Consider the following 55,963-nt stretch of genomic DNA (forward strand, 5'->3'; position numbering starts at 1 on the left):
GGACCCCGCCGTTCCGGGGGCCCTGACGTGTAGCCCCCCTATGCATCTCAAGAAGCATATTTCTTGCCTGGCTGTCAATTTAGGAATGTGTCATTTTACAACAAACGCATAAAAAGTATAATTTACTAAAAAAAATGTCGAAAATTATGTCTTTCAGCATTATGTGTAAACCACCATTATGGAATTAGAAATAAACCACGTTTGAATTTTATTTCCCCCGAGCCCCCCTCCCCAATCAGTACGCCATGCCCCCCCCCCCCTGATTTACACTTTGTTGGCAACTGATCTCCCCTACGTTTTTTCTTTCTCTTTTTTTTTCTTTCCCTTTCTCTCCTCTTTCCCTTTCCTTTCCCTTCCTTCTCTCTCTTTTTAGGTTTTCTATCTCCCCTTCTTTTCACCCTTTTTTTTCTTCTTCCTCTCTTTTAGCCCCTTTTAGCTCTCCTTTTTTCATTTTCCTTCCTTCTCTCTTTTTTTTAGCGGGGGGCGGGAGGCAAAGGCCTTTTGCCCCACCCCCATCCCGATCCGCAACTTGTTGGGGGGAAATTGCAACTGATATCCCCCTTCTTTTATTACTTCTTTCTCAATTTTCCTTCCCTTTATTTCCTCTTTAGTGACTGGTCCCTCAAAACTAGTGCTAAGCCAGTCACAGAGAATTCATGATTTCAACTGATGCCTGTCCAGTGCATTGTAAATTTGATTTTTCTTCAAATTTCATTTAAAATCTTTTCATATTGAGAAATATGGTGCATTGGCGTATGCTATGTTGGAGCGTTGGATGCGTTGAACAGCGTTTGTGTATTATGAGGATTTATCATATTCATATTCTGAATATTTTCAGCGAATTGAATAATATTGAAAAGGATGCAATTCATAGTTGTACTCGATAATTCTCACTTCTTGCATAAAGAAAATATGAAAATAATATTTTGCCTTGATTAAGAAAATTGAAATTTTATCAGTATTAAACAGGGAGAAGGAAAGGGGAGGAAATTAATCAAAACAAACATTGAAGAATCCAATTCAGTGTTCTTTCGTGATTCATAGAATGAAAGTACATTAAAAGGTGAAATAATAAATTGAAGAGCGATGATAAATCAATTCTTTGACGTTGATTGATTGAATAAAAAATAATGAAACATATGGTCTGAGGTCATATATCTTCGAATATATCATCATCTCACAGATTTCTACTCGAACACCGCATCGAAATCCTTTTCACCCTTTTTTTTCTTCTTCCTCTTTTTTGGTCCCTTTTAGCTCTCCTTTTTTCCTTTTCCTTCCTTCTCTCTCTTTTTTAGCGGGGGCTGGATCCGCGCCTGCATCTCATTATATCTACTAACGTTAGACCCTATAATGGATCTAGAAGATTGATTGACCTGGTCTCAGTGACGGGTAAACTTTTTTTTTCGCAATTACTAGGTCTATAACCATGAAAACAGTCTAATTTTACTATAGATTTTCAAACAGTAACTGTTACGACCTAAATTAGGCCTAAGGTGAAATAATAATTGAAGAGCGATGATAAATCCATTCTTTGACGTTGATTGTTGAATAAAAAATAATGAAACAATATGGTCTGAAGGTCATATATCTTCGAATATTGAAAACTTTTCATCCACCATCGTGTTGTTGAACACTATTTGCAATATATTTAATGCGGTGACTTGTCGGTTACGAGCAGAAGGTCATTTCAGGCTTCTATATTCTATAATACGTTTCTGGATAGAGACATCTCGTCACATCAAGCTACGAGAAAGTATATCATCATCTCACAGAATTTTACTCGAACACCGCATCGAAATTCTTTTCACCCTTTTTTTTCTTCTTCCTCCCTTTTGGTCCCTTTAGCTCTCCTTTTTTCCTTTTCCTTCCTTCTCTCTCTTTTTTTAGCGAAGGCGGGGGGAGGAAACAGCCTGGGAGGCAAGGCCCTTTCGTATCCCCCCCCCCCCCCGATCTCCTTCTTCCCCATTTTCTTTCTTCTTCTCTTCTTTCTTTCCCTTTCTCTGCTCTTTTCCCTTCTTTTCCTTCTATCTCTCTCTCTCTCTCTCTCTTGCGGAAGGGGGGGGGGCAAGGCCCGCTCACCCCCGCTGGATCCGCGCCTGCATCTACATTATATCTACTAACGTTAGACCCTAATAATGGATCTAGAAGATTGATTGACCTGGTCTCAGTGACGGGTAAAACTTTTTTTTTCGCAATTACTAGGTCTATAACCATGAAAACAGCCTAATTTTACTATAGATTTTCAAACAGTACTGTTACGACCTAAATTAGCCTAAGGCCAAGGGCTGTACTCTACATTTTAATAACAAATTTAACGTTAGCATTAGATTTAACTTAAAGGGATCGTTTAACAATGTTAAATCTGAGATACACGGTCCTACATGTTATCAGTGTCTGTGATATGGTGTAACATTGAAGCCCTAAAAAAAAAATCGCGCTTCAAAATGATCAAGAAGTGCCTCAAAAAAGTAAAAATTTTGAGTGGCCAGTTTATACCATACTCGTTTTCCCCAATAGACTGTAGTGTTATGAAACCGTCAGGCGAACGGTTTTCAAAATTTGTAATTCCAATCATAAATATCTTGATAATCAGACAGGCGATCGGCTTGTAAAAGTCATAGGGTTCCTGACTGACCTAAAGGTTTATAATTATCATTGCATCATGAGCTAATCCAGAATTTTATTTCAGAATCTGAGACAAAGTTACCGGATCCCTTTAAACTGTTGTTTCTCTGTCATACTAGTGGGATGGGAAACTTTTTTTTTCAACAGCAAAAAAAAAATCTTTCCCCTTTTTTTTCCCCTTCTTTTTTTCCTTCTTTTTTTCCCCCTGGATCCGCCACTGATCACGGGGATAAAAGTACAGCTATGTAACAAGTAAATTTCTAAGAAGGAAAATGCCGACTTAAATAAATGATAATGATAAAATACCAAGGAATTTAGGAGTTTCATGGGTACCAATTCAATGGAAATTTGTATTAAAATAAGAGCCCCCGTCAGCACTAAAAGAGCCCCGTGAGAAGGCCCACGGGGCTCTTTTTGGGGGGGAAAAGCCCCCTGGACAAAAAATTAATTTGAGCCCTGATTTGGATCCTCGCAATTGATATCATGTGACGAGCTTTGGGACCAATCACATCTCGGTATCTGTCTAAGCTATCTAATATATGGTCATACAACACAACATGTTTTTGGTTCTGTCATCGTGACACGTTTGCAAAAATTCATTCTCTCCGTCGATTTTGTGCAGTTCGGACACCCCTTCCCATGCTCGGTAAGTCGTTGTTGTATCACTATAGATTTGAAATGTTTATATTTACTTCAAATTCGAATGAACATTTAATTTTCTCCAAACAATACAATTTATGAGTAGAACATGAATATATTTAAAGAACTTGTATTTGATTATTCAGGACCATGATGGAAAACAACTTTGGTGATCACGTTTTTATCATGAAACTATGTTTCAACTTTCATACTTTCCTCCGACTTAGTTCCCCGATACCAGTGTCTATATTTTACCACTTTAATTCCCTTTATATCTTCGTTTGAATCATTTGATTAAGAATGCGCTTTCTATCTATTGCAACATCTATCCCTCCATTTCATTTTTGGAATTGATTAATTGGAATGATAATGATATGAGTATTAATTAACAAATGTAGACGTCTTATATATGATTTCTAACTGTCATTTATTCATGTAAAAGATGGTTAACATGGCTCTGTTATAATTGTGAAGTCAGTAAATCAATTTGGAATGAAACGGTGAAATGGATAAATAAAATTCCTCGAATACATTTAGACTTTGATTTAGAAAATGTAAATTTTGGTTTTGAATACAAAAGAAACGATGCTTTAAATGTTATGGCTACTTCGATTGAGCATCGAATATTCGTACAAAAGCTTAATAACAAAAGTAAAACTTTAGTTCTTTAAGAAGAAAATTATTCAATTTTATGAAGACGAGAGTGTTATCCTTTTTATATCTGGTATGTATAACAATTTGTTGTACTAAGTGACAGTCACTTCCTATAATTTGTGTGCCAGAGATCGTAAAAGAAAAAATAGATCCTGACACAAATTCATATTTTAAGGAGTAGCGCTTATTTTCGCATGTTTTAATATCCCGTCATTTAATCCATGATATACAATCTTCGATATCTTTAAGTTTGCTAAAGCGTGTTTTCGCGTGTTTTTTTTGTATTTTTGCAGTTGGGAAAAAGGATGAAATAACAAAAGTTTTAGTTCGCTTGTTTACACATTACACATTTAACATTTGATGAGAAATTATTGAAAGTGACGCCGAACATCTGCTGGGATATCATTTTCTGATGTAGGATTTCTAATCCTGATATTTCATGCGCTCTTTTACCTCACCACCTGGTCAAGAGTTGCAGATTGGCGCATAACTTTTTGGTGGCTTGGATCATGAGATCAAGGAGAGCGGGTTGGTTCTACTCCTTCTCTATCACCTCCCTGCTCCGATATATAGTATTGGAGAAGCGCAAATATTTTTTTTGTTTAATCCAATATATTTTGAGATGAATCGTTTTGTAAGCGCCGACGGAGGTTGACAGGGGGATGGAGAGCAACATCGGTGATGATTAAAAAATTGATTTACCTTTTCCCCAGTTGGGTATTTCTTCCACTAAATATTACTTCTCCATAGACTCATACATGAAATTGATTACCATTTTGAGATTACGTATAACCCCTGTAGCCAGTGGCGAAGCGACAGAAGGGGAGGGGAGGCGGGGAACAGCTAGGTGCCACCACTCGAATGACAAAGGGAAATAGGAAAAGAAAGGAGCGCCTATACGAATTATCGTCTCAATTCACAAAAGAGAGAGACGAAGAGAAAGAGAGAGAGAGAGAGAGAGAGGGGGGGGGAAGAAAGAGAGACAGAGAGACACACAGAGAGAGGGAGAGAAGTTAAAAAGGGAGAAAATGAGGTGATAAGATCCCCTCCTCTACCGCAGGCAAGGAAAAAAGAATCATTATCAGAGTGCGACCGGTGCATTTCCCCATTAGCTCCCAGCCCACTGATAAAAACAAACCTTAACAAATAAAAGTATATCCAACTTTTCTTCGTGGAAAAACAGATTTGACTACGTGTCGTAACATTCACTATGATAAACATAATTAAGGTATGTTGAAATAAACAATCAATTCCATGGTGAATTGGGGATGGATTGCAATCATGTTGGGTTGAGAGGGAAGGTGGGATATCAGAGAGATGGTTGTTTATTACGTTTTAAACCCGACTTCCTCCCCCCCCCCCCCCCCCCCCCCATCCCTGGAAAAAGAAACTACACAATTTCTACGGAACATCCCTGTGAAACTTCAAGAATTATTTTGAATTTGAATGATGTTATTTTGTTTTATGCTAATCATTAACATTTGAATTGCATCATCGCAGTGTCAGATGTTGTCTTTTCATGTTTCCATATGGAAACGAAGAAATCAAATTAAATAACATCAATATGAAAACACGTCTCAATAGGTGTTTTGAAAGTTAGAGATATCAATTAATTGTAAACGCCAGTCTATGATATTTAAACATATGGTCATACAACACACATGTTTTTGTTCTGTCATCGTGACACGTTTGCAAAAATTCATTCTCTCCGTCGATTTTGTGCAGTTCGGAGACCCCTTCCCATGCTCGGTAAGTCGTTGTTGTATCACTATAGATTTGAAATGTTTATATTTTCTTCAAATTCAAATGAACATTTATTTTTCTTCCAAACAATACAATTTATAAGTAGGAACATGAATATAATTAAAGACTTGTATTTGATTATTCAGGACCATGATGGAAAACAGCTTTGGTGATCACGTTTTTATCATGTGTAACTATGTTTCAATGAATGAAAATTAATATTTTCCTCCGACTTGGTTCCCCGATTCCAGTGTCTATATTTTACCACTTTAATTCCCTTTATATCTTCGTTTGAATCATTTGATTAAGAATGCGCTTTCTATCTATTGCAACATCTATCCCTCCATTTCATTTTTTGGAATTGATTAATTGGAATGATAATGATATGAGTATTAATTAACAAATGTAGACGTCTTATATATGATTTCTAAACTGTCATTTATTCAGGTAAAAGATGGTTAACATGGCTCCGTTATAATTGTGAAGTCAGTAAATCAAACTGGAATGAAACGGTGAAATGGATAAATAAAATTCCTCGAATACATTTAGACTTTGATTTAGAAAATGTAAATTTGGTTTTGAATACAAAAGAAACGATGCTTTAAATGTTATGGTTACTTCGATTGAGCATCGAATATTCGTACAAAAGCTTAATAACAAAGTAAAAACTTTAGTTCTTTGAAGAAGAAAATTATTCAATGTTATGAAGACGAGAGTGTTATCCTTTTTATATCTGGTATGTATAACAATTTGTTGTACTAAGTGACAGTCACTTCCTATAATTTGTGTGCCAGAGATCGTAAAAGAAAAATAGATCCTGACACAAATTCAATATTTTAGGAGAAGCGCTTATTTTCGCATGTTTTAATATCCCGTCATTTAATCCATGATTTACAATCTTCGATATCTTTAAGTTTGCTAACGCGTGTTTTCGCGTGTTTTTTGTATTTTTGCAGTTGGGAAAAAGGATGAAATAACAAAAGTTTTAGTTCGCTTGTTCTACACATTACACATTTAACATTTGATGAGAAATTATTGAAAGTGACGCCGAACATCTGCTGGGATTCATTTTCTGATGTAGGAATTCTAAATCCTGATATTTCATGCGCTCTTTTACCTCACCACCTGGTCGAGAGTTGCAGATTGGCGCATAACTTTTCGGTGGCTTGGATCATGAGATCAAAGGAGAGCGGGTTGGTTCCACTCCTTCTCTATCATCTCCCTGCTCCGATATAAGGTATTATAGAAGCGCAATTTTTTGTTTTGTTTAATCCAATATATTTTTAAAAAAGGAATCGTTTTGTAAGCGCCGACGGAGGTTGTCAGGGGGGTGGAGAGCAACATCGGTGATGATTTAAACAATTGATTTACCCTTTCCCCAGTTGGGTATTTCTTCCACGAAATATTACTTCTCCATAGGCTCATACATGAAATTGATTACCATTTTGAGATTACGTATAGCCCCTGTAGCCAGTGGCGAAGCGACAGAAAGGGAGGGGGGCGGGGGCAGGTGCCACCACTCGAATGACATAGGGGAAATAGGAAAAAAAAGGAGCGCCTATACGAATTATCGTCTCAATTCACAAAAGAGAGAGACGAAGAGAAAGAGAGAGAGAGAGGGGGAAGAAAGAGAGACAGAGACACACAGAGAGAGGGAGAGAAGTTAAAAAGGGGAGAAAATGAGGTGATAAAATCCTCTCCTCTACCGCAGGCAAGGAAAGAAATTATTATCAGAGTGCGACCGGTGCATTTCCCCATTAGCTACCAGCCCCCCTCTTAAAAACAAACCTAAACAAATAAAAGTATATCCAACTTTTCTTTGTGGAAAAAAGATTTGACTACGTGTCGTAACATTCGATATGATGAACATAATTATGTTATGTTGAAACAAACAAATCAATTCCATGGTGAATTGGTAATGGATTTCACTCATGTTGAGTTGAGAGGGAAGGTGGGATATCAGAGAGATGGTTGTTGATTACGTTTTAACCCGACGCCCTCCCCCCCCCCCCCCATCCCTGGAAATTGACACTACACAATTTCTACGGCACATCCCTGAGACTCTTCAAGAGTATTTTGAATTTAAATGATGTTATTTTGTTTTTTGCTAATCATAACATTTGAATTGCATCATTGCAGTGTCAGATGTTGTCTTTTCATGTTTCCATATGGAAACGAAGAAATCAAATTAAATAACATCAATACGAAAACACGTCTCAATAGGTGTTTTGACAGCTAGAGATATCAATTAATTGTAAACGCCAGTCTATGATATTTAAAGATATGGTCATACAACACAACATGTTTTTGTTCTGTCATCGTGACACGTTTGCAAAAATTCATTCTCTCCGTCGATTTTGTGCAGTTCGGAGACCCCTTCCCACCCATAGGAAAGAAATGAGCCTGCCGCATACTCCTGCGGCAGACTTGCCGCAGATCTGCAGCAGACCTGCCGCAGACAGTCATCTTTTTCACATGCAAATTAGTCTTGCCGCAGACTTGCCGCAGACTTGCCGCATACTCTTTCAGTATGATGAAGAGTCTGCGGCAGGTCTGCCGCAGACTTGCTGCAGACTTGCCGCATACTCTTTCAGTATGATGAAGAGTCTGCGGCAGGTCTGCCGCAGACTTGCTGCAGACCTGCCGCATACTCTTTCAGTATGATGAAGAGTCTGCGGCAGGTCTGCCGCAGACTTGCCGCATACTCTTTCAGTATGATGAAGAGTCTGCGGCAGGTCTGCCGCAGACTTGCTGCAGACTTGCCGCATACTCTATCAGTATGATGAAGAGTCTGCGGCAGGTCTGCCGCAGACTTGCTGCAGACCTGCCGCAGACTCTTCGTCATGAATATTCATATCTCATATAGACCTGCTGCAGACCTGCCGCATACTCTTTCATATCCAGTACGTGTCAATAAAGTATGCATGTAGAAGAACCAGTGATAAACTGATTGATACACAATCGATATTGGCAATATCGATATTACCAATTAGGTAATTTTTTTTTTTTTTATGGTCAGTTTTTATTCTTTTCTCTCTTGAAACAAATTATAATCATAGTACAAATTACAATCATCAAACTCTCACTGCAAATGTGATGACATTATAAATCAGTATAAATTTTTGTCTTACAAACGGCTTCAAAAGAAACTTACATAGTTAGTTCCTATACATCATATTTGAAACAAAAATTCATATTTTCAAAGAAAACATATGCAGTTGTATAATCCAATTTTTGTTTTGTTTTAACAATGTAGCAACTTATACTTCTTTTTATACTGTTGTCCTGAGAGAAAAGTTTTCTCTTTTTGTTAACCCTACCCTACCCGACCTCTCCCTTATCCCCATTCCCCCCCCCCCCCTCTTAACCGGTGGACGACTGGCTCTGGGTTCCAATTGTTTGTCTAATACTCAGGTTTTCCCATTTAGAAAAATGAATAGTGAGAGTTCCCCTCATTGCTGCCAATTTCCTTTCTTCTACTTTATCCCCTATTATACTATTCTTTATTTCATTAAAAGAGGGTGGTTTTTTAAGTTCTCTATTTCTATAAATCAGATATTTAACAAGAATTAAAACATGATTCATTAATTGATATTTTCCTTTATTTCTCTCCTCTTTCCCATACAGAATTTCCTCCAAACTACAGTTATGTATTTCAAAGTCTAAAAATCTCGTGCATATTTCCCACACTGATTGTGCAAATTCACAAGTATAGAATAAATGTTTATATGTTTCTTCATCTTTTTCGCAAAATGAGCATAAGTTAGTCGAGACAAGACCAAAACGGAAGAGGTGATGGTTTGTATATAATATATTATGTATAAGTTTGAACTGAAACTCTCTTAATACCAATATATATCGATGTTACCAATTAGGTATATTCTTTTCTCAATTGTATTAACTTCATCACATTGATCATTTGAAGTGTATTCAATAGTAACATTTAAAGTGACACAGGCTCGTACACATATATATACTAAATATGTATATTGTTTCTTGGTTAGTAATCATAGTTTCTTGGTTAGTAATCAATATATCTATTGCTTAAACGTGAATGTAATTGTAACATGATCAGACAAAATAATCTATTGGTTAATAATGGCAAAAGGAAAATAGAAATCACAAAAATGATGTGCATTGTCTTAATTTGCTTAACAAATCATGATAAATGTATTTTTCTGTCACACGTGTAAAGTAATAATGAATATGCATGAGATGATTGGTTTCAATTGGCCCTATTAGACTTTAATGGGATTTCCTGTGGCAGACCTGCCGCAGACTGTTCCTGTGGCGTACTGGTATGCGGCAAGTCTGGAGCAAAGTTTCGCCCTGCCGCAGATCTGCCGCAGACTGTTCCTGTGGCATACTAGTATGCGGCAAGTCTGTAGCAAAGTTTCATCCTGCCGCAGATCTGCCGCAGACTGTTCCTGTGGCATACTAGTATGCGGCAAGTCTGCAGCAAAATTTCATCCTGCCGCAGATCTGCCGCAGACTGTTCCTGTGGCATACTAGTATTTCGGCAAGTCTGGAGCAAAGTTTCATCCTGCCGCAGATCTGCCGCAGACTGTTCCTGTGGCATACTAGTATGCGGCAAGTCTGCAGCAAAATTTCATCCTGCCGCAGATCTGCCGCAGACTGTTCCTGTGGCATACTAGTATGCGGCAAGTCTGCAGCAAAATTTCATCCTGCCGCAGATCTGCCGCAGACTGTTCCTGTGGCATACTGGTATGCGGCAAGTCTGCAGCAAAATTTCTTTCTGCCGCATACTTCGGCATACTCTTTGCCGCAGACTAAAAGTCTGCGGCAGGTCTGCGGCAGATCTGCGGCAGGTCTGCGGCAGGTCTGCGGCATACTTTTCACTTTCCTATGGGCATGCTCGGTAAGTCGTTGTTGTATCACTATAGATTTGAAATGTTTATATATTGACTATTGTATTTGATTATTCAGGACAATGATGGAAAACAGCTTTGGTGATCACGTTTTTATCATGTGTAACTATATTTCGATTAATGAAAATGAATACTTTCCTCCGACTTAGTTCCCCGATTCCAGTGTCTATCTTTTACCACTTTAATTCTCTTTATATCTTCGTTTGAATCATTTGATTAAGAATGCGCTTTCTATCTATTGCAACATCTATTCCTCCACTTCAATTTTTGGAATTGATTATTTGGAATGATAATGATATGAGTATTATTTAACCAATGTAAACGTCTTAATATGTGATTTCTAAAATGTCATTTATTCATGTAAAAGATGGTTAACATAGCTCTGTTATAATTGTGAAGTCAGTAAATCAATCTGGAATGAAACGGTGAAATGGATAAATGAAGGTCCTCGAATACATGTAGACTTTGATTTAGAAAATACGAATTTTGGTTTTGAATACAAAAGAAACGATGCTTTAAATGTTATGGTTACTTCGATTGAGCGTCAAATATTTGTACAAAAACTTAATAACAAAAGTAAAAACTTTAGTTCTTTGAAGAAGAAAATTATTCAATGTTATGAAGACGAGAGTTATCCTTTTTATATCTGGTATGTATAACAATTTGTTGTACTAAGTGACAATCACTTCCTATAATTTGTGTGCCAAAGATCGTAAAAGAAAAAATAGATCCTGACACAAACTAAATATTTTAGAATAAGCGCTTATTTTCGCATGTTTTAATGTCCCGTCATTCAATCCACGATTTACAATCTTAGATATCTTTAAGTTTGCGAAAGCGTGTTTTCGCGTGTTTTTTTTGTATTTTTGCAGTTGGGAAAAATGTTAAATAACACAAGTTTTTGTTCGCTTGTTCTACACATTACATATTCAACATTTGATGAGAAATTATTGAAAGGGACAGCGAACATCTGCTGGAATACCTCTTTCTGATGTAGGAATTCTAAATTCTGATTTTTAATGCGCTCTTTTACCTCAACACCTGGTCAAGAGTTGCAGATTGGCGCATAACTTTTCGGTGGCTTGGATCATGAGATCAAAGGAGAGCGGGTTGGTTCCACTCCTTCTCTATCACCTCCCTGCTCCGATATATAGTATTGGAGAAGGGAAATGCCTTTTTTTTGTTTAATCCAATATATTTCAAGATGAATTTTTCTGTAAGCGCCGACGGAGGTTGACAGGGGGATGGAGGGCAAAATCGCTGATGATTTAAAAAATTGATTTCCCCTTTCCCCAGTTGGTATTTCTTCCACGATATTTTACTTCTCCATAGGCTCATGCATAAAATTGATTACCATTTTGAGATTATGTATAGCCCTTGTAGCCAGCGGCGAAGCGACAGAAGGGAAGGGGGGCGGAAGGCAGATGCCCCCACTTTAATGACAAAGGGGAAATAGGAAAAGAAAGGAGCGCCTATACGAATTATCGTCTCAATTCACAAAAGAGAGAGAGACGAAGAGAGAGAGAGAGAGAGGGGGGGGGGGGAGAAAGAAAGACAGAGACATACACAGAGAGGGAGAGAAGTTAAAAAAGGGGAGAAAATGAGGTGATAAGATCCTCTCCTCTACCGCAGGCAAGGAAAGAAATTATAATCAGAGTGCGACCGGTGCATTTCCCCATTAGCTACCAGCCCCCCTCTTAAAAACAAACCTAAACAAATAAAAGTATATCCAACTTTTCTTTGTGGAAAAACAGATTTGACTACGTGTCGTAACATTCACTATGATGAACATAATTATGGTATGTTGAAATAAACAAATCAAGTCCATGGTGAATTGGTGATGGATTGCACTCATATTGGGTTGAGAGGGAAGGTGGGATATCAGAGAGATGGTTGTTGATTACGTTTTAACCCGACGCCCCCCCCTCCCATCCCTGGAAATAGACACTACACAATTTCTACGGCACATCCCTGTGAAACTTCAAGATTTATTTTGAATTTAAATGATGTTATTTTGTTTTATGCTAATCATTACATTTGAATTGCATCATCGCAGTGTCAGATGTTGTCTTTTCATGTTTCCATATGGAAACGAAGAAATCAAATTAAATAACATCAATACGAAAACACGTCTCAATAGGTGTTTTGACAGCTAGAGATATCAATTAATTGTAAACGCCAGTCTATGATATTTAAACATATGGTCATACAACACAACATGTTGTTGTTCTGTCATCGTGACACGTTTGCAAAAATTCATTCTCTCCGTCGATTTTGTGCAGTTCGGAGACCCCTTCCCATGCTCGGTAAGTCGTTGTTGTATCACTATAGATTTGAAATGTTTATATTTACTTCAAATTCAAATGAACATTTATTTTTCTTCCAAACAATACAATTTATAAGTAGGAACATGAACATAATTAAAGAACTTGTATTTGATTATTCAGGCCATGATGGAAAACAGCTTTGGTGATCACGTTTTTATCATGTGTAACTATGTTTCGATTAATGAAAATGAATACTTTCCTCCGATTTAATTCCCCAATCCCTGTGTCTATTTTTTACCACTTTAATTCTCTTCATATCTTCCTTTGAATCATTTTGATTAAGAATGCGCTTTCTATCTATTGCAACATCTATTCCTCCATTTCATTTTTTTTTTTTGGAATTGATTAATTGGAATGATAATGATATGAGTATTATTTAACCAATGTAGACGTCTTACTATATGATTTCTAATTGTCATTTATTCAGGTTAAAGATGGTTAACATGGCTCGTCGGCTATTATGTGTGACATACGTCTTATGTCTGTCTTCTCTTCCCCTGACTGTGTGTGGTACGAACGCAGGTAATAATTGGTTCCAGTTCGTTATTTTTTAACACAATAAAAAGGTTTATCAGTCAGAACTAAAGCCATGGTCACAACTCAAAGCGGCAACCAACCGATTTGCCCCCCCCCCCCCACTCAGTGTTATTTAGGGTACGCATATGCTCGTTCCCTCTTTTTGAAAGCACCCCTATCTGAGGACTGCCTACATTTCCGAACCCCCCTTTCGCGGGCTTTTTGCGGGCTTTTCCTGCCTTGGAGACCCCCCCCCCCTTAATCAGGAAAAATGCTCAATGTACCCCCCTAAATTCGGAATAATTTCTCAGGAGTCCAAAGAGATGAGAGAAAGAAAAAAAGAAAAAACACCCCCTAGTTTTTAAAGAAATCTCCGGGTGAAAAGTCAAATACACCTCTTTTTTTTACAATTCTCGGGCCGGCCTTTGTCGCACGAAAATTTACCGGACATTTTGGTAACACGCATGCGGTCATTCCGACCCCTGAGTTGGGGGGGGGGGCGGGTCCTCATTACGGTAGATAACTTCACATCGATATGCACTTGTATTGTGCAGCGGTTTGCCGTGAAACCTGAGAAAAAGTGTATACTAATATCATTGTTTTTCCGAAAAATACTCCAAAAATAACAAAAAATTGACACGAAACAGGTAATAAACATAACGACTTTTAACTCATGATCTTATTTGGACATGAATATTTACTTCATTTTGGTATGTTATAGTAGGGTATCTCCACGCCGGAGTTACGGGTCAAATTTTAGATACGTTTCTGAACAAGCGCCAAGGAGACTGGGTTTATTTTCTTACAAGGAACATGTTTTTTTGCATGCCCTGATGCCCGCACTGGGAACCTGAAACCCGCAAAGTGCCGATGAAAAAAAGACGTTCGCGAACGCAATTTGTCCGTTTTTACGACTAGGATATCTTTGTTTATGCAGACGATCCTCATTCTCGGACCAGCGCCCCTAATCATGTCATAAAATAATGATATTACACTGTATCACATACATAGTAATATTATAAATAACACGTAGATCTAGGGCCATTTATGATTGCATCTCAGAGTCAGACTTAACATTGTTAAACGATCCCTTGGATTTAAGTAATAGATCTATCATGATTTGTAGATCTAGATCTGGTGCTTGCCTACATCAAATTGAATCAGCTCAGCTCAGCTCAGCTCAGCTCAGTTTGCGTCTATTCGACGAGTACGAGTGTGTTATTGCAATGGACTCTGTCAGTCTTTGTTGACTCAGTTTGAGAAATTGAGTGTGCTAGTACGTAGGCCTACTAATAAAAGTAGGCCTAGATCTAGATCAATTACATTACTCAATATATATCACAATATGGAAATGAATGTATGGGAAAATGCATTGAGTGCATCTAGACCATTAATTGCATACCGGGTAATTTTTCCGCTCGGTGCAATTACTTTTATCCCTATCTTTTATCCCTGCTACAAATAGAGCATAATATAAAGTTAAACCTACCATTTTCACAGAATCATCGTAAAAACGTGTGGTCATAATAATCGTTTTCAATCAAGCTTGGCCTAGGGCTGATCATGATTTTGTTTACGAAGCGCCCGCCCGCCCAAGCCAGGAGAAAAAAAGTTCACGATAAAATTGACGATATCGTCAATTTTATCGTGAACTTTATCGCCAATTTTTCACGACGAAATTGACGATATCGTGAATTTCGTGAATTTCGTCGTGAAAAATTGGCGATAAAATTCACGATATCGTCAATTTTATCGCTAATTTTTCGCGATTTAGTCTATTTGCTATGTCCCTTCAGGGCCACCATAATAGGGCAGACACCAAAGAAACACAACCAACATGGCCAACGCGCTCAGCGTTGCTGGAGAGTGACTCCTTTAAACATGGAATGCTTTCATGATAATGATATCAGTTAACAGACATACCAGATATGTTTTGATAGATGAAAAGCCGAACATCATCATGATCATATATATGATAATTGCCTTGCAATTTAACGCGTGTTTTTATACATTATAACATGTATAACTTTACTAGTTTATGATCTATCTGAGTTGTGTTTCCACACCCAAGAAATTAGATCTCGTTAACGTTACCAAACCTCACCTTATTTCATTCCATTTATTTTAGAATTGACTGCAAAGATCTTTGTGACCGATGAAGACACCGAGAACAAGATTTATGTTGCAGATCTACAAGATGACCTAGACTTCTCTTCTATACCATCCACTAAAGAACCACGTTATATTACGTATGACTCCGTGGAGAAGAAGATCTACTGGACTGACAAGGATACAAAACGAGTTTATCGTGCTGATGTGGATGGTGGAAACAGGGAGGTGGTCACTTCTGAAAGCAGCGATGGTATGATGTATTCACGTAGTCGTATCAATATGAATCTTGAGATACGATTGTATGAATTTTGCGAGGAATGATTGAGATTAGAATCTGATATTGTTTGTATTTACAATCCAAACATAATTGTACTCATGATGTGGCTAAATTATTCTTATTACATAAATCATGTTGTAAATGAAGGCAATGGTCTGGCAGCTAGATTTGTCATATAAGAGATGCAAGGCTGCACACCTCATGTAAAAATAAAGTTTATACACATGTTTATATACCATCAAGTTGAGGGTTGTTGACATCTTCATTGAAATTAATGTTGTTGAAAGACCTCCTTACTAATCATGGGGTAAATATATATGAACTCCTTATTTCGTTTCTTAAAATGTCCCAACCCCCTCGTTCCGAGAAAGTTTTTTTTTTTTTAAATTAAATCACAGAACTACGAGGAATTGCTATTGCAGAGACATCTCGAACTCTCTACATCGCAAATAAAAGTCCGAAGAAAATTACATCGGTATCGATTGCACAAGGAAGCCCGTTTCCTAGGGCTGAGACGGACTTTGCATCCGGGTTATCTGAAGAGCTATATTCCTTAGAAGTGGATGAAGAGAAAGGGTGAGTCTGGCATGGTTTAACCAGGATATATACAATGATGTCCATTTTATTTAATAATGGAGGTATATCATGTCACTTAAGCCGTCCCTGGCCAATCCCTGCACGTGAACTTTATGTGTAAGATATCACTGTACACGATAACCCCCCCCCCCCCCAACGTTTAATTTGCCAGAAGACAACAACCATTTTGTTTTAAAAAAAGTTTTCTTGATAGGTAGGTAGAATGTCCTAAATAATTATGTTTTAAGCCCTTTTTATACTTAATTAGCAGTTTTCCTCTAATTTTACCACGCGGAATGTTGATATCTGTGGGCGATCTTGGTTGCTTACCCCTCATGTGACAAACAGGTGAACTTTTTTCTACACATAATGTACCTTATAATGTGTATATAGTCTCTCATTCAAATGGCATGCATGTATCGTTTGAAAGGAGGGCAGATGAAAAGCTGTTTCCAAGCCCGTAGTTAATTTTTGAGGGTCGACATGTAATATCACAAGGGCATGAGGGGGAATAAAGGGGGTTCTTACCATTGCTTGAGGGAACAGAAGTAAGCAGATCTTGCTTTAAAGGGATCGGGTAACTTAGTCTCAGATTCTGAAACAAAATCCTGGATTTAGCTCATGCTGCAATGATAATTATAAACCTTTAGGTCAGTCGGGAACCCCATAGCTTTTACAAGCCGATCGCCTCTCTGATTATCAAGATATTTATGATTGGAAATCGAAATTAAATTTTGCGTTTTCCTAACGGTTTTTATGATACAACAGTCTGATGGGTGAAACCAGTATGGTAAAAACCGGTCACTCAAAGATTTTTACTTTTTTGAGGCCATTATTGATCATTTTGAAGAGCAATTTTGTTAGGGCTTCAATATTACACCATATCACAGACACTGATAACACGTAGGGACATGCATCTCAGATTTAAAACGGGGTAAATATCGTTTCATTTTCCCTGAATAATTTCCGTTCGTTCGCAAAACAACCTCGCCTAAAACCCAACGTTAATGAATAATTACAACAGGAACATCAATAAATTAGAAAGTGGTATACTTGTATATACAGGCAACTATTCCAGAAGGCATCAGAGCTGTCAGCTATTAACGTCTCTCTATTTTGGCTCGCTCGTACATACATTTTTACCTAGCGTATTACCAGCAATTGTGTCCAGAAAGAAAACAATATAATTTATATACATCTCTGTTCTATGATATAAAACAGCATAAAAAATAATAATGCATTCATAAGGGGGGGGGGTATAAAACTCAATCCTTTTCGACAGGTTTTCGTAGGAGCCCCTTTTTCGAAGGTGTGCCCTTTTGGTCGACCCCTCCCCCAGTTTGAAAAGATGTTTTGCTGTTCCTGATGTCCACAATGCCGAAGAAATATACTTATAACCAAGTAGTAACAAAACATTAGGTTCATACCAAATTAATGTTTAAGTAGATATATTGAAAATATAGTTTCAGATAGGCCTAGCTGACGAAGTAGTGATAAAACATTTGGTTCACGCCAAATTATTTAAAAAAAGAGATATCTAATATAACGTTTGATATAGCTGATTACTTTGCGTTTTTTTCTTCTAGTGTTGATATTGATTATCACGGCACGCTTGATTTTTCAGATTCTTGTACTGGTCGCTGAAATACTCTATAGAGCGCAAACCACTCGTTGGATCTGGAGGCACGCAGACTATTTACCAAAACAGCGATCTATCCGAAATCACTGGATTGAGCATTGATCTCAGCAGTACGTATTTCATATTTAGAAGGGTTTAGCTAAATGACATGTCACTTCATATAAATGAATGGAAATTTAACAAGACAGTTCAACTATATGGCTCCTCTCCACCCAGGTGTTAATGGGTACCTGGTATGATGCAAACGTCACTGAGGTTGGATTAGCATGTCGGCGACTAATTTTAATAATTTTGTATAATACAATACAATAATTATGTGAGCGCCAAGCATGAACGTGATAATAGTTGTTGTGGGTTCTTGTATGGCGCTCATGTATGTCACACTTAACGACCCTGGTGCTCCACTGATATTACCCTGGCATTGACATCATCCATGTACGCATTTCTTATTTAGAAGGGTCATTGACATCAGCCGTGTACGTGGAAAGATTCTTCATGGCCTTTGGAATGCTAACTCATGGATTTATCAAGAAAAGAAAATAATGTTGTATTTGTATTATAATATAACGATATTCCCTTCTTTCTATAATGAAAACATAATTGTGGTGATGACTTGATATGATCAGATAACAGACATTCTAATGATCCCTCATATTACCTTCTTAAAAAAAGCGTTAAATCAACGTTTTGATTAGTCGAGGAGAGACAGTCGATGGCAGTGGTAGATTTAACAATTTAAATATTAAGAAATATACATGTTTTCATGTCCTTTTTAATGTTGACTTAACAGTATAATTGTATATCATGGGCTATAAATAAGGAGAAAACGATAAATTGTATGAAAAATGAGTTCAAATTAATTGAAATGACCATTGTATAATACACCACGTATATCACACACAAAAAGTCATGTACTATCTTCAAGTTGTACATAATCTTGTCTTGTCTTCTCAGACTCAGATTGTAAATCCATCTTGGTTGTTGTGAGGGTTTAGTCATGAAATTTCATTTAATCAAAGGCTAAATTCATAATAACTACTTTGCATTTGCATATTTTCTTTGTTGTGGCAGGAGATCCACGACGCATATTTTTCTGTGACTTTGGAAAGAAACAATCTTTCTACAAGGACGTAAACCAACCTCTCACCAGTACGGGGTCGGCTGACGAGCTCACAGACTACATGAATGACGCTGACATCAGTGGCGAAAAAGAGCGAGAAAAACTGCGAGATATAAGCTACTTCGATGGCACCCTCTACTGGACGAAGGAAGGCGGTCCCAATGGCATCGCTGTAATGACTAATTACGATCAAAGCAGCCCATCATTCGACATCAAAGAAACCAGTGCGATTGGCAAACCCTTTCAATTGCTCACCATTAACGTAAATCCATGATCAATATTTGACAGAAATTTAAGAGCCCGGGGTGTATTATTAATTTGATTCAACGTTATAAACATTGTCATATCAGATATAACTGGAAAACCACCGCCCCCCCCCCCCCCAAAAAAAAATAGCCGCGTTTTGGGGGTGGTTTAGTAAATACTTTTGTGTTTTAGGGGTTCCTTTATTGTAATTTTTTTCTCTCCAGTTTTTAAGGGAAAATTTGGCAATGACTCAGACAGTCGCTGAATAAGCGGGGGGGGGGGGGGGGGTAAGGGCATTTTTTGGTGGCCCTGGAAATTGGAAAATTATGTTGTCAGATATTTCGTTCATTGGCTTGAGGGGGAACACTTTTCTTCTTTTTTTTTTTTTTTGGGGGGGGGAGCCTCCTTTACCACAAAACGTACAATTAAAACAATTTGAGGGGGGTTAGCCCAACCCCCCTCCTGCCTACACGCTTGATGTAAATATTGCTAGTAGAATGTTTAAATTGTTTACTTTTAAAATCTCCCACTCTCCACCACTTTGGATATAGCCGCCCTGCCCCGCGGGAGCTACCTACACTCATGTCAATGGGTGCTCATCCTAAAACCCCTCTGCACTAGTTTGGCATGGAGGGATTAAACTTCACTGCAAGTTCATCAAATCAGCTCTCAATTGAAATAATAAAATGGGCATTATGTGGATCACCGGGTACCGCTTAGGCATTGACGGCTGTAGGGCGCAAGTAGCTATAAGTAGTGCAGTGGGGCTTTAAAGGGAAAATGCTTGAAAGTCACAGTTTTTTTTTCTTTTTTAAAAACTTATTGCACTCTAGAATGTAAGGTACTGTTGAAGTTAGCTTGGTTGTTTTAGAGGAATGATTGAAATGATACGTTCCTTTTTCACGTTATGTCTTGTTGAGGCTTTCACTTTGAAATCCTTTTGAATTATATTTTGCTTTTCAATATGAAATTAATGAAACCAATGTAACGTCGACCGTAATTTTCAGACATTTTAGTGACAAGTCTGTATGCATTGTATAAACTCCTTGAAATGGACGAGCTTGATAGCTAGTATTCGAGCAAGCATGATAATAACCTAATTTGCAGTCAATCTTTCCATACTCATAACTAAGATTTTTGTATCTCTTGGCAACAGAAATCGTGAAACATTATTATAGTCCAATGTCATAATGTACGGAATCTGAATACAGTCTCGTAAAATTTTGAGAATGCAGAAGTGTAGCTTGAATTATCGAATTATTTACCTAGGAAAACCAATTAGAGACACTTGTAAACAAATCGCTATCAATTGTTTGTTAATCATATACAGTGCTTGTACATAACTTGATATTTCAGTGTATTGATAACTTATTTTCTACAAATTTGTAGTGCATGTGTATTATTGACGATGACGAAGATCTATTCTTTTGATATAGTTTTCAAAATGAACATCAATATGCTTTCAGCCGTGCATTTAATGTTTTGAGTGGGATTCTGTTTTACTTCTTTTAGAAAGTTTATATATATATATATATATATATATATATATCCTGCATCAAAAATTTGTTGGCTTTTGATTGGTTGAGAGCTCGTCACATGACCAAAAATATTTGACCTATTTTTAGAAAGTACTATATGAGAGTACTATTTTGGTTTACTATTTGGGAGTTGAATTTTTTTTATTTTTTTATATTTTTTTAATTGAATCAATTTTTTTTTCAAATCTTAATTAAATGAAAACAAAACATTTTAAATCTTTTTAGATAAAAATTGTCATTTTTTTTATTCTAAATTTTTTTCTTCCTAAATTTTTTTTTTTTTTTTTTTTTTTAATAATTTTTTTTTATGCAGGATATAAAACAAATATACCATGCCTTCTATTCGAGTTACTGGTTAAACTATGGGCCTCGGTGACTCCAAAAGTACCATTTGCTTCGGGGCTGTGCCCCTCAGCAAATAGTACTATTGGAGTCACCTCTTGCGCATAGTTTTAACCAGAACGTCTCAAGGCAGTGTATATTTGTATAATATATATATATATATATATATATATATATAATACGTATGTATCCTGTAGAGTGCAAATATATATCTGTATATGAAATATTTATTTAATCATAATGAACAAGGATTGATTCCTAGTCGGTTAAGTTGTAGTGTTATCGTGGTGTTATTATAGGCCTTCGTTTGCTCAGCATTGATCATACTCAATTACATTTAGAAATTTGCATTTTGTTGCAAAATAGAGCATTCATTTCTACTTTGCTGTCGGTTGCTGTGAAATTAAATTAAACTCTATATGTTACCCCTAAAAAGAGACAATCCATTGTAATGATTTCGCATTATGTTTTGAAACCAAATAATGCTATGCGGTTGGGAAAAGGTTAGCAAAGAGGAATAGTATGGTATGGCATGGCATGGTATGGTATTTAGTTCATTCTTCATAAAAACAAACATATACAATACATACAGAGTATCTATTTTTAAAATGTGAAATACATGAATACATGTAGAAGGGTAACTTTACAGATAATATGAATACAATAAAATTAACAAGAAAATTAGTTAAGAAAGCAAATTTATGTCGAATGAGGGGTCAACAAAAAGAGCATTTAGCCTTGTTGAACGCTGACCCCTAAACAAGTACGTAATTAACATCACATTAAGAAGAAAAAGAAAGCAGGTGGAAATAGTAAAAGGGAAAAAGACAACATAATACAAAATATATATATATACAAAGTACGATATTCAAGTTGTTGAGTACAAATTTAATAAAAACAATCGAAAGGAACGTTTACAACTATTTACGGAAGGTTGATTCTTTAGATGGTTTGGAATCGTGCTCCATAGATGAAGACCTTTATAAAAATTAGTATTCTTTGAAATATTAGTTCTAACTTTTGGCAGATGGTATTCAACAGCATTTAAAGTGTATTATACTATTTAAAACAAAGTTTGATGTAATTGGAGATGATAATAAACCTCTAGAACAAATAAACATAAATATTGCAATTGATTTGATTTGATTTGATTTGATTTATTGGTTTCTGCATCTTTTTCCTTTTTTTTCATCATACATTTCATGAACATAATAATGTCATAAACATTTAGGAGATTTAACTGGGAAAAGGTTGGCAAGGTATGAGCATGATATGGTGAACTAGAATTATTCTTATGGCTTTTTTCTGCTAAACAAATAGTTTAGTAATAAAGTAATCATGACTGTTTGACCAAGCAATATTACAATAATTGACATTGGAGAAAATCAATGCATAATATAACATAACTAAAATATGTCTTGGAAAATGTCTCAAACGGTAAATAATACCAACAGCTTTGGCAACACGATTGCATTCGACACCAACGAGTTCATGCCATGTTAAAGATTCATCGATATGAACACCTAAACATTTCACACAAGAAGTACGACTAATTTGATGACAATAAAAAGTGATTGCAAAATTATCGTTTAGTGAATACAATGTATTCGGTTTTAGTTCAAAACTAGTTTATTGTTGATCAACCATTCACTTAATTTATTTATTTCAGAATTGAATGAATCAACTAGCGTACGGAGATTATTATGAGACATGAACACGCTGGTATTGTCTGCAAATGATATAAAATGATCCCGACGTATTAAGCGCTATATAAGCAATATTATTATTATTATTATTAAATCAGATGAACTCACAATATCATTAATATAAATTAAAAAAGTAAAGGACCAAGTTTTGAACCCTGGGGCACTCCACAACGAATGGGCAAATATGAAGATTGTTGATTTTGAATAGAAACAAATTGTTGACGATTTAATAAATAATCTTTAAGTAATTGCAAAAGAATTCCACGAATACCATAAGCCTCTAATTTACGAAACAAAATTGCATGATCTAAAGTATCAAAGGCTTTACTTAAATCAAGAAATAAACCAATTGTAAACTGTTTAGAATCAATTGCATAAGAAACTTTATCAATGAAATTAAGAAGAGCAGTTGTTGTGGAGTGTCCCATTCGGAAACCGTGTTGATTTTCAGACAAAATATTGCACGATGTTAAGAAAGTATTTAAACGTTTATATAAACTAGAGAAAAACTTAAAGAAAATAGGGAGGACAGAAATAGGCCGGTAATTCTGTATAACTTTAGCTATTTTCATTTGATTAGGAAAATACCAGTTGACAAACATGAATTGAAAATAGAACAAAGAGTTACACAAATCAAATGTATAATTTTCTTGACAACAGTAATATTAGTATCATCATAACCAGCACCGGTACCATTCTTCAAACAGCGAACGATATCGATAATTTATTTACATGATAGAGGATTAAAATATGCTGATTTTTCATTAACAAATAAATTATCATTGTAGAAACTGTTGGAATATTGCACATTGTTTGACAGATTTCGTACATTAAAGTCTTCCAAATTAGTTTAATATCACCCTTATCATGATTAAATTTATCCTTAAAATATTGATATTTAGCTTTCTTAATTTCATTTGTAACTTTATTTCTGTATTGTTTATAAACTCTTTTCCTATATTCAGTTGAATTTTTCAAAGACTTTTCATGCAATTTCAATTTCTTTCTAATTGTTTTCATCAATACTTCATTTATCCATGGTTTATGCTTACGTCTATTAACATTTATTTCTTGTAAAGGAAAGCATTCTTCATAATGCTAATAAATTCAGACAAAAAGCAACTATAGCTCACATTATAATCACTTGATTTCAAATTCCATCTGACATTTTACGATCATTTACTGAATTCAAAAATATATCATTAAACTGTCTTTTGTTAATTACATGATCCTTTTCCTTGATCCAAGGATTAATTAATTAATTAATTTGTTGTTTATATTGAATGAATTGAATTGAATTCAGATAAATAGGACTTATTAAGAGTCGAAAACGGTACAACGAATCGTCTGCTGTCTAATGAAACGTCAAAACTTCCGCGCTTTGCGCGAAAGGGGTAAACCGAATTCAGATAAAGATTAAGAGTCGAGCACGGTTTAACAAATCGTCTACTTTCTCTAATAATTTAATGAAACGTCAAAGCTTCGGCGCTAGCTTTGCGGAGGGGGGAGGGGGAAAATCGCCCCTTCCTGCACCCCCCCCCCCATTACGTCAATGCTGGTCACCATTACGTACCGATATTTGGCTCGCACAGGCGCGTACGCAGGGGGGGGGGGGGGAGGTTACCCCCCCCCCCTTGAGTTTTTTTTTATGTGTATGTTTTGTGTATGTTTTTTGGGAACCCTCCCCCCCCCCTTTTTTTTTTTTTTTTTTTAAATAAAAAAATAAATAAAATAATAATAAAAAATCCTTATAGATGACCTAAAAAATATGTCCTCTTCACCCCCCCCGCTTATTCAGTGGCTGTCTGAATCGTTGCGATTTTTTTGGGACCCCCCCCCCCCAGAAAAGTGTCCTCTTACCACCCCCCCCCCCTCCCCACCCCCTACCCCCTCCCCCCCCCTCCCCACTTTTTCAGCGGTTGGCTGAATCGTTGCATATTTTTTTGGGACCCATAATTTCAAATTTGGGCCCCCCCCCCCCCCCCCCCCCTAAGAAATCCTGGATCCGCGCCTGGTACTACTAGCTAGTCTATACCATACCGTACACGGAGCTCGGCCCGCGGCGCGCGCGAGGTAGCGTACGTAGGTACTGTAGTACATAGTAGCTACAGCGAAATTACAGCTACTGAACAGCTCCTCTCCATTACGAGAATGTCAAGACAAGTCATAGTGTATGAAAAGCACTGTAAGATAAAAGATATATTTGAATGATGTGATAAGAACGAGCAGGATGAAACGTGCATTTATGCCCAGTTTATTCAAGAATAAGCGACCCAGGACAGTCAATATCTTAGCCGCTGAATCTGCCGAACGTCAGCAGTTGACCGACGGGGCTGTTTCGGGCGATGAAGACCTGAGTGGTACGTCTGATTTGACATCGCGGTTTCGTATTTTCTATTTTAACAATTTAATCTAGTGTTTGTGTTACTTTGTTTCTGCAGTAGGCCTAAGCCGTTTGTTTTGTTGTTGTTGTACTTGTAGTACTTGTTGCAAGTTGCATGTCTATTATTATTCCCCGAAATTATTTAATTTGAGATTTAAAGTCATGATTGTGACCAATAAAAGCTTTGTAGTGACTTGACCTTTGGAGAACTTTGCATTTGTAAATATTATTGTCTTGTCTTTATTGTGTGGCTTGAAGTCTAGCCTTTTATTCCATTGTCACTCATTTCTTTAGTGACACCTGTTGCATTACTAGAGTGCCACAAATACTTACTCTGGCAAGCACATTCCATACCCTATGGGTTGGGATGTGCAACCACCTAATGTACTGGTAATAGCTTATACTGTACAGGGACATTACACTTGCTTGCTTTATTTGCCACACCTATTTTCATCACTTCTCCTGAGCTGTTCATATAGAGCACACCTATTCTAGAGAGTCGATCGATCAACAGCAAAGCTAATTCAGCTTCATCTTAATTCTTGTCCTATTTCTTCGCTTGTTTCTCTACTCGGTTCTGAGGCCTTATTACTTTATAGAGATTATAAGTTTCTTCTTCTTTACTTAATTCGCGAAGAAGCGTCATTACTTTGTACATGGTCTTACATATTCTTTCTACGGGTGCTGTGCAATATTTGAACTACTACTTGTGATATAATATATGTTCTAAGTATCTGTACTCAACAGGTGTTTCTACGAGACAAGGTAGGAAAGAAATCTATTTCTATTTCTTTTATTTAGGTGATTAAATTCCCTAAAGTGGTGACCCCTCGTTTACTTTGAAGCTTGGTTGTACGATTTTATTATTCCCAGACTTTTTGGTCTTATATAGCAATGTTTTATAAAATGTCTTCATTCTGGATTATGTATTGAATGTTTTTTATGCTCTTGCATTTATACACGTTTATTCGATGCATATACCATGTCAATACTCACTGTTCTATTTTTGGCAACTAAACAGCCGTTCGCATACCATGCTTGTTGTATTACATTCTTTCAACATGCCATGCTTGTACATTTCTTAGGCTGTTGTAAATTACTGCATACACTATATTATACAATACATGCACTTTTACATTTTTATCAGCCATTGATTCTTGTGACGTTTTGTACTTTGCTCGAATTTATATCTTTATCGCCTTTTATCTGTGTATTGCATACACAGCTTCAATTCTGGCAGGGGAGTAATGTAGCGGCTCTTACATTCGCCCTACTTACATTCGCCCTACTTTCACCGTACATTCATGTCTCCTGTATTTTTCCATCATGCTACTTATTTATATTCATTATTCGGACCACGTGTGTTCATTCCTCCAATCGAGCATCGTGGTTCCGCACTGTTCACCCCGCGTATTTTCAACTCCACGAGGTTTTTCTTCACTCCCGCTTTCACCTTAATTGGTCGAGTCACGACGTCTCCATAATTTCCTCTCCAGGCTTCATTCTACAACTCTTTTTCTGCCGTGTTCATCGGGCTGCAGTCTCCCAGTGGAACGTTATAGTCAGCACCGACATGGCGCCTGACTCTCCGCTGGGAGCTGCCAGTTTCTTCGTTCCGGTAGCTCTTTCCACTCACGAGCTCATCATTTCACCGCAGCTCATCTAAACATTTCTTCATCAAAGTCCGGCGCATCAAACGAGCAACTATTACTACTCAGCACCAGTGCCGGCTTTGCATGTCTACATTTCTACTTGCCTCCGACATCAAGCGATTCACTGCTTCGTCGTCGAGCGCCACATCTCTTCTCTTCTCTTCTCTTCTCGCCTGAGAGCTTCAACCACATCTTTATCACGAGCGTCAGCGTCGAGATCCTTCACCGCTCTTCAGCCACGACAACGAAGCTGCATCTCCGCCTTCAAGCCTCCGCAACATTCATCGCGTGAGCCCCTTCCTTCGTTCTGAACTCTCTTCCATCTTCATTGGACTTACGACTTCATTTCTTCTATTGTCGTAAGCTTTCATTCATTATGTACATCACATTTATTCATGTTCATTCTCATCCTTAATCATAATGTAACTACGTGCAATATTCACATTTTCAAGTCTGCTATATTTGCTTGACTGCACTTTGCAAGTGCATTGTCAGCTTTGTTTCAGTACCCAATAAATTAACGAAAAGGGAATACTTTCTTTCATGTATTTTATTGTCAGTGCAACCTTGCTTCCTCGTAGCTAAAATAAAAATAAGAGTTATGTTGTGTGACGAGTGAACACGCTCTCAAATATCCATTCACAATACCTCACACTCATATCTCTAAAGCTTCATGCAGTCTCTCTATATCGTCGGTTGTTCCACTGAGACTACGTCTGGCTCCACTAGACCTCCGATTATCAACAAACGTCAGTTTATTAAAGAAATGACCCATATCAGACAGTTATTTCTGTTTATAAGATGATGATGACGTAGATCGTAATCAAATGATTGGTTGAAAGCGTACACGTGACCAGGCGCAGGCATTTATTTTGCCTAACGTGTAATTTGGGTAGACCCTAATACCGTAATGACCGGTCATTACCACATCTAGCTAGAATTAGCGCAAAATAAGCGTGACACAAGTCAGAGGTCTATAATTAGATGCGCGCAAGGCAAGGTACGCCTCAATTTGCGCTTATTTTAAACCATAGGTTATGTAAATGTGAATTTAAACCATGGGTTAGATTTAAATCTCCTTTGTGAATTCGGGCCTTTGAGTTTGAGATGACTGAGGGTGATTGATCAAATAACAAGGATCCATGTTATAATTTTATAAAACAAATAATACACATCATTTTGTTCGGGCATTAGTATAATTACCCACACTCAGTACCTTTGAAAAAGTCTAACACGCCCTCGGCTATCGCCTCGGGCGTGTTTGACTTTTCCAAAGGTACCTTGTATGGGTAATTCTTACTAATGCCCTCACTGCTGTGTATTATTTGTATACTAGTCTAGACTAGAGTCTATATAATGTTTAGTTCATATTTCTCTGTTTTTTCTCAAATCATGAAAATATGACTTTGGCCATTATTTTAAGAAGGTGACGGTATGTAGATTTGTATCATGTCACTGGATGTGTACCTAATGTTGAACAGAATAAGATTTGTAGCATAATGTTTTGTCTTATTTCATCTTGTATTAGATTTGCCATCAGACACCAAAGCAGCATTAACATACCTCAGAAGTCTCTTTGACGTTCATCGGTTTGAGGGTAGAATTCCTCCAATCTTGCTGAAGCATCAACTCTACAGTGTAATCCAAAACAAAACTCAAGTAGACAGAGAAGTGGTGAGAGTGAACATTTTTTCCCACTTAATAAACTTGTACATTAAAGTGGAGCTGCCTTTTTTTTTCTTCTTCAAAGATTTATAGTCGTATTTTGTCAGTATATCCTTAGAAGCACTGCCATTTTTCTGATGCCAAAGTACCTTGCCAATGTACGGTACCTGCCTTTTTATCATGACAATCGGTACTCTCCCCCCCTCTTAATTCTCTTTGAAAGCATTTTATTAATCTGATATATTAGGCCTTCTAATTAATTTACGAAGATCACTTCTACCTTTTTTCTGCTTTATACGTCCAACTTTTTCATAGACAAACATGTATGAGACTAATGTTACCTGTAATGGTCCAGAGTATATCTCAATTTTCTAAAAATTATAATTAATGGTGCAAACAAAACATGCAGAGGATTAAATTACTTTCATTACTTCTCTTTTATACAGGATCAACTTCGAGATAAGAAAGAAATCAAAATCTTCAGGTATGGCAAGGATGGGGATGAGTTCTGTATTGTCTTCACAGCTGATTATATTTCTCATGTCCGTAAGATAGCAACCCAACAAGGAGTCTCGGCTCTCATCGATAGATTCATACCAGAGATCTTAGAGAAGATGAACAACATTACTTTCTCCCGTCAAACACTCTGTGATGTCCATGGATTCAAGGACAAAGAAATAACGTAAGTCAGGAATATCTCAGTTTGGGTGTTAATGAGAGAGACATTTGGTGTCTGGATGAATGATAAATCTTCATGTATATGACAGGTTACTTTACATGAGATCATCAGACATCATTCTCATAAATGGTTGACCCCCACCTGGCTAAAACCTTTCAAGGAATAAACTCCTACCAGGTACCCATGAACTACACCTGGGTGGAGTGTGGCAAATGTAGATTAGTAGATATCTTACCAAAGGACATTAGTGCCGCGGTGGCACTCAAACCGTGAACCATGTGATCAACAGTCCGGTGACATGTATCCTCAAGATCAAAACCCCTGTGAACATATGAATGCAAAAACAAAAACTCTTGCTATTGTGGTTCCTTTGCATTAATGTTTTTCATAATTATTCTTCATTGTCTCGGTAAAGACATTGGCTTGAATATTGTGGCACAGTACAGCATGCATAGAATGTTGAGATTTTGAAATGACTTTAAGGTTATGCGTCCTGTCATTGTAGAATGCTAGTGATAGCTGGGATGCTTACAGTACGAGATGTCGGGTCATGGTGGCTGTCTATCCCAGGAGCTGGAATCTTCATGAAAAACTTTTCTAAAGGTTTCTAGACTTTTCTCATTTTCTTTTCTTTTGTATACAGTGTAGGTTTTATTTTACGAAGTGTGGGGAATTGATTTGAAAAGTACTAAACAAAAAAAACAAAACAGAACATTGCTTGTTACTCTCCTTGTGAGTTCAATCTGAGAAAAGTCATTAAAAAAAATCAGAGAAATTTCTTTTCAGGCTTTCCTTTAGAATGATCATTCACTAGCTGTAATGAATGTTTTTAGTCCCAGTATAGCTTCCTGAGTGAGCTGACAAAGGGATTACCCAACCAAGTACCAAGAGTGTTTTATACCCATCCGTGCTAATAATGTAAAATCACGAGTGCACTGCTTTCAAACTGGCTTCTATCGGAGTCACACCGATGAAAATACCAATTAAATTTTCCCTATGTAAACAAAGGTGAAACCGCCGTTTTCCCTGCTATCGCTTTCATATTGCCAATGAAATTCACTCGCTGTGGCGAGCCCTTGCCGGAAGTGAAGAATTATTTCGTAATTATTAAGCCCGCGCTCCATCTATATATAGCTAGCATGCAGCATGTTCAACCATAAGTCAACAAACACAGCTGGTTACGATAAAGCATGCGTACACTGCGACCTTTGACCATTTTAATCACTGTTTTCTCCCAAACGCATTCAGTGGCTGTTTCATCGGTGTCACACTGATGAGATTAATCGCCTATTTCTCTTCTTTTCATCTGCTATTCTATCATCTTTTTCTCCTCTGTAGCATTCATACTGGCAGTTTCATCGGATGCGTCCGGATGCATCCGATGAAAATCAGGCCAGTTAGAAAGGGGTTTAAGTAACATACTTGTCCTCCCTCTGTAGATAAGTGTTGATTTTTTTTTCTTTTTTTGTCCCTTGTTTTATTTGTCTACAGGTAGACAGTCTGTTCTGAGAGCTATCAAGAAAGCCAAATATAGAGAAATACTGCAGAAGGTCTGTGTGTAAGCTTTAACATCTTATGTATCAAAAGTGTCAACTGTTGATATGTGTTATGTTTCAATGCCAGAATAAGAAAACATTACAAAAGTGTTCTGAAATAAATACTAATTTCTTTGTGCTTCCAAGTTCCAAGGAGGAAGTTTGGAAACAGCATTTCATGTATACAACTGGTATCATATTATCAGTGCTCCCCATATCTATTGTTGATGTGGGTTTTCCTTATCCAAACCCTACAAGTTACCATGGCAACATGCAGTCTCCCAGTGCCCTCTCACATTCACTAGTTGTGATGATATAAAGATAGCGTGATAGTGTGAATATTTTGCCATAGCCCAAGGGACATGTGGTTATTTTGTGTCCGGTTCGTCACAAAGTTCTAAACATAAATTGTGACATAAAATGTCATATTTGGGTGGTCCTAGCTGTATTAAGCCTATAGGATTAAGAGTATTCAGTATTCACTGGGTCAAGTTAATGCAATGATGTTAGATGTGGTGTGTGACGTACGTAGAGGACTAAGTAGCGTGGACTATAGCTTGACCAGAGTGGATCTTTGTATTATGTTTGATTGACAGGAGTTGGAGGAGAGGAAGCTACAGGCAGTCAAGAAACTGAGTATGATGTACCATATACATGATGTCATAGGGGCTGAACTGGTCACCAAGTGAGTATAGTACATCGCGTCAGTCAAACATGTCTTAGTGCATGGCCACCTCTATATAAAGGCCACATGTGTTTATAGGTCAAATATATTGCCTTCCTGTAGGATTAAAACATGCCTTGAAGAACTGTCAAGAAAGATAACCTGTCTACAGTACCAACTTTTTAAATTTCCCTTGGTGTCCTTGATAGACAGATTTGAGTGAATATTAATTCTGCTTGTAGGTAAGAAACTATAGGGGACCTATCCCTTTAGTGCATGTTCTATCTAAGACCGAGAGACAATTAAGCCAATTGAGGATTACAGTTTACCCATGGGCATGAGTTGGCATTAAATCCCAAACCCAATTTTCATATTTACAATGCCACTGTGTTTTAATGCTTGTCTTAAGAAGGGCTTTACCATATATGCTTTCAAGTTGTGCATGTATGAAATAACGTGTGTAATTGCAACTGTAGAGCATGTTGATTCTTCGATGTCAAGCGTGATATGATATCATATATAAATCCAGATTATTATGTCACTCATCAGAAGTGACTAAGCCTTCATTTTGATGAGCGGTCTGCACACATAGTCTTTACAGTTTAATATATGACAGAATTCCTATCATGATATGGCTAAAGCTGAGGTAGTGCAAGTATTCAGAACTTTTCTATTTTTACGATAAAACAACTTATTAAACCAATTGTTATTCTTATTTACTATTATTTGTCAAAAGCGTTCTTACTGTGATATCTTTTGAAAAAGGACACATGAAAAGAGTGCAAAGTATGTTGTGATTTTTAAATGTAGGAGTCATTCAGGTGAATTAAGGCATACCCTTATTGGAGACATGCCTTAATTATGTCACATTTATCTGTTTTTATTTCAGGATCAAGACGACATCAGGGATAATACTAAGATTGGATGAATGAGATGCTCTACATCCTTTAATAAATGATGCACATTCAAGTTGAGATTGATATTAGCTACCCTTATCTTTGTGATTTTCTGATTTCAATTCTTGCCATTGTAGAGGTATTGACACCTCTGTCAGAGAGAAAATTATATTGTAATATATTGTATTATGTTGTATTGAAGAGGAAAGGTTCATTTCTTGTTGTTTGGATATCTTTTAAAAGTTGATTCAGACATTAATTGTAGGTGCATGAAGCAGTGAATGATAACTTATAAATATAAATAATATATTTACATATAAATAAACTATTTGAAAGACATTTCAGTTTGTGTAACAATATCTGAGTTGAAGATTTCCAATGTGATTTCTTATTTTAATGAGAGTGCTGTTCTTAGTCATAGCAATAAGAGACATTTTTTAAAGCATTTTTGGAGTGCATGGAGTTGGCCCAACTGAAAAAGTGAATATACATGTACAGTTAAAAGCATACAAATTTCATTTTCTTCATCATTTTTGTCTAAGTTCTGCTCTTATAAAAGTGATTTTTGGAAGCAGAATGTCACAGGTGCTTTCATTATGAAAATGTGAACATAAGGTTTATACTTTTGAATGTCACGGCATAAAATATTGACTATTTTGCCTTGAATGTTACTTGGAGTGACAGGTCTATGTTTTACATGTAAGGTAAAGCAGATACCTCATGAAAGTCATTGTTATAAAGATGTTATTCAAATATATATATAATCCAATTAACAGAACTTACACTTTGTGTATTTGTACTTGGACTACCGGTATCTGATGTGTATGAAATTTTGGCAGCAGAGCTATTGTCTATAATCTTTACATGTCATGCATGTATAAACATCAGGTATAATTTTGAATATCACGGCACAAAATATAGACTATTTTGCCTTGAATGTTGCTTGGATGAGCTATGTAGAATTATTATATACCAATGTTTGAAATGTGAGGGAAAAGTTACTTCCTGAATGCTGTTGTTTATAAGATGTTCTTTTGTCTTTTGAAAACAAATTTCTGCCACCCTATGAACAGAAACTAACCAATTATGTATTTTTATTTTGTAGTGATGGACTGTTAAAGTAGTCACCCAAAGAAAATTTACGACAGCTGATAATTATGGACAAATCATATATGGATGGAAAGATTTTCTCTTGAAGAACATGAATAATTTGCTGAAAAATCAAATAGATATCATGGAAAGGCGTAAAATGCAATTTTGTGGCTAGCTGTGTCTCGAAAGGGAGGTCACAAATCTTGACGCTCTATTATATGGAGGACCGCTGAAGGCAGAAAATCTGGATCTCAAAATTAACATTTTTGAAAGATGATAACTGCGGGCCCCAAACATAGAAGAGGAAAGTTGTTATATTTGATCAGTAAGGCTTCCCCTTCGCAATGATTTTGCATCAATTCAATTGATTCTTCAGGGGACTACTTTAAATAATAAACATTAAAGATGAAGTTGAGTTCTGGTCATGCGATTGCATTGTGAAAGAAACGGTGTGGAACCGACCAGAAAAGGTTGATCATCTAGCATATAAGAATTTGTGTGTATTGCAAGGTTCTGGAATCATCAAAAAGATAAGAAATTTGGCCAAGTCTTGGTAAAGTTGCAAACACTGCACACAGAAAGATGTATATGGGACTACACGAAAACGTGGCGTAAAAAGCCAGCCCCCGATTTTTACGATGTTACATGCATATTTAGAATATGAAGGCATTTGAAGAGCCATGCTTTTCAGGAAACATGTCTTATCTGATGTTCTTCCGCACTTGCATAATAAGAATGAGTAACACTCACAAATTATTTTTCACCTCTTCCCAGAACTCAACCTTCTCTTTAACTGTTGTGTATAAAGAACAGTGTATATGTTTCATATTTAATTTAACCATACCTCAATCATAGCCTGCATCTAGGGTAAATGTTACTGTCAGAAGGACTAACCAACACATTATCCAGTGTATCAATATATCATTGTCATCAAGTCTAGCAGTAATCATTGTTTTCATAGGATTGGTTACTATCATTCTGTGATGTAAAACATAAAATGAGAGCCAGTTTTGATGGCAGTAATTACAGATGAAAATGATGTATGCACAGGACTCAGGAGTGTAGCTTTGTTAACTCCAACCTGCACAAACAAATCACAGCATATAATGTATTCAAGATGCATAGTACCTCAGATTACAAAATTAAACCTCTGTACAAGGTTATAGTGATACGGGCATTCCCACCTCATCATTTGTCTCCATTTTGTAACATCAGGTTAGAGCTAGAGCTAGATAATTTTATCGCTTTTACTTGATGATTCAGTTCAGTATATGGATTGTAATTTCAGTTATGTCTCTCCGGACGTTTTATTCATTTTACATACTAGAAAACCAATGAAAAGTTCTTAAGGAGGTGAATCCTCAACAACTGTCATCAGATTGCTTTAAGATGTAGCTTATCTTAAAGTGAAGTGCATGTATTTAACAAATGATTATTCTTGGTTACAATCTGATATCTAAAATGGCTTTTGTTTTCCTTTGTCTTTGAAGCTTGTCTTATCGTTGCACATGTGGATTTAAGTGAGCTTTGGAATGATTTCTCTTTGAAAATGATCTCTCCTTCTTTTCGTTGTTACAACAGTTACCAAAATATTGAAGATGCCATATTGTGTGCTTGATTTGTTATGGAGAATTGATAATATGAAAAAGAATTAAGATCTAAATGATTTGGTATGTTTCTAAACATGTTTATGATCCTGTATTTTTTTCTGAATAAATTATTTTATTTTGAAATTTAAAAAAAAAGAGACCAAGTTCATGAGTCATTTTTTGTGATCATGCTTAGCATTGATAAACTTAAATGGGTATGTGCTTGAAAAACTTACAGATACTACTGTGGAATCACATTTTTCAAAATCACACTCAATATTTTAAGACAGTAATATTGTCTCATGTGATAGGGACAGGTTGCATTTCAGACCCTAGAAATTGTACTGATGCCAATGGAAGACTAAGTGCAGACTTGAAAATAAGTTGGATCAAGTCTGTTAAAGCAGAATACAATTTTATGCAAACAGATTGAAAGTATTAGATGTAGAAGATTTTACTTAAAGCCCCCACTGCACTAGTTTGGCCAGGAGGGATTAGAGCTCTGTGCATGGTCAGTGACGAGTGGCTATCTCCTTGAATCGGCTCTCAATTATTAGAAAAAGAGGATCATGGGGGACCGATTGTCACCAATCTGGCATTGTTTGCTATATAGAGGGCACAAGCAGCTATAGGTAGTGCAGTGTGGAATTAAATATAATGATGTCATGATGTAAGTAAATGTAAAAAAAAAGTCACACTTTTGTTAAGTTTTGTTGAGATTCCAATATTCATAGTCATATTCTGTATTCATTCAAGTCTTATGTCTTCCATTTAGGGCCCCATTTCTCAAAACTTGTCATCATTGACAAATGAAAGTTTTGTTATAAGCTAGTGAAATCCTTGCTTCTGATTGGGTTATCAGCAGATTTGTCACTGATTTTTGTCATTTGTCATTGAAAAAAAAGGTTTGCGGTGAAACGGTCCCAGGTCTATAACCCTGTAAACACTGCATTCATACAATGCAAAATAGAGATTTAAAGAAGTAATGAAACATATATGACAGAAAAAGCCAATAACTTTATGTGTATTATCAAATAAAGAATATTAATTTATTTCTTAGGTTAATATACAATACAAAATCCTAAGTTACATATACATAATTCATCAAGATGTACAAATATAAACAAAAAAGGCATCATAATGATGTACATTTATGTACATAACTTGATAATACCTGTATTTATAATGTTCACCCCAAGGATGTTTAAAGTATCGGTTATTTAAAGACCGTCAATACTACTGGGCCAGAGGGGATTAGACCACACAGCGAGGTCACTGACAGGTGGCTATCTCATTAACTCAGCTCTCAACTAACATAAGAAATGGGGATCAACAGGCACCGATTGGGGAAGTTTTCTATATAGAGGGAGCAAGTAGCTACAAGTAGGACAGTGGGGCTTTAAGGCATAACATCATTAATACCCAAGCTATAGCCATGATGCAGTTTTATACGGTTCTCAATACATCAAGAAAATCTGCCCATAAGATGGTGGTGTATATTGTTGATGTTTTATTCGATGTTAAGTGTGTACAATAAGGCCTAAAAAAAGGTGTTGTATTTCCCTTCAGGTGCCAGAACCTGGGTCGGTCGGATTTCTCTCTTTTTTCTTCTCCTCAAAACCACGACCGTCACCCAAAAAACTCAAAACCGGGAACGTCGCCCTAATCTCGCTGGTTTCTAGCTGGTGCAGTGTTAATTGGTGATAGCTCTACAATCTGGAATACATTTGCATAATTTGGTCAACTTTCTAGTCATCTTAAACACTTTTGTTAAATCTGGATCAAAAGCATATTTCAACTGTAGATGCATAGTTATTCTATCATCTCTGAAGTTACTTAGTTCAAAGCAAATGAACAGAATATCTGAGGCAAATCAAAACAATATCAATACATTTACCCTAAGAACAAGAGAGCAAATAAACTTGCGTAAGTTTGCAATGTCATATATCTATACCTTAACAATTATTTCACGACATATTACTTAAATTTGGTGTATGAAATAAATGCAAAGGATTATCAGGATGCAAGGAGCTACACACAAAATCTGACATACATGTAAAAACAAGGTCTTCATAGAAAAGTGAAATAACTCGGAAAACATTAGCTGAGGCCTGAATTGTATTCAGTATTGCACTCTGTCTGAACCAACTAATAGTACATTACCCTGTCACTTACATGGCAAGTCAACATTTTATGAGGTTCTGTTTTTGAGACTTTATACATAGCACGCATTTCATGGTACTTTTAGAATATCTTATCACCTTATTGTAAAACCAGGACTACCTGTCATTTTTGCAAATTTGCAAAGATCAACTAAGAAATCTGATTAATTAGAAACTCAACCCAAGTCCTTTTTATATTTGATGTGGTGTGAAGATTCTTTTGAGATCACTTTCAATATCTCAATTTAACATTGACATTATACCTGTATTCAACACAAGTAATCACACACGATGTTATGTACTTCAGTGTCCATAAAATCAAACCAGATCCATTGCATACACATTCACCATTCTAAATTAGATGTAGTAAAGTAGATTATAAAACAAATGATAATAGTTATATACTAATAATTTGAGAATTCAGGCCTTATGAAGGCAGCATTAAAACCAGCTAAAAATATAAAAATGAAAGTCCAAAGGATTACTTCTAGGCCTGAACATTGGAAATAAAAGGCATTCATGTATGGCCCACCTAAGCTCCTATTGGACAGTTCCACATGATTTCTATTCACCAGTACAATAACAGAAGATACCATTATAAAGATCATCTTTTAACACCGTTTGCTCTCAAGATGACGAAGATAAATCTGGATATCTTCTCATAGCAGAGGAACATAAGAGCAGCGGTGAGTACTGTCTGTAGGAGCTTGGCTTCTAGTCCTTTGTACAGCCCCCACTTTCCTTGAGTTCTGAAACACAAGCAACCAGAGAAGGAGATGTCAGCCGAGAGTTAGTAATTTCATGTGAAACAATGTTACTTTCCTCAATGCAAGTGGCTATGAAATGCATGTGTATCAGAAAAAGTGATGGATGTAGGAGGCAGAAAGAAAGAGAGAGAGAGAGAGAGAGGACAAAGAGGGAAGAGAGAAAGAGAGAGAGAGGAGTGCAAAGAAGAGGGAAATATAGAGAGAGAGAGAGAGAGAGAGAGAGAGAGAGAGAGAGGAGGGCAAAGAAGAGGGGGAGAGAGAGAGAGATAAACACCTGCATATATCCAGACCTGGGGACGGAGAGAAAGGGAGAGAGGAGAAAAACATAGGTACAGACTACAGACACAAAGACAGAGGCGGACAGCCAAGACCAAAAGAGACAAGTGAATATGTGTCTTTTACGGAGAAATCAAAATAGAAATCTGTACATTTTTTGCATAAATGTTTGCACTTTGATATGTCGGAAGACATGCTGTGACTGTGTCTTTTAGTTATGGATTCTGCAACAAGTAATTTACTTCCAAGGGAAATACTCACGCTATAATGTGTGTGAGGACAGCTCCTATATTCCTGATCATGCTTCCCTTGTGTGTCTCTTTCTCCTTACCATACTGAAATGTGGATATTAAAAAATACAGAATATGTGTTGATGATGAATTCTGGGTTAAAATCAAATATACATCAAAGTGACATTATATTTTGAATGACTAATAAATAAATTGTGTTCATATTAACTCCTTGACTATACTAATTAAATATACGTAATTTGTTGCTCAGAATGTCATACATTACGCTTTGATTTCAACAACAGGTGTTTGAAAGAAATTGTTAAATAGATACTTGTTAAACATATACTTTATTATACAGTAGGCTTGCGGGTGCACCATGTGAGAGAGAGGGAGGATTGAGGAGTCTTGAAAAGGACTCTCGATAAACTTTCTTGAGGGTTTGTAGTCCTGAAAAGGACTGTTGGTTATCTTCCTTATACTTTATTATGTGCATCAAATGATCACACGACACTCACCCTGAGCTTTGATTGGACGACCTGCAGTGGGTATGTACACAGTGTAGCCATGGTCTTAGCCAGAGCACCAATCAAGAAGAATTGAAGAACAGAGGGTTCCTGCATGAAACAAGAAAGTGAGTGACAAAATGTTGATGAAATACTGCGAGATGATATACAAATAGTGAATGGCCATGAGTACAATGGTGTTCACAACTCCCTCATCGTGTCAAATTGTCCAGAGTTTGACACAGACTGCGAGCTAGTATGGTGTCACCTTCAATTCACAAATGCCAAGCCTCTCTTCTTTGCAAGCTATTACCGCCCTCCTTCTGGCCGAGAACAAGGACTCGAAGAACTACGCAACTCAATTGCCACATTGATGTCTAGACACCGACGCAATCATCCAAATATTATTATCGGCGGGGACTTTAACCTACCAGATATCGATTGGAAGGAATGCATTGTTAAAAACAGCAATCGCACTAGCATCCACCAACTCCTCCTTGATATCCTGCTAGAGAACTCTCTTCTCCAGTTTGTTAATGAAGTAACCCGCCCTGTATCTGAGAATACACTTGATCTTCTTCTTGCGTCAAATCCAACACTGGTGTCCGATGTCTGTGTCGATCCAGGAATATCGGACCATAACATCGTTGCTTTTTCGATCTCGGGGAATCCAAGAACTTGCCGCATTCCGCCAAGAAAAATCTACCAATTCCACAAAGCTGATCTTCAGAAACTCCGCAAGGCTGTTGCGAAATTCTCAATGGATTTTCTATCATCTTCACCAGAGCTGAAGTCAGTTGATGAAAACTGGACCTGTATCACATCACTCATCAACAAGTGCAAGGATGAATTCATCCCATCCAAGATGTCAAGAGCCAGACGCAACTTGCCATGGATCACCATTTCCCTCAAAAGGCAAATGAGGAAGCGGGATCGTTTGTTCAAGAAGGCACAAAGTCAGCCTAGTGCATCCAATTGGAAGGCTTCGAAAACGAACTGACCAAACGTGTCCGCCAAGCTCATCACAATTACGTCTGCAACATAATAGGTGAGAGCCTATATGCGAACCCCAAGGCTTTCTGGTCATATGTAAAACAGCGTAGATCTGAAAACTTTGGTATACCACCCTTGAGAAATGATAACAAGCTCCATATCACAAACAAGGACAAGGCTGAATGTTTGAATAATTACTTTCATTCTACCTTCACCAAGAGCAACGTGGATCAAGTTTGCATAAACCGGCCCTCCCTATACAATGACATAGGGCATCTCCACATCCACCGGTCTGGTGTAGTTAAGCAACTGCTTCAACTGAATCCATCCAAAGCCAGTGGCCCAGATGAGATACATCCAAGAATTCTGAAGATGCTAGCACACGAAATAGCCCCTGCATTGTCATTTCTGTTTCAACAGAGTTACAATACCGGAGAAGTGCCTTTAGACTGGAAACGTGCACTTGTAGCCCCTATTTATAAGGCAGGAGATAAATGTTGCCCAGGTAACTACAGACCTATATCGCTGACGTGTATCTGCATTAAGGTGATGGAACATATTATGCTTAGCCACATTTCTAAACATCTTGCAGCTAACAACATACTCATTGATGAACAGCATGGTTTCAGACAGAATCTTTCGACAACAACACAACTTGTCACAGCTACCGATGATTGGTCATCCTCTCTTCAATCTAGAGGCCAAACTGATACCATCTTTCTCGACTTCCAAAAAGCGTTTGATCGCGTACCACATCCACACCTTAGATCCAAACTACATTACTACGGAATCAGGGGAGACTCTCTCCGCTGGACTATGTCACTCCTAGCGAATAGACATCAAGCTGTCGTCGTCAATGGTGCTCGCTCAGCATGGATGCCTGTTACTTCAGGAGTACCGCAGGGTTCTGTCATCGGCCCCGTACTTTTCCTGCTGTACATCAATGACATCAAACTCAACATCAAGTCCACAATGCGTCTATTTGCAGATGACAGTGTCATCTATCGGCGTATCGACTCTCCCTCTGACACTCATATACTGCAAGAAGATCTCCATGTTCTTGCAGACTGGTCTACTAAATGGCTGATGGGATTCAACATCAAGAAGTGTGCTACATTGTCAATCACAAACAAGAAGCACCCCGTCACAGTGGACTACACGCTACTAAATGAGTCAATTCCTCGAGTAAAACAATACAAGTATCTTGGTGTCACGATTACCCATGACCTTAAATGGAACACCCAATGTAAACTTGCCACCCAGAAAGGCAATAGAACCCTTGGCCTCCTACGCAGAACTCTATCACCGTGCACCAAGAACATCAAATCCAAAGCCTACACAATGCTTGTTCGTCCTCAACTTGAGTATGGCAGTGAAGCTTGGAACCCTCGGACTCTGACATCAATACAAAGTCTTGAGAAAGTACAGCGAGCTGCCGCCCGTTTTGTATACCAAGACTACCGGAGAATAACATCAGTCACAGCACTTGTCGACAAACTGGGATGGGATACCCTTCACAACCGCAGGCTTCTTGCACAGTCCACTTTGTTTTACAAGATGCACCATCATCAACTCAACATGCCTTTTCCCACTCACATCATCCCAGCTACATATCTGGGCAGAAATGATCACCCTCTGAAGTATGCAGTACCCCCAGCTTCCATTGATAGCTTTAAGTACTCCTTCTATCCTCGCACCATCTGGACGTGGAACCACCTATCAGCTGCTGCAGTAACATCTCCAACAGTGACCATCTTCCAGAAGGCTGCTCTACCTATCATCAGAGCGTTGCCTCCTCCTGTTGGGTCCAAGCTACTGTAGACTCCACGTTTCGGTTTTTACTTGCACGTCCACCGTTTTATTGTAAATAATAGACATCATTCACTGTTTTGAATTACTTCATGCACTGTCACTATGCCAGCACGTTGCACGGACATCCCAGTTTAGCTGTATGATAGCTGCCATCGGGATTATCTGTACAAGTAACAAGTAACAAGGATTTTGCACGAGGTGAAAGATAAGAGACGCTATATTCAACGAGGCGCAGCCGAGTTAAATAGAACGTCTCATCATTCACCGAATGCAAAATCTTGTTCCATTGCACGAATAAAGGCCATTCACTATTTGTTTTATACAACACCTCGGACGTTAATGGGCTTAAAACAGTTTTTCTGGGCCTACATTGTACATTGTTAGTGACGTCAGAGTGCAATGGTGCGAAAGGATCAAACGGAATTGCACGGCTGGAGAATGATGCTGTTCAATGGTACTTTTAGCGCATGTCATGTGATCAAGAATTGACCAATGAGGTTGCAAGAATCTTAGTAGGCGTTGTATAAAAAGCACTAACGATCCCATATACTACAAAGATAGTCCAGTCAGTTTTTACAGATTTTGAATGATTGATCCTTATTAGTGTGGATTCATGAGTTAAGATTTGTCCCCCCCCCCCCCCCCCAATAAAAACAAAATCATATTATCTCTTGGTTCAATTAAACCTGAGAATAAAAAAAGAAGAAGATAAACATACATTGTATAGAATATTGAATAGGAATTGAAAAAAAAATTAAAAAAATACCAAACTTAATTCAGCTCTCCGCATATCAGTAATACCGGTACCCTAATAATGTCCAATAATGTAATACATGACTGATCGTCAAATGATCAAAGGTTTAATGAAGTAAACAAAAGATTGCAAATTATTACCTTTCTGTCGAAGATTCTGCTATGGTATCTCTTAAGAGCCTCATAGACAGCAAAATGAATAGCAGGATTGATAACGAGCATGAGAGAGGAGATGGTACCACTCCATAGTGCTTGTACACCCTCTTGATCTATGATCTTCTCAAAGGCATCTACATAGAAAGATTGAGAGGTACAAATAAACAGAGGTCACAAACAGAGGTAGGCAGAGACAGATAGAGGTAGAGGGAGCAAGAGAAAGAAAGGGAGATGAAGACAGAGAGAGAGAGAAAGGATAGTGAAAGAATGAAGAAGTAGAAAGACACTCATAAAAAAGAGTGAGAGTGAGAGGGAGAGAGAGAGAGAGAGAGAGGAGTAAGAGAGACATTAATACATTAAATATTTCTGTCAAAACACCACTTTATGTAAACCAAATCCGTGACATATTCCAGGTGCTATTAGTTTTTGTTTTACAAGCACATATTAATTGTGTATTAAAGATAGACATACCTCGTTTCACCCCCATTAGGAAGTGAAGCGAAATATGGTGGTGGTTATTTTACCTGACTGCTATAGGTCCTCTCCGAGGGACCTGGTAACGAGGCATAATGCCTTACCAAAGGGCACTAGCGCATCGCCTTGATTTTGAACCCAGGTCATTGGATTACGAGACCACTGCTCTACCGACTGAGCTATAACCTCTAGTGGCACAATTATTGAAAATCATAATTTTATCACAGGGGTAGAACCACATCATTAGGATATGAAGCTGGTAAATATATTGATTAGGTTTAATGTTACCTAAACTTTCTTTCAGATATGTAGAAACAGAACTATCAATCAACAAACACCACTAACTGTTAGGCCCTTTGTATTTCGGACGAGTCATTTTGAGCCCTACATCTTAGCGAAGCTACCTAACCATGCTTACCCATAATGCCACTGTACTTGGGATGTTTGGACTCCCTGAAGTGCTTCGTCTTGAATTGAACTCCCTGCATCTTGAGACGAGTATTGACGACCCACATGGGAGTAGTAGCTAGGACATTGACCACACCTAACAACAGACAATCAAATTAAAGCATGCAGTCAAATATGATACTCGTATTGATTGATGAGCAATGATAGCGTTGTAGATGGGGCTTCATGAGATGTAAAAAGCAATTTTTTAATTGAAAACCTGCAATGCAAACACATCTTTTTGTTAATAGTTGTTATCAAATTTACAATAAAATAAAATAATAATAATATTTTCCTTTTATGTAGCACCTAATACAACAATGTGTCTAATATATAAGATATATTACCCTGGTCATCAAATTCAGACATACCCGCACACAATGTATGCACATTCTCCACCCCCTGGGGAGCATTCCAGCCAGTCGCCATTTTACAAGCGCACACTTGCTCATCCAACCACCTTAACTTTAGTATCCTACCGGGTACCCATTAGTGCTGCGGCAGGACTCGAACCCCTTACCTTGTGATCTTCAGTCAGATGACTCATCCACTAGACTACAACACCTACATGTATACCTATAAACAGGAACATGTTATTCTACACAAAACTAAAATTTGCATAAAACAAAATCATTTAGATGTGAGATTAAAAGAAATCGGAAGACATGTCTGCTTTTGATTATTACCAGCTGATATTCCTATTAGTAGATCCCTGACAGCCTTCTTTGATTTCATGATGTCACCTAGCGCCACCTTGAGTCCATTGAAGGTGTAGAAGTAGACGAAGTTGGAGCACCATAAACTTGATATCACTGGGTACCATCCTCTGTACAATGAGGCTCTGTGGATCAAAAAGTATAATACATATAGCAAATAATGATACAAGAAAATTATCAAGCAATATAGGAAATTAATTCTTAACCTCTTGAATTGATATCAAGCAAACAGAACATCATACCATGATACAAACCGATGCATATATGATCCATTACAAGAATTTAATGCAATATATACCTCGTGTGTTATCTTAGCTCAATTCAAGTAAAGTAACATGTTCATCATGTAAAAATTCTGTTTTGGGTTTAAAAACTTGTAGTCTGATCAGGTATTCAGGAGTTCACTGAGTCAGGCAATACGCCACAAAAAGAATATCCTAATATGAATCTCTCAATTCTCTCTGAAATATTTGCTCACACTTTAAAAGTCATGTTTTTCATCTTCAGGTTGTGAGAATGTGCCTTGTCCTCTACAATCATCCTTGATCCTAAATATGATTCATCTTATTATTAAAAAATATACAAAACTATCTTATTTCAACATCTCCCAGAGTGACCCTATCGAAACTGATTACAATAACTACTTACACTCCCTCATCTTGCACTATCTCAGCAACAACATACGGTGTGTGTTTAGCTGTTCTGTTCTCATCAACTAATTATGCAAGAGAAAAGAAAAGGATAATTTATCAAACATAAATGCATATTGCTGTTATTCATCAAAGTTAAAATGACTTTGTTACCTGTACAGGATATGATACTTCAATGGCATTCTTATGGATAATTATAATATAATCAATTATTGTTTATTGACCACTAGATTTTCTGTTTGTTAACCAATATCATCTCCTTTTTTTTTCTTGGGCAAGACTTGTTGTTTCATACACATGCAGTCAATCTCAAATAAGAAAATACATGTAACTGTATATGTATTGACTTTCAACAAATTTAATGAACATTTCCAAATGTCAGTATGTCACACATGTTACATAAAAAAGGTATAAGGTTTGATCCCTGCCAGTGTCACTCCATCTTTGGTAAGGCATTATCTGCATTACCCTTCTTGTAAAGCAGAGTTATTACTAATGAAGCCATCCTGACAAAACAAGACTAATAATGAAATAAAAATAAACCATGTACATGTAAGTAGTACCTGGATATGTTGGAAAAGCACTGTGCTAATAAAAAGTTGCTGGAGCTAAACCTAGGGTAACATCTTCCACAGTTCTTTGTCGGCACATAGTCGGCAAGGCCTAGGGACATGTATTTACAATAAGTGTTACTAGTATTATTATTCTTACTTTGTAACCTTGATCTTGCCGTTTCCAAAGGGTAGAAAACTGACATCGCTATTGTGCTGCCCTGTAAGTATAAGATAAAATGAAAAGAGAGTCAAATAAAACATTACAACAACAACAAAAGCTACTGTAAATAGTGATTAATCTAAACTAAAGCATTTGGCTATCATATTCTAGGCAAAGCTCATGAATATATTCAAGGGGCTATGTCTGCTGCTGGCTATAATCAAAATAAGAGCACTGTATTTTGCCCTAAATCCTTTCAGGGCTTCATAATGTAGACCGTCTCAAACCTTAACCCTTCATAGAAATTTGGCATGAGTGAAATAAAATAAACAATCACAAAAGAGAGAAAAAAACAGAAAAATTACTTTATTTTTTGAAGGTTTGTGAACTTAAAAGTTGAATTCACTAATAAATAGCAATTTAGAGAGTGTCTGTTTGGTAATTTAGTCATCATGTATGATTATGTGTATGATATCATTTTTTGTGTGTATAAATACACCTCTCTTTACACTTACAGTTTAATGATAAAACAGACATTTTCATGGGTGATACATTTAATGTGTTCCCCTATTTAAAAAAAAGAAGAAAATAAATGGGCAATGCACAGTAGCTGTGATGAAGTACACTAAACTGGGTAAAATGGGTGGATGGATCATGGATGGAAATTAATTATATTTTGTTCATGTTTTGTTAAAAGTCTTCTAAAATCTACAAATTAGTCATGAACTAAACAAATAAAGATTATTGTTGTTTGACAAAAATGGTAAATCATATCTGTCTAGACCATTATCTTTTTATCCTTCTTTTGCATTCTTCAGCTTTGTCCTCACCTTCAGTCTTCTTTTTCGACCTTCTTCAACCTCTACTATCAAGTATCAGCAGAAGATGAAGAAGGAAAAGATTTGACTGCAGACTTAAATTATCACATGGAAGAAAGCTTAAGACTAAAGTCCCTTATAGTTTTACAAGTTACATCAAAATAATTATCAGGCAAGACGAATCAAATGACAATGCACCTGATACAAACAATACAGTCATATTAAACCACTTGCAACGTCTTACATCATAGTACATGTAGACTACATGCAGTGGCGGATCCAGGGGTGGGCCGAAACGGCCGCGGCCCCCCCCTATTGGCGAGGCAAAAAAATTGAGAAGGAAAAAAGAGGAAGAAAAAAAGAAGAAAAAAAAAGGGGGAAAAAGGAGAAGATAAAAGAAAAGAGAACAAAAAAGTAAAGAAAAGAGAGAGAGTTCAAAAAAGAGGAAAGAAAAAGAAGAGAGGAGCCGGGGAAAAGAAAGACAACGAAATGGCACTAAAAATTAGTGACAGTCACGACGAATAAGGGAAAGACAAGGGGAAGGGGGCGCGTGAAGGCGGATGCATTGAGGGGAGGGGGGGGGGGGAGGGGTGACTGGCCGTATTCTTATTTTTAGGTTATGCAAAACCGAGTCGAAAAAATCTTTTCAAAACAATCTTAGCATGCTTGTTTATGTTAAGCCGGAGTGCATGAAAAGGTTAGTGTAGAAACACTTCTGAAAAGGCCGCGCCCAGCCCCTCCAAAGAACGGCAGAATGGTAATCTATAAATTATGGGGTCATTCTTGATGGCTTGGGAGTCGTTATTAAGGAGGGGGCCGCCCTACTCAAATGGTAGTGACGGTAACGATGGACAAGGGAATAAGGAGGAAGGGATGCACATGCAGGCGCGTACGCAGGGGGGGGGGGGTCGAACCCCTCTCAAATTTTTGTCAAGTTGTCAAGTTGGTCCTGATGTGTATAATGCGTAGACCAGGGGTTCTCAAACTTTTTCTTTGATGGTCCAGAAGCGATTTCTATGAAAGCTGTAAGGTCCGAAATGACACTTGTATACTGAAGATAATGAGGCTTGTTTTTGGTCTATATCTGATCCAAGGAGAATTGTTACAGTTTAAAAAAAACAGAACCGCCAGTGCTTCCACTCGTTTAAATAGAGTTTCCTGAAAAACAACACCCAATATCCTGGAATTTAAAGAATTTTCTTAAAACTTTCAAAATGCCTCTTACGTGGATTTCTTATTTGGATGAATCGCTATGACGTTTTAATATATATCAATTATTGAGTGGGCTTATGTTGCTTTCTAATGGATCCATACAACATGGCAGAGCTTGAGGGGTCTGGCAGAGCCTTTTCAAGAGAGAAATTGTCTTTAGGAGAAAAAAAGAGGTTATTTCTAAAATGAAATGAAAGGGTGATTGACTTTCAAGAGAGAAAATTGTCTATAAGAGAGGAAGAGAGGTTATTTCTAAAATGAAATGAAAGGGCTCTTGTCAAATAGCCCTTTCATTTCATTTTTTCTCTCGAAATAAACTCTCTTTCTCTCTTATAGACAATTTTATGAGATGGAATCTTCAATCTGAAGCCTTTTTGTGCTCTTTGAAAATGGTACACTGAATGGGGGCAGTGCAATTTAAATTTCAAGGGATGGATTAGAGTTTTTATCGCTCTTGAAAGTCAAATACCCCTTTCATTTCATTTTAGAAATAAACTCTAATACATTCCTTGATATTTAAATTGCGCCTACCCCTATTGTGTCCTCTTTTTAAAGAGCACAACATAGCCCTCAGATTAGGCAGCAATAAACAAAACAACCTGTAACACTGGACACAACATTCAATGGGATGATGCCCATATCATTGAGTTTGAAACGCACTTCTGGTCAAGAATGGTAGAAGAAGCATCTGCATAAAAAGGATGAATCCTTCACTGAATAAGGGATTCTTGCTATACACTTTTACCTTTGTGTAAATAATAAAAGGTCCACGGGCGTGGTTGTTAGAAGCTTAAACTACATAAAACTCTCTCCAATTTTGCAGGGGGAGAGCCTTTGACAGGAGTCTTTAATAATAAAAGGGATAAATCCTTCACTGAATAGGGATTCTTGCTATATGTTACCTTTCTTCGCTCCAGTGATCTCGAGGCAGCAGACAGCAAGAAATTGTGTAAATAATTTGTTGTTGCCGGGAGTCTTGCATGGGGCGGAGCCCCAGGAAGTTCTTGAACTTTAAAAAAATTTAGGAAATTCCAAATAGTCGTCATGAGCGATAGAAATTGTAATTTCCTCCTTGAGAGTCACATAACCCCTTTCATTTCATTTTAGAATTTAACCTCTCTTTCTCTCTTAAAGACAATTTCATATAACTTCTGTTTTCGTATTGTTGTACTTTCGTCCGCAGACTACTTAAGCACATGTCGAGCCAACTCAGTCGGAAATGTAATATGTAGGCCTAAGTGTAAAGTTAAGTTTCATGTTCTTCCTTTTTTCTTTCTTTCTTTCTTTCTCTCCCTCTATCTTCTTTTAAAAAAAAATTATTATTTCTTTTCTTCTCATTTTTCTGTGTGTGACATGCGTTACGCGTACGTCTATCAATGTCTTAATATGGTAGATTTACATTTTGATGTTTCCCTTTGTAGGCGCACCTTATATTCCAGAAAGTGCTCTATTTTGATGGTGCCCCCCCCCCCATGTATTGATCTCGATAAAAAATAACTTTCTCATTAATTCTATTTCCAATATATCTAATACTTGCACTAATCTCCAATTAAAAAAAAAAAATCGTCTACTTTCTCTCAAGACAACATTATATAAAGGATTCATTAATGCAAGGCTATCACGCGAGTAATCTCTCAATTTCTAACTTCCTGCTTTCCTCATCTCCCAGTCTCCTTTGCTTCAATATTCCTTGTTACTTCCTTCCAATTGAACTCCAACTTAATTGATGTTATACACTGTATCTATTCTTCAACTACAGGTAGATGCAAATGTTACTCAAAATCCATTATATAAATCACACTCAGGATTAGTGCTGTAGTCAAACGTTTAACCGTCCGGTATCCGACCGCCCATGGCGGATTCCGTTTTCAATTGGACGGTTTTGTTTTCCCGTTTTCTTTTTTTTTTTTTTTTTCTTTTTTCTTTTTTTTTTTTTTTCTTTTTTTTTTTTAAAGTTTAGATTTATGCCCCTCCACCTGGCACTATGCCTGGCAATGTCTCCCAGCTCAGTAATCTGTGTGTTGACTCACCACTCTGAAACTAGAACAACACTCCAATTTGTCTGTCATCTTGGTTTGAAAGTATCTTTGTAATAGATCTCAATATGTAGTTTATAATAATATTCATCCAATTTTTACACAAGGCGTACCACAAGGTTCTATCCTAGGTCCTCTACTGTTTTTAATTTACATTAATGATCTTACACATTCTTCTAAAAATGACATTGTTACTATTATTTGTGACAAGTTCGCAAGCACAAATCGGCGCCTTCCCGCTCTTTCACACGGACCTGGCTTGCTGCCGACAGAGCCAGCAAAAACAAAACAAAACAAAAAAACAAAACAAAAAAACGATTTTTTTTTTTTTTTTTTTTTTTTTTTTTTTTTTTTTTTAAATCGTTTAACCGAAAACCTTCCGGTTTTGACTGGCGGTTTAAACGGAATTGGAGATATCCGTGATGTTACAGCACTACTCAGGATACAGCCAATCGACGAGAATCGCTTCAATCTATATTTTACATGTATCATTAATATATGGTTTTACAATGGCTATGGTGATGAGTTGTCTAGGTAACATGTTGATGTGTTTGTTAAAATGTATTACCATGGTGCACCTTCTTGGTTACAAAAAAAATATGTGTATGTATTAACGTAAGTTCGTGCCTTTACATATCACAGTAGAAATCAATGGTTTATATTTGATGCAAAATAATATTAATATTTGGAGATTAGAAACACAGTTTCCATAACCGTTCAAGTGTTTCAAGAAAAAGTTAAGCAAACTTTCTCCTGGATGTAAATTGGAATTTTAAGCGGTTTCATTGGAATTAATCGAGAAATTCCCCTCGCTAGCGTGTAAATTAAAAATACGCCGGCCGGCCATACGTAAATGGCAGTGACGAATTAGGAGGAAGGGGTGCATACGTAAACTACAAGCGTATTGGGGATGATCATACTATCATTTTAGAGTGTGCAATCTGGGTCGGAATCCAGCATAATATATTTATAAAAAAAGAGGTTCACATAAAAGCACTCATGATAAAGCCGCGCCCGGCCCCTACAACATCATTTTGGATTTTCAGATGATGGGGCGGGTGGCAGGGGTAGGGGGCAAAGTTCGCCCCACTCTTCAAGTACCCCCCCCCCCCCCCCCCCCAAGGGCCACTTTTACTTTGTAAAGAAGTGCCCCTTCCCCTTTTTAACTCGGATAAGCGCACATTTCATCAACACATGTGCCCCCTTTCCTATCTGATAAGGGCTATTTAGAAAAATGAGGCCCTTCAAAATAAAAGTGTCCCTTTTCATCTCTGGTAAATGACCATTTTCATATATGAGAAGTTAATTCTTTTCACTTCAGTGCGCTCTTCACCTCCGTAAATTGCCCCTATTCAAATCTGAGAGATGCTCGTTTTACTTTGAAAAGTACCCGTGCCCTCCTAACCTGCTCATCATTAGTCTTGCACCTAATTTAAAGCGACTAAGAGTAATTTCCCCTAAAGCTCGCTCGCTCGCTCGCATTTATCGATGATACAATTATATGTCACTTTAAAACAAATGTTTTTTCAGTCTTCAGTGATGCTTAAAACCCCATCATGATTTGGTTTTTTCCTCTTTATAAGATGTAATTTTTCACTCTGCGACCTCACAGATCTTACATTTTTTTCTCGCTCGCTTTGCTTGCTCGCAAATGAATATTCAGACAATCACACTCAGCCGAAAGTGTGATGCCTAAGCAATAACTTGTATGATATATAAAGAAAAACAAATATTGAAATCGTCCCTGATAATGGGATCACAATGAAAGGGTATACCAATGTCTGAAAAAATGTATATTTTCGCTTTGAGATTTTGCTTTGTAGGTGCCCTTTTTTGTTGGTGCTTTCCACTTTGGAAATAGCTCCGCCGCCCCTGCTTACGCATTAGCGCCAGCGTTAATTTCACGCTTGCGCGCACAGGGGGTGTGTGTGTGTGTGTGTGTGTGCGTGGGTAAACGCCATCAACCGCGGACCAATCCATAGAAAACTAACTCAAACCGCGGACGTACCTGCAATGGGGGACCGTCCACGGTTGCGATACCGGTTCCGCCGTTATCAAATTTACGACGTAGGGGGCGTTTGAATATTAGATATCACAGCGTGTAGGTAACATCAAGTGGATCAGTCCTATGTGTATTGCGAAATGTCACAGCGCCCCCTTCGATGACTGCGCGGGAAAGGCGCGCTACCTGCTATCATCCCATAGCAGGTACGTCCGCGGTTGGATGTAGTTTTCTATGGAGTGGTCCGCGGTAGCTGGCGATTACCCATGCACATACACACAAGTACTAAACTTGGTCCACGTTTGACGCCATAAACGTGTAGTGGTGTGTGTGTGTGTGTGTGTGGCGGGGGGGGGGGGGTTCCTCTCTAGCTCTGAAGCTGATTTTTTTTTTTACCTAGATTCATGCGATTTGGTTAATACTTTTAGAGGGAGTCTGAGGGGTGATGTGCCCCCCTCTGAAGCTGACATTTTTTTTGGATTTTTGAAACTGGATTCATGCGTTTTGGTTAATACTTTTTTGGGGAGTCTGATTTGATTTCAAAACACCTGCAGTTAATGCGGGATGGTGTTGCAGCCTCTCTTTCCCCGAAAATTTAAAAATTACCAATATGCATTTGTTATATCTTATCTCGTATATTTTGGTGACAATTAACACTTTTCACAACATACATAAGCTCAAATTTCCGCTCACTCGCCAAATTATTAAACCAGGAAATAGATATTGGGGCAAGAGGCTTCAGCCCCCACTGATGGAAATGTCAAAAAAATTGCGCGCGAGCATAACTTGAAAATGGGGAATGTTGATATCGGACAAGAGATGTGACGTGAGCATGTCCCGGCCTTTCCAAAATAATTGTGCCCGTTTGTAGGTACCAGTACACTATTAAAGTACAGTGCTTCTAATATGACCTTGTCAGTATTGGTAAGTTTAAATAACGGTCTGCGCGAATTTCAAATTTCCGGCCCCCCCTATTGGAAAATCCTGGATCCGCGCTAGACCGAAAGCTTCAGTCTCTATAATCGTCGGTTGTTCCACTGAGACTACGTCTGGCTCCACTAGACCTCCGGTTATAGAGACTGAACGACTGCCTATGCCAGCCTGTGTTGAACTTATTCCGCTAGATTTTAGCCGCTAGGCCCCTCCCACAAACTTGCCACGGCCGTATTGTTATGCCCCCAAAATCCCCCAAAATGTCATTTTACCTCGTTCATTTCCAATTTTGAATCAGGCCTAGGCTATAATACATCGATTCCACTTACTAACTTTATTGATATAATCCGTTTAATGGTCCCTTTTAAGGAAATTATCGGTCAAAATCGACATCCATGATGAAAATCTTGCAAGCCGTGTTAAACTCTCGCTGCCGTCAATCTCATCCCTTCTAGTCTACGCCGAAGGCAAAATGATTATGAAGGAAAATCTGTGATAACGCCATTACGAACGTGTAGATGGCGCACAGTTTTTCCTTCATAATCATTTTGCCTTCGGCGTAGACTAGAAGGGATAAGATTGACGGCAGCGAGAGTTTAACACGGCTTGCAAGATTTTCATCATGGATGTCGATTTTGACCGATAATTTCCTTAAAAGGGACCATTAAACGGATTATATCAATAAAGTTAGTAAGTGGAATCGATGTATTATAGCCTAGGCCTGATTCAAAATTGGAAATGAACGAGGTAAAATGACATTTTGGGGATTTTGGGGGCATAACAATACGGCCGTGGCAAGTTTGTGGAGGGGCCTAGCGGCTAAAATCTAGCGGAATAAGTTCAACACAGGCTGGCATAGGCAGTCGTTCAGTCTCTATAACCGGAGGTCTAGTGGAGCCAGACGTAGTCTCAGTGGAACAACCGACGATTATAGAGACTGAAGCTTTCGGTCTAGATCCGCGCCTGCTTCCAAGGCAAGGCATCCTTGGCCTCGCAATGCATCGACTGCCAATAATATTATTAAACGTATCTCTTTGATTTAACAGAGCATCACGACTACTCACTTGTACTCACAGCTCAGTCACACAACAACAATTTACAGACTGCCTGGTGGGCACAGCTCCAGACAGGGGCGTAGCCAGTCAACCCCCCCCCCCCCCCCCCCAAAAAAAAAAAAAAAATGCTGGCCAAAAAAAGGAGAGAGAAGAGAAAAAAAAGAGGAAGAAAAAGGAGCAGACGCCTTTTTGAAAATTCTGACAAGGATAAAATAAGAGCTAGATCTAGTCTTCTTTCTCTAATAAGTTAATGAAACGTCAAAGCTTCTACATTTGCGCGGGAGGGGGCCGGAGGGCAACTGAATTCAAACAAGGATTATTAAGACTAGAGTCGAGAACAGTACAACGAATCGCCTTCTTTCTCTAATAATTTAATGAAACGTAATATGAAACTACCCCTCCCTGCACCCCCCCCCCCCTCTTCGCGTGCTCCCTACCGCCCCCTCCCCCCCCCCCCCCACAAATAATCCTAGCTACGCGCGTGGCTCCAGGAAAACGGACGCGGCCGCGGACACATGCACATGTCATTGTCAAGTAAAAGTAAAATTAAAAAGTTAAAATATCATTTTCTCATTAAGTTACATGAATCCTTTTATTACTTACAGTTGCCCCTGACACTGCGTGTACTAAAGTGTCGTAAGAAAAGATAGACGGAGTAGTTGGATTCGCCATGTTTGGTGTCTGTTGTTGGCCTTGGCCTGGGAATATGATGATCACCTCACACTACACTTCCGTACCACATGCATACTACAAGTCACATGATACAAGCAAGATCACATGGTCACTCAACAAGAAACGTCAGTGCACTGCACTTCCCGACTTACTGTTATTGAATCCGATGTCACACTCACAGACAGCCAGCTGAAAAAAGGTAAGTAAAAAATTTGAGCTCAAATCAAACGGTTAAAGAAAATGAGAAATTCGTGTAGAACATTCATTTTTTTCATGGCATTGCCATCGTCATCGACATTATTCGTGGCAAGTGACAGACAAGTCACCAAGAGCAAGATCGAGTGACTCGTTTTGGCAAGCACCTCTCTCTCTCTTGTATCCTTCCTCCGCTCAGGTCGGAGATCGTCGGCACTGTGAGTCTGCCTCCGCATTTACCTCGGCCTGGCCTCGATGTGGCGGTGCAACCGGTTGACAGCGCCCGGGCCGCTCAGCTCAGCTCGGCTACTAAAAGACAGAGTAATCAGTAAGACCAATCCCAAAATAATTTGCAGAAAAACAAGAGCAAAGCAAACAAAAATTTGAGTAAAATCGGATAGGTAATTAAGGAAGTTATGATTTTTATTTTGAAGTGTGAGTAGCCTATGATGAGTAGACTCTATATGAGTAGATCTAGATCTAGTCTATAAGGTCTAGACCCTATGAGAACTAGACAGTCTAGACTAGGTCTATATCTAGTAAGGTTCAAGGTTCAAGGTTCATTTTATTTCTTTCTTTCACAACATTTTTACATATAATAATAGAACAAAAAAACAGCATAGATCTAGATCTAAGAAAAAACAATTTAAATGCAATTTTAAGTCGATATATAGATTCTAATCCAAATGAAAGAAAGTGGAGACCTTAGAAAAGCTGGGCTTGTAATAGACCGAAAGCTTCAGTCTCTCTAATCGTCGGTTGTTCCACTGAGACTACGTCTGGCTCCACTAGACCTCCGGTTATAGAGACAGAACGATCGCCTATGCCAGCCTATGTTGAACTTATTCCGCTAGATTTTAGCCGCTAGGCCCCTCCCACAAACTTGCCACGGCCGTATTGTTATGGCCCCCAAAATCCCCCAAAATGTCATTTTACCTTGTTCATTTCCAACTTTAAATTAGGCCTAGGCTATAATACATCGGTTCCACTTACTAACTTCATTGATATAATCCGTTTAATGGTCCCTTTTAAGGAAATTATCGGTCAAAATCGACATCCATGTTGAAAATCTTGCAAGCCGTTCGCTGCCGTCTTCTTCTTCTTGATTTGTTTTTGTTTGGCAATCAGTCACAGTTGACTATTTTTGCCACACACTATTTTATGAATTATTTATATAATCATATATGTACAATTTCATGTCATAAATGACTATTTTTAGGATTCTTTCTCCCTCCATCCTCTTTCCTTCCTCTTTTTTTCTTTTTAGACTCTATAAC

At 37.6% G+C, this 55,963-nt stretch overlaps 3 protein-coding genes across 3 annotated transcripts; 2 read left to right on the forward strand and 1 right to left on the reverse strand.

The window, feature by feature from the left end:
• Window positions 1-12,508: 12,508 nt before the first annotated feature.
• LOC115923430 (low-density lipoprotein receptor 2-like) lies at window positions 12,509-19,500 on the forward strand. Its single transcript, XM_030983950.1, has 6 exons — window positions 12,509-12,859; window positions 13,308-13,402; window positions 15,525-15,758; window positions 16,184-16,361; window positions 17,986-18,110; window positions 19,072-19,500. The coding sequence occupies exons 2-6, from the start codon at window positions 13,315-13,317 to the stop codon at window positions 19,392-19,394; spliced, it is 948 nt and encodes a 315-aa protein (XP_030839810.1). The 5' UTR covers window positions 12,509-12,859; window positions 13,308-13,314; the 3' UTR covers window positions 19,395-19,500.
• A 5,552-nt stretch (window positions 19,501-25,052) lies between these two features.
• Window positions 25,053-33,499, forward strand: LOC578120 (serine/threonine-protein kinase 19). Its single transcript, XM_030983951.1, has 7 exons — window positions 25,053-25,312; window positions 28,516-28,661; window positions 29,099-29,334; window positions 29,837-29,934; window positions 30,823-30,881; window positions 31,463-31,551; window positions 32,420-33,499. Exons 1-7 carry the CDS (start codon window positions 25,183-25,185, stop codon window positions 32,460-32,462), a joined length of 801 nt encoding a protein of 266 aa, XP_030839811.1. The 5' UTR covers window positions 25,053-25,182; the 3' UTR covers window positions 32,463-33,499.
• Window positions 33,500-36,290: 2,791 nt separating this feature from the next.
• Window positions 36,291-54,645, reverse strand: LOC578063 (peroxisomal membrane protein PMP34). Its single transcript, XM_030983952.1, has 9 exons — window positions 54,423-54,645; window positions 45,761-45,821; window positions 45,048-45,114; window positions 44,370-44,524; window positions 43,655-43,780; window positions 42,748-42,896; window positions 39,061-39,159; window positions 38,574-38,647; window positions 36,291-38,018 (listed from the first exon to the last, which is right to left on the reverse strand). Exons 1-9 carry the CDS (start codon window positions 54,489-54,491, stop codon window positions 37,874-37,876), a joined length of 945 nt encoding a protein of 314 aa, XP_030839812.1. The 5' UTR covers window positions 54,492-54,645; the 3' UTR covers window positions 36,291-37,873.
• Between the last annotated feature and the right edge of the window lie 1,318 nt (window positions 54,646-55,963).

Source organism: Strongylocentrotus purpuratus, unplaced genomic scaffold (genome assembly GCF_000002235.5).
Source record: "Strongylocentrotus purpuratus isolate Spur 01 unplaced genomic scaffold, Spur_5.0 spur5_scaffold_14, whole genome shotgun sequence".
NCBI lineage: Eukaryota > Metazoa > Echinodermata > Echinoidea > Camarodonta > Strongylocentrotidae > Strongylocentrotus > Strongylocentrotus purpuratus.

Coding starts and splice junctions, on each gene's coding strand:
- LOC578063 (XM_030983952.1), bottom strand. CDS start 54,491: ATGGCGAATCCAACTACTCCGTCTATCTTTTCTTACGACACTTTAGTA. Junction 43,781..44,369: donor ACTAATAGGAATATCAGCTG/GTAATAATCAAA, acceptor GTCTGTTGTTAG/GTGTGGTCAATGTCCTAGCT. Junction 39,160..42,747: donor GCAGAATCTTCGACAGAAAG/GTAATAATTTGC, acceptor TGTTTCATGCAG/GAACCCTCTGTTCTTCAATT.
- LOC115923430 (XM_030983950.1), top strand. CDS start 13,315: ATGGTTAACATGGCTCGTCGGCTATTATGTGTGACATACGTCTTATGT. Junction 15,759..16,183: donor CACTTCTGAAAGCAGCGATG/GTATGATGTATT, acceptor ATTAAATCACAG/AACTACGAGGAATTGCTATT. Junction 18,111..19,071: donor ATTGAGCATTGATCTCAGCA/GTACGTATTTCA, acceptor TTGTTGTGGCAG/GAGATCCACGACGCATATTT.
- LOC578120 (XM_030983951.1), top strand. CDS start 25,183: ATGAAACGTGCATTTATGCCCAGTTTATTCAAGAATAAGCGACCCAGG. Junction 28,662..29,098: donor CTCAAGTAGACAGAGAAGTG/GTGAGAGTGAAC, acceptor TCTTTTATACAG/GATCAACTTCGAGATAAGAA. Junction 29,335..29,836: donor TTCAAGGACAAAGAAATAAC/GTAAGTCAGGAA, acceptor CTGTCATTGTAG/AATGCTAGTGATAGCTGGGA.